General features: G+C 34.6%; 2 protein-coding genes across 6 annotated transcripts; both read left to right on the forward strand.

Moving 5' to 3' along the window:
• The first annotated feature begins 4,254 nt into the window (after positions 1–4,254).
• LOC149528018 (uncharacterized) lies at positions 4,255–50,816 on the forward strand. 5 transcript variants are annotated; one of them, XM_089810914.1, is made up of 2 exons: positions 4,255–5,903; positions 50,673–50,816. In XM_089810914.1, exon 1 carries the CDS (start codon positions 4,848–4,850, stop codon positions 5,874–5,876), a length of 1,029 nt encoding a protein of 342 aa, XP_089667040.1. In that variant the 5' UTR covers positions 4,255–4,847; the 3' UTR covers positions 5,877–5,903; positions 50,673–50,816. The 5 variants fall into 5 exon arrangements, with proteins under 5 accessions (XP_089667040.1, XP_089667039.1, XP_089667038.1 ...); XM_089810913.1 differs by lacking the exon at positions 50,673–50,816 and adding an exon at positions 39,592–40,000; XM_089810912.1 differs by lacking the exon at positions 50,673–50,816 and adding an exon at positions 21,426–21,624.
• LOC149528019 (uncharacterized) lies at positions 8,658–15,367 on the forward strand. Its single transcript, XM_089807981.1, has 5 exons — positions 8,658–8,960; positions 9,245–9,336; positions 9,447–9,707; positions 10,305–10,405; positions 15,189–15,367. The coding sequence occupies exons 1-5, from the start codon at positions 8,658–8,660 to the stop codon at positions 15,365–15,367; spliced, it is 936 nt and encodes a 311-aa protein (XP_089664107.1).
• Positions 50,817–72,089: the final 21,273 nt, after the last annotated feature.

Genomic DNA, 72,089 nt, shown 5'->3' on the forward strand with positions numbered 1-72,089 from the left:
TTAATCAACCATTTTAATCTTTACAAGAGGTTAATTAACTTCTTCATTTTGTTTATTTTCTAAAGGTTAGTTTAACTCTTTTAAATTGCAAATTAATAAAATTTGGATGATGGCACAAAAAGTGGAGCATGAATATCCCAAGATAACTTTTGATCAATATACTTTCAAAAAGATATGATATTTTCTTCATCAAACCTTAGCCACTTCTCCCTCCTAAAAAATGAGGTACTAAAATGTCAAAAAAAAATGAAACTTAAAAAAAAATTTAAAAAAACAAAAAGTTTAGACACATAAATATATATATATATATATATATATATATATATATATATATATATATATATATATATATATATATATATATATATATATATATATATATAAAATTTTGATTAATAAAAAGATCTATTCATCAAAATCTATATATAATTATCACTAATTGAGATAATTTTATCTTATAATTTTGTACCCTCCAATAGATTATATTACTATCCCCATAGTGCTAGTTATTTTCGTATATGAACAAGAGACGCAATGCGTCATAGTTCCTGCCTAACGCATAATGGTTGTAGAGGTGTAGATGAGTGAAAATCTAAATTAACATTATGAATGCATTAATTTTTGCCTAGAAATGTACTTCTGATCTGATAGGACTGCTCATATTTTGTTATTAAATTCTCATCCTAGAAATGCACTTGTGATCTGATAGGATGGCTCATATTTTGTTGTTAAGTTCTCGTGCTATATTATTATATCTTTGGGCATTTAAGCCCAAGAATAAGAGGCCAAAGTCCCTAATATGGCCCTAAGTATTTAATATCATACTACGATCAATACATATGCTTTAGACAAATTTGTACCTTCTACATTGACAACTTAAATTATGTGCAATGAGGAAAGATATCCATACCAATATTTGAATTATAGAACTTGAAGAAGTGATGAAGCATTTGGAGTATCACATTATATGTTTAAGCATACCATGCATGCTACTAGACAACCATAAGTAGTTGGAATAACTCCCCGAACTATGTATTATTCTCATCTTGATTATCAAATAGAACTCACACTATTTTTTATCATTAGCACTGGACAAAAACTAGGATAGAGATAAATAGCAGTATACAACAATAACAACATAAACATATATGTAGAGGAAAAAAGGATAGATAATATATAAGAGGAAGAGGAAGAGAGATAAAATAGTAAGATAGAGTGATACCAACATAAGTTGTGTGTGTGTGTGTGTGAGAGAGAGAGAGAGAGAGAGAGAGAGAGAGAGAGAGAGAGAATTAAATATAATTATTTTTCTTAATAAAACAAATAGTCAAAATAAAATCATGGTTATAATAAAAAATAAAAATATATTATATTTTAATAATGAAACTAAGAATTTAATTTTTATATTAAAACTCACATTTCTATAAGAAAAAATTATGAAATGTATTGAAATATAAAAATATTTTATAAGTAAAACTAATTGTTTAATTTTACACAATTAGAGAAAGTTTACTATTTAATGTTTTGTATTTCCAAAATTTTCATAAAATTAAGTAATTTTTAATTATGAAATAATATCTACAAAATTTAATATGTACATTTGTAAATAATAAATAGATGTAATATATATAAATTTGATGTTGATGATTAAATATGATGTAATAAACAAGGAATAAAATATAACTATTTAATTTTAATACATAGTTTATAAAAACCTAATAATAATTTATATATCTTTTAGAATTGAATTATTTCTATTTTATTGTTATTTTTTAGTATGTTTTTTGGTATAAAATATAATTATTAATTTAATATTAAAATATATATTTAAGTTTTAAACGTATTTAAAGTAAATGATAAATTGTTTAAATAAAAAATATTAGTAATAATAAATAATATAATTTAAAAATTTTAACACTTATCAATTATACATATTACAAACACTATTATAAAATATAATTTTAAAAAATATTGTTTAATTTATTTTTATAAAAGTAAAATAATTGTAATTATTTAACTACTTTTATTAAAAAAGAAAAGTTTTTAAAAAAATTAAAAATTCAAATACAAAGATATAAAATATTGAAATTATATTAAAAAGACATATTTATTAGTTATATATATATATATATATAGAAGTATAATTTGAATTTATGCATTACATGAAGTTTTAGGAACAAGTTATATCAAATAGTAAAAAATAAACATCAATGTAAAACTAATAATAACTAGCAGTCGCATGCTTTTGTACATGCAACGAGTGCACCGATAGGAGATCATATAAGAGAAAAATGTAGAATGAACATTAAATAATGTAAATATAAGTTTTTAAAAAATGAAAATATAAAAATAAAAAAAGTTGAAGATAAAAACATAGATACAAATTTTACAATATTTAGAAAATTTGAATATTGTTTAAGAAACGTGTTCAATAATTTCAATATTTTACAATTAAATTCAATTTATCAAATATGAAAAAAAAAATTATTTTAAAAAAATCTGTCAAAAAATTTATTACGAAAACTTAATAAGAGAAATACAAAAAAAAATGAAAAATTCAATTTATCAAATATGAAAAAAAATCATTTAAAAAAACCTGTCAAAAAATTTATTATGAAAAATTAATAAGAGAAATACAAAAAAAAATGAAAAATAGTGACATCTCTAACAAATATTCTACTAACTAAATAAATTATAGAAACTGGAAAAAAATATTTAAAGAAAACACTAAACTAATAAAAAAGAAGAAGAAGAAGCAATTTAAAAACTAAAATCTAAATCAATTTAAAAAATCAAAAGTTTGATAAATAAAGATTACACATAATCTAATGTGGAGATCACAAGTAATTATTTTTTAAATAAATAAGAAAAGAAAAATAATAGTTAAAAGTGAATATTTAAATCATAATCTTATGTTAACAAATTAGATTATTAATCATTTTTAATTTAAATAACATAATATTTACTAAAATCTTTTAAATAGATTAATAAATATTATTTATTTAAATTAAATTTATCAAATATGAAAAAATAATCATTTAAAAAAATCCATTAAAAACTCTATTATGAAAAAAATAATAAGAGAAATACAAAAAAAAAATGTCTAATAAATATTCTATTGACTAAAGAAATTATAGAAACTAAAAAAAAAAAAAAAAAAAAAAAAAAAAAACTAATATTAAAAAAATAATTTAAAAACTTAAATCAAATCAATTTTAAAAATCAAAAGTTAACTTAATAGATCACAACATGAGCTAATGTGAAGATTATAACTAATAAAAAAAAAAAAAACATAGTTAAAAGTGGAAATAACAACAAAATAAATATCAAAACAAGAGTTAAAAGTAGAGGGAGATAAAAACTAGCCGATAAATAATTAACGGAAAGAATTTTTAATTTTCTGGCCAAACTCTTGCAAATTTTTCGTCAATTAAATTTTCGAAAACAAAGTTTCCACAAATAGCCTATCGGCTAAAATATATTTAAAATAAAAAATTAAAAATATTTAATAAATTGTGATAATTAATATTGATTAGACATGTTGTGTGAGGTGGAAGATAAAATGATTGAAAAAATAAAATCTTATCAACTTGTCACAAATGTAGAAAAGATAAAGTTATAATTAATACATTCATTAATTCATTAATGTAAGAAGAAGTTGTTAGAAAATATTTGTATTTTTTGTTGAAGAAAAATAATTTTCTCTCCCATCAAAAATAGTATGGACCAATAGAATGGATTAGCTTGGATGGAAGGAGAGCAAGGTTGGACTGCTTGGATTGAAGACCATGATCACATTCTGGATTAATTTTCATCTTTTTTTTTTGTATTCTCGAAAAAACTGATTCATATTGTTCCTGTTAGCTATTTTTTGGATCTTAATTGAACTAGATGGTTGAGCTTGGTGGTTGAGGCTTGCATCTCCTGCTCTGATTTTGTACTTATTTCTTTTTGGATATTCGATTATTTAATTTTAAAAAAAAAAATAGTATGGACCAATAAAATAGATGAAAAATGTGATTTATAAAATAATAAAAAATGAGAAAAAAATATAAACCTTTGAAATCTCATATAATCTTTTAAATTATTAAATTTGATTGGTTAGTGTTAATGTCATGAATGCATATAAGTATTCCTCCTTGACAAGGAACTAAAAACTAAACATACAGATAAAACTTGTAAAATTAAATCTTAACTATAATTGCAGGTAATAGTTGAGTTTTGGCTTGCCCACCGATATACGGAACTCTCACAATCACTTCTACAAAAATGGTGACTAATTCCGTTCCGTGTCAATTATCCTTGGAAAGGTAAAAAAAAAATTGTCAATTAGAGATTTTGAGTTGATGCAAAAATGGAGTCGGCTATGTTTGAGAGCACTGTACACAACCATACAAATCTCCAGTAGCAATGTTAAGATAGCTGAGAAGATTCAGTACTAGTCCAATCATGGAGTCTTCCGATTTTTATGACTGTGTATCCCAGGCATGTCAACAAAGAGAAGTCAATCTTCGAAGAATTGACCCTGTTCTATGGTATCGCGCATATCCTGTGTCTGAGAATGGATTGATGGTTCTCCGTTTAGGATTATATGAAGGTGACCGTCATCCTTCTAAATTGGTATTGGATTTGGGGATGTATGATATTTTGAATTGTAATGAAGAATCCATGCAAAACAAATTGCTTCCTCTGCTGTCATACATGTTTTTGGGTTTATTTCTACCTTTTTCCGCTCGCGATATTACTGCATAGCTAATTTCACATCGGAGTTCAGGGGGAATTTGGCCACAGCAAGCATAATTGAATCCACGAAATACAAACGAGTATTTGACTTGCTTTTCTCTACCATGGGGTCCTTTTTTACTGCCTATAAAGGGTTTGACGAAGATGCAACAAGAAATGTGGGGATTCCCCAAATTCTGGCGCAAGCACAAGAAGAGACTCTGTTATTCATTGGAACTGCGGGAACACATCGTTTTATGCATTTTTTGGCATCCTGCTTTGTGTATAATAGTGCTACTAGCAGGGCCTTGAATATTTCCTACAGCTCGAGCCTTGAGGGATTTTGGAGGATTGCCTCATATTCGCTACTCCTATCATTGCAGAAGACAAGAGAACCTCGAATCGCTGAAGAGAAGCTCGAGAAGGCATCGAGTCACCACTTGCTAAATTGCATCTTTCAATTCAGTCACTTTGTTAATGTTCGCCCACATTGGATTGAAATTTTCCTGCAGATGGATAATGTCACATGCGATGTGCTTCCACCGTTGGACTGTGATGTTCCGAATGAACAACACTTTCCGGCCAAGATCTGTTTGACAGTTGGTCCCGAAAATGGATTTGGTGTCCAATCTGTTTCTTTGAGCCTATCATCGCCCAACCCCATCACTCACATTGGTAAGGAGAACTCGTGCGAGGCTACATTCGAAACACCTAATTCGGTGGGCATCAAGGCTTCTGCTTCAACTACATTCACAGAGAAGATTAAGAATTGGGGTTTTGAGCAGTCGACCATCGACGGTACCGATGCAAAGATGGACTGGACACTCTATGATTCCACCACCGGAAAGCCGGTATATAACAATGAGCTTCCAAAATCTTCATTCTTCGGCAACAAGACCTTGTCCATTGGTAGGTACCTCAAGGCATGCAGACCTTTCACTGAGCAAGGAGGAGTGGTCTTTGCCCAGGATGATTATGGAAAGCCCATAACATGGAGGCTCAACAGGGATTTGGAGGGACAAACATTGAAATGGGTTGTTAAAGCTTCCATCTGGTTAACCTGTTCACCGAATACTCGATTTTCGCACACTCGACGTAATGATTTTCATCAAGTAGTTGATCTCAAGTTGGAGGCAACTTCCAAGCCCAGCTGAATTGACGGAGTCGTGACCAATTTCAAGGTAAGTTTTCAGAAAGTATTTGAATCTTCCATGCCTTATTTATACAGTTAAACCATTTTAGTTCTAAAAGGGGGAACCGAACTGTCCAAGTCTTTCTTTTTTGGTTGATTGTTCGCACGTAGAAAAGAAAGGAAATTTGGCTGTTTAACGGTTGTGGTGCACTGGTAGCTGCAGGAGTTTAAATTTTAGGCTACTGTGCCAGGCATAACATTAAGAGCCACATCTACATTATAACTCATAAACTGTTGTTGTAGGTAAGGAATATACAGTACTTAACTCAACTATAGTTTGCAGTTGCAAACAAACCTTCTTTTAGAATCCTAAAAGGAAAAGGACCGCTATGTTACTTTCATCTGGTTTATTTAAAGTTTAAACCCATATATTGTTATATCTATGGTATATCGATGGAGACACCCTATGTTGCTGCAAGTTAAATAGGCCTCTCTAACTTAAAACTGATTCAGAGTACTCTTTATTCTTAGATCTGCAAGTAAAAGCTCGCTATTGACAAGAACTCAGTCACAGCATGCGAGAGAATAAAATAGTAGCTAGAACATGAACAAACAATAACCCTCATCAACCAAATAGAAATCACAGAGACACTTCTTTAATTTCAGGAAATCAGCAAGTACACATATTCATCCTCCTTTATTCCAGCCAAAAATTAACACTATGTACAGCTCCATTTGTCCATTGTGAAACATAAGACTTCTGATCCAAATCTGTATTAATTCTGTGCCAGCTAGCACATTCTACCATCAACATTTGTTTACTTACCCCCTCAAAAAATAGGTCAGACTCTAATTACTGCTATAAAAGATAAACATTGCCCTCAAGCTCCAATTTCTCAACAGCATTGAACAGTTAAGATCATGTTCTTCATGATACGTAAGATTTGTCGAAAGGACATTACAAAAACATATATAACTGCTTTATTAGAGTGCAGGTTTGGTTCTCTAGGTCCAGTCAGTGTTCTTGGAATGTGATAACATGTGATTTCCATTTCTCTACAATAGTCTTCCACTACTTCTAAACTGATGCCTAAAAATTCAATTGGAACACTTTGGCTTAACTATCTGCTACTCAAGTTTGTTTTTTGTTATTTGGAAGAGTGGATACCTAAACTGCAAACAATGCTCTGGTTATTTAAACTCTTTTGTTCTCGTACATCTGCTATTTGAAGTTCATAAATTGTTTTGCAATATGGTTCACTCGGTAATTCATCTACAAGACACAAGTCGGAGAAGATGGGGAACATGTACCATATTTAACAAAACAATATAAATTGATCTTTTCTGACCTAGCTCTTGAAGATAAAAAAGAAAAGTATGTCTCAGAACTAAAAGGACAGAATAATAACCATCTTCTCAATATATGATATACACAATATGAAGTTACTTTCAATATGTTTGCTCAGAAAAATACTAGTTCGAACACAGAGATGTGATTTGCATACTAATTCCATACAATTCATTCTTGTTGGTATGTTCATACACTTATTCCCTATCCTATTCATCCCACTAAACTCTCCAAAGACTAATTCCCTATCCTATTCATCCCACTAAACTCTCAAAAGAGTAACTTCAAGTAAACACCTTCTGTCCAGCTCTGAAGTCCAGTTATTAAATGCTGCTTCTATTAATCAATCTAAAAATAGGAAGGTATGATAGCTGTTTGGCAGCAACAAGACTATGAACCGTATGATTAAGGATCTTCCTTTGCGCCTGAATAATTATGAATTCAAGGCTGATTATTATGTGGTGAATATGGGTGACATTGATATAGTCTTGGGTATGAAGTGGCTTTATTCTCTTGAGGAAGTTACACTTTGCCTTAAAGACATGGAGATCCGGTTTGAGGTGGAAAACAAAGTCTCATATACTAAAGGCCATCCGAGGCAGTAACATTAGGACTATTTCCTTTTGACGGGTGGGAAGACTTATGCGTCATGACATGGTCTAGTGGGCAGCTACATGTACTTTGATGCCTATACAGGAGGGACAGCAAAAGTCCAAGGATCATCCCAACTTTCAGTAGTTGAGAGTTACGTATGGGAAGGTTTTCAATGACATTCCACCAGGGAGACCTCCCGATAGGGGTATTGGGCACATCATAGAGCTTGAGGAGGGTGCCAAGTCCGTCATGATTACTCCTTGCCGGCACCCAAAGCGACTTAAGGATGAGATAGAGAAAACTATCAAGGAGCTACTTGCTATGGGTCACATTCGGCCGAGTAAGTCACCATTTTCTTCTTCAGTTGTACTACTGAAGAAGAAAGATGACACTCTTCGTATGTGCATAGATTACAGGGTCCTGAACAAGAGGAAGAACAAATATCCCATACCCCACATAGATGAGCTTATTGATAAGCTCCATGGTGCCTGTTATTTTTCAAAGATAGATTTGAGATCGGGATATCATCAGATTAGAGTTTGTGATTAAGATGTTGAGAAGACCGCATTTCATTGTCATTGTGGACACTTTGAGTTTGTGGTTATGCCATTTGGGCTAACCAATGCTCCAATGACATTTCAGTCTACCATGAACAGGGTCTTCCATTCACAATTGAGGAGATATGTACTTGTCTTCTTTGATGATATATTGGTCTACAACAGGACGTGGCAAGAGCACTTGGCTCATTTAGACATAGTACTTAGAATTTTGGATAGGGAGTCCTTGTATGCCAAGGAATCCAAGTGTGATTTGGGAATGATTGAGTTGTTATACTTAGGCCATATTATTAGCGTAGAGGGAATGCAGATGGATCCTAAGAAGATCCATGCTATCATAGATTGGCTTACTCCTGAGAACCTTACACAGTTGCATGGATTCTTGGGGTTATGTGGCTTTTACCACAGATTTGTCAGTGGGTATTCATGCCATGCAACACCTATGACGAATTTGTTGGAAAAAGGTGCTTTCATTTGGACCCCTGAGGCACAGGAGTGTGTTGTGAGATTCAAGGAGCTTATGACTACATGTCCATTGTTGGCATTGCCAGATTTTTCGAAGCCATTTGAGCATCAGTGTGATGCTTTTGGTGAGGGCATTGGAGCAGTGCTTATGCAAGACAAGCACCCTATTGCTTATGAGACCAAGAAACTCAGAGGACCAAAGAGGGGTTACAGTATCTATGATAAGGAAATGTTGGCCATAATGCATGCCTTAGCCAAATTCAGGCAATATTCAGGCAGCAAGTTTTGTATTAAAACTAATCATAATAGCTTGAGGCATTTCCTAGGACAGCTTTAATGATTGTCACGAAAAGTGGGTTAGTAAGTTATTAGAATGTTGTTTTTGACACTCTTTCACACCTCCCATATCTGAGTTCTATGGTGCAGATTGCAAAGGATTGGATGCATTTGATTGTGGCAGAGCATGCCAAGGATACTTGGGCATCTGGTATTGTTGAGGGATCTATTGTGGACACCAGGTACACACTTGTAAATGATTTCATCATTTACAAGAACATGATTTTCTTGATTCTAGGTTCAGAGATGAAAAACACCATTCTGCGAGCTTTCCATGATGTTCCTATAGTAGGACACCCCGAGTATTTAAGACTTACAGACAGATTTGGGAGAGATTCACATGGAAGGGGCTCAAGGTAGAAGTTCTTCAGTATGTGGGAGAGTGTCTTGTTTGTCAGCAAAACGAGCAGGAGAACACATATCCGACAGGATTGTTGCAGCCACTTCCAATTCCTAATAGGAAGTGGGAATGCCTATCGATGGATTTTATTGCGGGCTTGTCTAAAGCTCAAGGGCGTGATTGCATATATGTAGTTGTGGATTGGCTGACAAAGTATGCCCACTTCTTTCCGATCACCACTACTCACACAGCTACATAGGCAACAAAGGTATTTTTTTGTGAGATTTTCAGATTACATGGTTTGCCTCATAGCATAGTTAGCAACAGGGATAGTCGGTTCTTGAGTCACTTATGGTAGGAGGTGTTCAAACTTTGTGGGACTGAGCTTACATTGAGCACCAGTTACCACCCACAGATCAATGGTCAAAGGGAGATAGTGAACAAATGGGTGGAAGGTTACCTCCGGAATTACATAGTAGGGCAGCAAAAGGCATGGGTTAAGTGGATATATTTATGTGAGCATTGTTACAATATCACTTACAACATGACCATTCAGATGTCTCCATTCTTGGCGTTATATGGGTATGAGGCGCCTAGTTTCCTTGATTTTCTATTGAGTGGTAGTAGAGTGCTTAGTGCTGGAGATTTATTGCAGGAGAGTTAGGACATTATGAGGGCTCTTAAGGAGAACATTGCTGAGGCACAAAATCAGCAGGAGCAATAAGCAGATCAAGCAAGGACAAAGAGGTCATTTGAGGTGGGCGACATGGTATATCTCATGCTACAACCATACTGACAGTCTACTCTTAGGAAGAGTGGATTAGAGAAGCTCAAGCCACAATACTTTGGTCCTTTCAAGATTGTCAAACGTGTTGGAGAGGTGGCCTATGAGCTAGAGCTTCCAGTGGATAGTAAGTTCCACAATGTTTTTCATGTATCACACCTCAAGAGGTCGTTAGGACATCGTGTGGTACCTTCAGCAATGTTGCCTCCCTTAGATGATGAGGGAAAGTTAATTTTAGTACTTGAGTCTATCTTGGAGTATAGAAAGAGACAGCTTTGCAGGAGGACCATCAGGAAATATTTAGTGAAGTGGAGAGATTTGCCAGTGGAGAATGCCACTTGGGAGAGTGAGGAGATTTTATAGCATCCTGAATTGAGATTGCTTGAGGATAAGCAATTTCAAGAGGGGCAGACTATCATGTCGCCTTTCCAGTTGACATCGCTCAGTAATTGAAATTAGCATATTATGTGACCATTGTAGGCTAATATGGTGGTTAAAGGGTTTTATTGGGGACTGACACTTTATGATGGGGCATAATTTCATATTATAATACTATATTAAAGTGCAAATATAAGAATATTTTTTATCCCACATTGGGGAGAAAAGTAAGTGAGCTCCCACAAGGAAAGAATAAAGTGCATGAGAGGTTCTTTTCTTATCATTCGATTATTGTCATTTGCATTTGATGAGTTTTGTGGTTCCAAGGGTTTTTGCATATTATCTACTTGGTCTTTGGGAACAAAAACTCCCATAGAATTAGCATAACAGATGTGGTGACATATCCTTCGAAGGGTTGTGAATTGGAAGGGATTCTTCAGTCCTTTCATGTGTGCTTAAATTGGAGAATACATTTTTTGTCGGTTGCTATAGTGCTGTGAACAGTACCAGCGCTATAGTACTTGGCTTGATTATGATTGCAATTTCATCTCCTTCATTGGGCGATTTGTACATCAGGTTCTACATTCAATTTGCATCATTTAAATTGGTCATTTGGCATTGTTAAGATGGTTGTCAAAAGGTAGCTGTAGATGCACATTTTATATCAGATTTATAATATCATTTGTACTCAGATTTTAGGGGTTGCAAAGCCAAGAGCCTTGGAATATTATGTTAAGAATTGAGTTAGAAAATATCTCACTAAAAGAGTGATAAGTTGCAGGTCCATATATTTGATTTAATGTTCATATTTATATCTTTCATGATTGACATAATAGCATGCAAGCCAAGTGTTTGACAAAATACCAATTGGCTATAAGCGCACATTTTTCATTTAGAATTCATATATATGCATTTGAAAAGTCAAAAGAGAATTACATATGCACTTAGTTCTTTGCTTAGATATAGTAGTAATCAATTACAGGCTTTAAGATTCCCTTTGATATCATTTCAAGCAAGCAAATCAGACTGAAACTTAGAAACAAGCATAGAGATTGTATTGGAAGTGTTTGACAATATTTCTTGAGCTATAAATCAGCAAGTTGAGGTCCGAATTGTCAAGGGATATTACATTTAGTATCCTTCCTTTTGAGTTATTCAAAGCTCACATCAGTGCTTCTGTCCAAGTAAAACTCTTTTCCTATTGTGCAATTGATTGTTGGTGTACTTATGCCCCCAAAATTTCTTTTGAATCTGTTATAGAAATTCAACAACCCATGGAAGCTCTTCACCAAATTAATACTTTGAGTGGGCCACTTGAAACTTAATTTGGATCCATACTCTGTTCATCTATTGAGATAACAGTCCCCAAAAATACAAATTTATCTTTGCAAAATTCACTCTTTTTCAGGTGGCAAATCAAATGTCTAGGAGGCAAATCAATAGATATCAAATCAGAATATTTTTGCAATGATTTAAGTAACTCTAATGAATTGTGTGCTTGTGTGGTTTCTCCTTTCCTAGAGGACTCAAAAGTTCTCTCTTAGAATCTATAAAAATCTATCAGCAGATATGGAGTACTGTTTTAGAAGTTGAAATTCTCTGTATTCCATAGTTTGATTTTCTGCTTCCCTTGACTTCTTCTAATGTTTTGGAGATTCTATCATCATAGAACAGCATGAGACTCTGCAACTTTGACCCTTTGTAGATTAGTTTCTTCAATTTCTTCCAAGTCATGGAATTTTTCCAATTCTTGAATCCAATCCCAGAACTCTTCCAGATTCAATTCACCTTTGAAATTTTTTACTTTTACTCTATTTTTGACAGTAGGGATTGTTTCCACTGTTACAACATTTTGGGCCTCCTCTTGTGACAGGCTGCATTCTTTCTCATTGCAGGCTTCTTACTCTTCACTTTATGCATTGCAATGTGCAATGCCTTTCCCTTCTTTGGGGCAACACAACTGAATTGTTCCATCAAACTCAATTATGTCTTCATCTTCATCCCATTCGTTTATTTCTTTTCTTTGTAACTCCTAGAATATCTCATTCGAAACGACCCAAAATAACCTTGTTTGTACCATGTTAGAAGACAAATGATGCAAGCCAAGTGGTATATTTGTTTTTCAAAGATGTTGTGAGGTTGCATGGTTTTCCAAAAACAATAACAAGTGATAGGGATATCAAGTTCTTAAGTTACTTTTGGAGGGTCTTATGAAAGAATTTGGATAGTAGCTTGCACTTTAGTTCTGCATACCATCCTGAAACTGATGGTTAAATGGAGGTGGTGAATAGAAGCCTTAATATATTGAGGTGTTTAGTTGGAGAGAATCCTTGGCAAGATTTGGTCATACCTCAAGCTGAGCTTTTTTATACCTGTAGCATAAATAGATCAACAAGTCTCCTTTTCAAGTTGTATATGGTGCAAATCCTAAAGGACTTGTGAACTTAGTTAATTTGCCAAAAGTTCACATGATAGACAATAAGCTGCAGAATTTTTAGAGAATGTTCAAGATATAGATCAGCAAGTTAGGTTCAAGTTGCAGTCCATGAATGAATGATATAAAAAGAAAGCTGATTTGCATCGAAGAAGAAAAGTCTTTCAAGCAGGAGAATTGATCATGGTAAAGGTACCCCCAAGGTGCTTACAACAAGTTGAAGCCCAAGAAAATTGGACCTTGAAAAATCTTTAATAGGATAAATGACAATATATATCAAGTTGAATTTCTTAACCTTTATTCACACGCAGCTAAAACCTGTGAAAAACAGTTGGAAGATGAGAAAAATGAGTGGGAAAGTAACAATTGGGCCAAGCATTTGACATTGAAGAAAAGAGAGCAGATTGATTGAGTACTAGATACCGAATTGGTGGCCACCCGACCCAGTTCGTATAAGTTGTAATTTTTTAAATGGGAGGGTCTTCCTTATTCTTAGGTAGGGGTCCCATGGAGGGGGCTTGGGCTCTATATTTAAGGAACTACATTTTTTTGGAGGGAGCTACAGCTTTATTTGGAATCTTTTCATAAAAGATAGGATCTCCGACTTTTTAGATGTTTTATTTTGAGCAGGTGAAAAAGGGGCGGGGCTGGAAAGAGCCCCACCAGCTTAGTCAAAAATATTGCCAAGTGTCAGCAATCTGCTCATTATATATTCAAAGTAGCATATTATAAAATACAAAATTTAAATGATTGTAATAAAATAATATTACCATAAATTTGAAATCTTAAGCTGATTTAACTCTTAAATTCATAGGACCACCAGCTTCCTTGAACTTAGGAGCTAAATTTTTTAAAGGGGAACCACATATAAATTTCATGGGACTGCTTCCTTTTAAATATTCATAAAAAATTTCAGTGGCACCCACTCTATTTTCAAGGAAGCGGGTGCTCATGGAACCTCAGCCTTACAACTCTTGGGTTTCAGACGCTGGCTGACTTAAGTAAAGTAATTCTTTCCCACCTTATGCACCAAAATCCAAAGAGACAAGACATCCCCATCTTCTTTTTAGAGCAAGAAAGGATGATGCAGAGCATTAACATGTATAAGAATGTGGAGCATTAAGAGCTTCCTTCATACGTCCAATCGGTTGTGAATAGAGCAGTCTTTCAGGACTGATCCATATTGTTGGTGTAAATAATTATTCACCTTTTACACTTAAGTTTACTTAGTTTAATGCATATTTTTTATTATTTATTTATTAGCCACCTAGGGGTATTACTCTTGTGAGTTGTCATGTTGACAACATAGGAGTTCGCACCTCTTTTATGCACATGGTGTCTACAACACAGGAGTCCACACCTCTTTTAAGCACATGGTGTCTACAACCTTGTCATTCTTATCCACTCATATAGAATGATGGATAAGGCATGTGCTTAGTTGTCATGATGCTTATCTTATCTCCTGGTTCTTTCTAGAGACATTTTAGGTGCTTCCTGAGAGGCCTTTATATACAAGCACTCCTAGTGTGTTTGCATATACTGAACAGAGCAATGTATTAGGACATACTCTGATTAATTGATCATATCCATTTTTGGTCTATAGTTGTGCTTGTGTTTGAGTTCTTAGTTCCTAGGTGAATTTTGCCCTAAGGCATATTCTTACATGGTATCAGAGCTTGGAGATTTTCTCATCACATAGCCATTCCAGACAATTGTTGCTTCAACACCTTAGCCCAAATCTGGAGTACTGCAAAAATTGGGAGCGTCTAGAGCCAAATCTGACCTTGCCATTGCGTCCGGAATGTTGATTCGATAAAGATCGACTATAAACTCCGCTACCTTAGGCTAAAGTCGACTGTGAGGCAAATTTTTTTTGCAAATCAGCACCCGGAGGCCCTGATTTGCAGTTCAGGTATGGTCATTTGCAGATCTCATTGATTTATTTTCGGATCTGTAATTTATTTTTTCTCTGCATTTTTTGGAATTTTTTCAAAAAAAAATTTAGGCCAGGCGGCCTTGCAGAGAAATTTATTTGCAGGTACCGGGCTGTCAGCTCCCAACCCTACGTAGAGAATATTCCTCTGTAATTAATTGGCAGGCGCATCACAGTCAAAGGCCGTACTAAATCTGGCTTTGCTAGTATCGATGACCGCAGAAATACATCGGCAAATTACTCCACTGGCGGCCGAAGCACATCCGGCCACTTCCACCAAACTCCTAGTGGGAGAGCTTCTTGGCGGCCTCTTTGTTTTCAAAGCCGCGGCTCATATCTTTTAAACACCTCAAGGTTTTCCCACCTCGGCAATGTGGGACAAACCCATATAAAACCGATGACCACCTTTTGATTTCCAACCCGCGGTATTTAAAATCCGGCACTCACGTGATTCCCTGCCGCACAAAGTATATTTCGGAGCATACAATGGCCCCGATGGCAAGTATTTTTCCGGCCATAGACAGTAATCCGGCGTCGCTACAAAACTCCGTCCATCGCCTTTTTAAAATTCGACGTTTAAAAACTCAGTCCGTGTAGTTCAATCTCCGCGCGGCTTCACCTCCAACAACCACGTGGTGCTCCTACACATTTGTCACGCCGCACTGTGCGTCCACGATAGCTTTCGCGACGCGCTATCAGTCCCGCGAATCAAGGACATGCAGCCACACCCACTGTTCGCCATGTGTACACCCGCAAGCAATACACGGCAACGTAAACACACAATAGCACCCATCCACGTCAGCAGCTGACTAAGTGCCACACAGGCAGACACTTGCTTGCCATAGAGATGCCAGCTCACCTAGCTAGACCTCCCAGACAGCTCCACGTGGCAACTTGCCACCTCTACGCCACGTCATCGCCCTTTGACATGTCAACAATTTTGTACGCTGCCATGTCACTGTACGGACAACCTAGTCATCCTGCCACATCATTCAGACAGGGGTTTTTTCCGCTGACATCATCATTTCACTAGGTTAAATTTAACGATCGTTTGACCATAAAAACCTAGCCATTTATAACTGTTGTGACGGTCGTTTGACCGTCAAATTTAAGCACGTAGTTTTCCTGCCAGACCCCTCTCCAGATTGCTTTTTGATTTGGCAACCTGACTTTGCAAGCCCATAACTCGGACATCCAAACTCCAATTCAGGTGCGATTTTTTCGAACTTGGGTAGAATTTCTTGAACTTTCTAGTGGTGGTGTTCTTTTCTGGTTTTGGTGCAATGATTTTTCAGAAATTTCGTCTTTTGGCAACTGTACCTACATAATCTTGCATTTTGCAACTTAAAAAGCTCTGTATGGGCACATTTGGTCACTTTTTCAGATTTCGTTTTTTTTGAAAGCGTGTATTTTTTCGTCTACTTTCTAGATCTCTAGTTAGATTCTAGGGTTGTGTGGACAAAATTCTCACTTTCAGAACTAGGGCTTTTTCTACATTGTAAAACTTTGACTACTTTTCAGAATTGTTGTACATCTAAGCTATAGTGGTTAGTGACAGATTTGGGCCTCAAAAGGCAATTGTAAAAGCAAAATTAGAAAGTCCACTTTGTTCATTTTGACAAGTGGCCCATTGTACACACACTACATATCAAGTGCCAAAGCATCTTTTTCGGGGGGGTTCTTTGATTCTTTGGAGGTTACATTGATTAGTCCATCATGGAAGAGGTAGATTTGATTTATTTGCACCTGGACAACTATTGGGAATGGAATAAAATTGCTATCAAATTTCTTAGTCAGCACAATGCACTACCACATGCGAGAGGACTTGAATAGAATCCTAAGACTTCTTCCCTCATTAGTACTATTCTCTTTCTATATACGGATTATGAGGTTTTGGATTCACTTATTGACCTTAAGAAATTTGATCATTATGATAATTGGATGTATCTTTGGGAGACGTATGGAGATACAAACATTCCTCCATTCCCAAAAGATCTCATACCTCTAGTTGCAATTGACTCCTCTTCAGATGAGATCACACCTTTACCTCCTATTGCTCCTACTGATCCTGTTCCAGCCACAGATGCTTTGAATTCAGTGCAGCAGGACCCTTTATGTCTTCCTACTCTACCTTCATGCGACGACTTCATTTTCGCCCTTGGATGCTTGTTCATGGAGTCTCACATTGAAGATGTGGGAGACACTATTGATGATATTCGTCTTCTTTTTGAGGTGAATTCTTCATTCATTGCCGCAATGACGGATTCATGTACTTTAGCACAGCAGGGTATACATGGTCTTCCAACCTCCGGTGATTACTTCTTGCCAAACATTTCAGCTCTGTTCTTGGAGTCACACACAGCCGATTTGGAAGACTTCTTTGATGATCTACCGCTTCTCTTTGCTAAGGACGATCCGTCTATAGTTGTTGCAAGGGCCCACTCTCACCCTCATGTCCATTCTCTACATGATTAGTCTTTTCGAGCTGATGTGATTGTGGATACTTATGTACAGCATCTGCAAAAGGTCTCTTTGTCATTTGAGAAGACTGTTGGTTTTTTGAAACAGGTTCTACATCACTCCTTGTTCGATCTGCACTTCTTCTCAGCAGTTTTGGAGGAAGCCATCATCAGCATCGACACAGGGACACTTGAACAGGTTTCAGAGACACTGTTCATTTTAGAGATTCCTTATCCATACAGGGGACGCATCTCCTTTGTACCCTTACATTTGTTTCTTCCAAAGGGGAGGAACATCATTCAAAGGTTATGGATCAGCTTCTACATCGGAGCATTTCTCACTGATCGGCACACTACCTTTAGGGGGGGGGGGAATACCTCATCTCCTTCTTCTCCTTTTTGGGGGGGACTTTTTCCTCTTAGGGGATTTTGCCCTTCTCCATTTTTTCTCTTGTATATACTTGATGTATGTCGTAATGGGGGGGGTCTCGATTACTCCATCCATCCATGCATCCCTTTTCATCTCTTTTTTTGGGGGAGGGTTTTTCCCACGAGGTTTTCCCTCTTTCTTCGCTTTATGAGAGATTGCATTGCATTTTCATTATGTACATGGGTACCTTACATGGCCTAGTAGCCGGGACCTATTATGCATTTCATCCTAGTTTTTGTGAACTTAAGTGCATTCCCCTAAGTTGCACTTAAGGGGGGGTGTTGGTGTAAATAATTATTCACTATTTACACTTACTTAAGTTTACTTAGTTTAATGCATATTTTTTATTATTTATTTATTAGCCACCTAGGAGTATGCATACTCTTGTGAGTTGTCATGTTGACAACACAGGAGTTTGCACCTCTTTTATGCACATGGTGTCTACAACACAGGAGTCCGCACCTCTTTTAAGCACATGGTCTCTACAACCTTGTCATTCTTATGCACTCATCTAGAATGATGGATAAGGCATGTGCTTAGTTGTCATGATGCTTATCTTATCTCTTGGTTCTTTCTAGAGACATTCTAGGTGCTTTCTGAGAGGTCTTTATATACAAGCACTCCTAGTGTGTTTGCATATACTGAACAGAGCAATGTATTAGGACATACTCTGATTAATTGATCATATCCATTTTTGGTCTATAGTTGTGCTTGTGTTTGAGTTCTTAGTTCTTGGGTGAATTTTGCCCTAGGAAAATTCTTACACATATGATTTTTAGACTTCAGGTTTGAGTAGTTTAATGCTTTTTCTGATTGACAGTTCATGACTGTCTCTAGTTTGGTGCATGAACTAATGACTATTCTGTATGTATTTTAAAAAAGGGTCTCTAGTTTATTTTTTTAGTTGAGTTAGTTTAGAGTCTTTTAACAATTTGGGGGAGTAACGAGGAATTTACATAGGATTGGAGAAAGAGAGAAATAAATCTCAGGGTTTTTTTTGGAGAGGGAGAAAAAGGGTCTCTAGTTTGTTTTTCTAGTTGAGTTAGTTTAGAGTCTTTTAACAATTTGGGGGATTAGCAAGGAGTTTACATAGAATTCGAGAAATAAATTTTAGGGGTTTTTCTGGAGAGGGTGGAAAAGGGGATATATAGGCAGAAGTCTCAGACACTTCTCAGCTTTGTTTATTTGTGTGGACTGTTCCATGTAATCATAATGACTTTTTTTTGGTGATGCTAATTTAATATAAGAAGTTAGTGTCCAATTTCTGAGCTCTTTTACTTTTACTCCTGTATGTGCCTTTGCTGTAAAAGGGTAGAGTCCTCAATTTTAGTTGATTGGGCTTTAGAAATAGAGTGCTGTTGTGAAGAATTTTTGAAGGTTGCAGGTCTGAAGTTAGAGCTACATCAAAATAGTAAAACAATGTCCAGAAAATACGGAGCCTATGCAAGTGAGAGATCATGGAAATTAGAAGTTTAGTGAAGATGCTCTGCAATAGAAGATAATCCTTGCTACAATTCATGTTGCCTCACTCTTCATTAGATCCACATGCCTCTTGGTGTATTGCCTAAGGAACGTGACAAACTGCTTGGAAATAAGCTTAAACTAATTATATTAAACACAGTTGAAAAATACTCTGTTCTGAATCATAATCAAAATAAGCAGAGACCCAACAAGACTATTTATAATGATGATTTCAATTCAATTAGTTTCTTACCCACCCTTTTGCAGTACCATTAACAAGATTTGTCCTCAGCACATATTTCATTTCTGTATATAATAGACAAAATTAACTGCTGATCCCTTTCCACTTGCATTAGTCTTAAAGACTTCATGACATTCTTTATCGAAAACCTGCTGGAGATTACTACTCAAGGGATCTTCCAAATGCTGTTCAATCTCACTAAGATGGTATTTATGAAATTAAATGCATTAAAATAATGACTGATTTAGGTGGTTTAGATCTTAGCTCCTTAAAATTCAAATCCTCCTACAGGTTCAAACCCGAAGAAGCTCAAGAAAAATTAATATATATTTTTTACTTCAACACAATCTTCACTGACACCAGTAGATGATCAACATAATTCTGGTTGCTTGCTTTTGAAGTAATACAAGTATGAACTTGATTTAATAAGCTGTTCACCATTCATATGCCACTCCTTCCTAATGAACATAACACAGATCCATTTTAACATTATGTAGTCAAAAATATATAAAAGAATGCCTTCAGATTGACATGGAGAACTTTCAACTATGAAAAGACAGTATGAATACTTTGATATTCAAAAAACCAAAGGTTGTAACTACAAACAACATTTGAACTGCAGGGTTTTTTGCTTCATTATATTGAAACAAAGCTCCCTCTGAGATAAATGAGGTTCAAGAGGATTCATTAGCCTCAAACACAATGCAAATAACAAGCTTCAGGAAAGCAAAACATCAACTATATGCTCAAAACACATATTATATGTTTGAACACTTTTGGAAGCATGGGTTTCAATATACATGCTAATATTAAGCAAGCGATATGATAATAACGTATGCAAGAACTAATTGCCCCAGTTAGGAAATTACTTCTTATCTACAGCCTTGATATTACATTGATCAGTAGCATAAAAGAATTATTAAGAACAATAAATTCACAAGATTTAATTGGTTCATTGGGTGTCATTTGTTGCCTTGGTTAATAGTACTTAAAGTTGTCAAAAACAAAGATGTTTTCATGGGATGACATCAACAATTCCTCTTAATCCAAGTCATTCTCTTGATAACAATCCTGGACTAGTTTAGAGTAATTGCTCAAATTTCTAGTATGACAGGTGCCTTTGATTCTGTTAATGGATGTTCAAGAGTTTGTTACTAAATTCTTTACAATTATTTAACAAACATTTTTTTCCTGCCCACATATCAAGATAAACAAGTTCCTATCTCTTTGAGTTGAACTTAGAGATGTGCTTTAATATTCATTTTGTCATACTCTATAAGCTAAGTGTACCTGTGCAGTTACTTGGTCTATTTCATTTTTAATATGTTCTGGACTCTGAATTTCTAGACTCATACAGGCTCATTAATTAATATGATTTCTGTATTTGAGGAAACAGAGAAGTTTGAATTCTCTTATTTTCTTCTATATACTATGGTTGTGCACGCTTTACAATATTCATTAATGAAGGAAAGAGGTGTAGTATGGAAAAATGTTGTTGAAATTGTGAACTATATCATTGATTTGTTCTCTATTTGTATGACATTTATTAACATGGTGATTTTACCACCCTTTGAAGTATAATTGTACTATTTTTTCCAGGTTTGGAGTCATGCTTTCCTACTAATTTCTACCTTCCAAGTTTGAGATTCCAAAGAAGATAACAGTTCACAATCACAATTTAGCCACAATTGTTGTCTTTTTCTCTGTTTTTTGTGTCTCGCTGCCTTCAAATGTATTCTCCATTTTTAATTGGCGCACATTTTTTTCTGTTTCTTTTCTATTTGTATCTCCTTTCCTGATAGTGTTATCAGAGCGCAGGGAAATTTATACGAGGCTTCTTGCAGATGCTTATGATGACAAGCAAATCTAACAATTGAACTTGCTTCTGAAGTCAAGCAAATCTAAAATAGATGGTGAAATCTATTTGATCTATTCTTATTCATCTCGTCACAGAGATTCTTTACTTGCTTTTATATTACAAATTTAAGAATTAAGAAACAGTTTTGAATCTGTATACTGTGTAATATTTTTTACAATTCACGATGCAATCTTATTGTATTAATGATTGGAGAAATTTAAAGAAGAAAAAATGACTTGTATAGAATACTATAGAAAAGAGAAAATTGACACATTTTCACTCATCTATGGTGTAATATTTGTAGTGGAGATGTCCAACCTACAGGACCAGCTACTATTAAAGAGAAAGGCATGGAAACATATAAACTAAAAAACCTTGGCCTTGATAAGAGCTTTAGTCAATGGGATATGTTCATTGTGCTTTAGACACATAAAACGTTGATTCCCTTAAAAATATGAGAGATTTCTAATTCTCATTCTGAATTAGAATTTCTTTAGTTACATTTGAAGCTATTTAACCTTAAATTGAAGAATAAAGATGTCGTGAGTATGGTTTTCAAAATTGGAGCCATGAAACAAGATGTTGATAAAGATAGTTCTTCCAACATATTCCACTTATTTTGAGTCTCTTCAAGCAAGTAGCCGGTTGAAGACCATCACTTGTGATCAATGGATGAAAAGTTGGTAGAATGTATGAAAGGTTTTGGAAGAAAAATTGGCAAGATTGGTATTGATGTTTATCTTGCTCACCAAAGAGGGAAGCTTCTAAGAGCTCTTTTAGGGGTGGTCATAGTTATAAAGGAAAGGGTAGAGATCAATGGAAATATAGAGGAAGAGGTGTATTAGCAAAGGTCATTTTCACACAACAATCAAATAAATTGTTACTTGTATTGTAAATGGCTTGGTCGAAAAGGTAGTCATGAAGTACATTAATGCAAGCTCTCATGGGATAAGATAGAAAATTAATATAAATAAAAAGATAAAACAAAATGATTGACATTTCTTTATGTTTCAAATTTTATAATTCATTTCGTACTTCATTGTATGATGCTTTTTTAGGACATATAGAACTACTTATGTTGGATTCATATATAGAATCTCTATCCCAAGGTATTCCAAATCAAGGTGCTCCATCTCTAGGTATAAAAGAAGAAACTTGCTCTAATAATGATTTCCGTTGTTTTGATGAACAAGGGACTTCAGAACAGTTAGCCACTAATGGAGCTTTTGTCAAAGAAATGGAAAGAACTTTGGTCCAACTAGAATCTCCATAAAATTGACCAAAACAAGTCCAAGCTTTGAAAGATGTGAGACCCAACAAAATAGGTAAAATGGGCACAACAAATTTTCATGAAGTATGGAAATTGATCAATCAGTAAAGGAAAGATATATGCAAAATGAGTATGACACCCTTTTGTAAAATGGTAAATGGAATTGGTGGATACTCCATTTGTTTCTAAACCTATTGGTTGCAAGGGGGCCTTTAGAAACAAATAAAAAGAAAATGGTTATACTTAAAAAGGGGGCCTACATTATGATGAAACTTTTGTACTGGCAACAAAATGGATGACCATTTGGCTCTTTCAACATAAAATGGGAGTGTTGATGTATGATTTTTTCCACTATAGCATATAGAACCGAATACTTAATCTTTTGAGATGAAACACCAAATCTCCAACTCTCTTGAATAAGTATGCTCATATGTTAAACAATGTAGATGAATTGTGTGATCAAATATGATGACCTCAAGTTTCCTACTTAACTGTGGACTTTTCTCAGTTTTAATGATGTGATATGTTGCTTATCACAAAGGGCCTTATCCTATGCATTCAATGGAAATTAACTCTTTTGATGTTTTCAAATCAAACAACTTCCAACCAACAACTTGCAAAGGAAATTCTATCAAATTCTATAAATGTAAGATGATGATGAGATGAGCCTCTAACCAATCTTTTATTTGTCATATCAACCAGGCATAGGAGGGTGCTAGCTTCTATGGATGCGGGAATAGTTTTCACATTATCAATATTCATCTAAATATCTCTTGAAGGTGCAATCTAATTGAACTTCTCCAATAAAAGTTAAACACTTGTGATTTAGTCCCAAACTAACCTTGTTACTCATAGTTAGCAAGTACCAAATGGCATGGACATTAATTACCATTCAACAATATCTTCCATTGATCTACTCCAACTTCTACTTAACATGAAACGAAATCTAATCTAATAGAGGAAATTGAAGAAACCAAGCAACTATCCAAAGCAATATTAAGTAATCTTCCATGACTTGACCAACAATGAATCATCAATTACATGATAGCATTATGGAAATAATTTCACCAAGTCTCCTGATGTAGGAGCATCCTTGGTGTAAGGGCAATCTCACATCACACAAAAATATTTATGATTTTTCTTTCAATAAGGGTTATCTCAGTGTAGTTTTATTATTTCTTGACGCTTACTATTTTTAGTCAGTTGGTCATTTGAGCTTCGAATGTTTTGATTTCAGCCCTGGAGGTTCATTTTAGATATATCAATTTGATAGTAAAGTGTCATTGCAATATCAAGTCTATTTGTGAAGTTGTTGAGAATTTTTGCTATAAGTAGTAAGGTATAAAAACTTTGCAGTCATTTTTGAAGATCTTAGAGGCACCAAAAAGGGGTCAGATCTTGGTTGACTGAGTTTGCACAATCAAACATTACAGAGCACTTCACGACATTTTCTAAATGGGGTCATAATGTTGATCTCTAAGTCATTCAGAAGGCAAGGTTATGTTGTCATCACTACAATCAAGTCATCCTATATAGTCTGACCTCACTATTGGAGACTTGTAAATATTCCAAGTCACATGTCAAGCAATAGTTATTGTCGAGCAAGCTAATGGTCATTGAGTACTCCAGTGATTGTTGAGTTTGTCAAGGATACTAGTTGATGTCGAGTGATGCAAAGGCCGAGTCATTCATTTTATGATGAGCGTAGTTAAGGCCGAGGGACAACATGAAGGAACAGTTTGTGTCGAGCGTCAATGTGATGTAAGTGTCAAGTAACACTATTCAACATATTTGTTTGGAATGGCACAAAATCTTATGTAAACTATTTTTATTGAGTTGGAAGTATGTTTTGAAGATTGAGGTGGTATTCAAGGAGGTGATTACATGTTCAAAGAAAAATCATTAATCCCTATGTGAGGCAATCCACCAATCAAAAAAATGCAAGGACTAAGCGGCAAAAGGATTGATTCTAGATTGTTGATTTGGGTCTAGAAAGTTCAACCAAGCATTTATTTAAGGAGTGTCTATGACATAGTTATCAAATCAATATAACTTTATCAATCTTATTAAAGCTGAAACATGTGAACAATATAATCAACAACCATAAGAAGATACACATATACAATAACACCATATCTGTTAACTAGTGAAACCCTTGGTCAAAAGGAAAACCTAGGTGGGGATGGTACCCACAAAATGATGTAATAATATATAAGTTCCATGTAAGAGAATGGACTTTGTTACAAGCCAGTGAAATACATTCAGTACATATCAGTCCCTGTTATGAAACTTTGAATCCCTGTTAGGAGATTCCAACCTTGTTAGGAGTTGTAGAAGACAGATGGACCCACTGTCCAAACAGCTTAAGGGGAAAAACCACCGAACTCATTGTCCAACTGGCCTTTGTATTATTCCTTTCAAAATAATAGAGATGAAATGAAACTTCACAACTCGAACTCTCTTTTTGAACTTTTAATGTGCCAATACCGCACCAAATACCTTTTAGGTCTCAATACCATATCTTCAAATTCACATCACATTGATTTCTTTGATCATGTACTTGCATTTATCAACCTTGCATATCATTTACACAATTTGCACTTATAGACATTCACTAACTCATCATCACAAGGAAAATAACCTTCCTTTTTACTATGTCCTCAAAATAATTCTCTGAGTCGGCCTTGAGGCTTTCACAATTAATTATAACAGGGCCTCATTAAGATAATACAATTCATTACATCTTTTAAGAATTAGAAAACACAGTTAGCTCATAGTAATTATAACTATTCAAAAGTGCATTCTTGAACCACGTACACTTGCTGATGTCATCATTAGGTTGTCTACTATCACTATCTAACTTTTCTCACCATGATTCTATCCTTGTTAAGAGATACAATCCAAACATCAGAAACCACTTCTCATGTACTCTGTCTACACGTTGTCTTCTGTAAATTACAAATAACTTTCACATGTCTTTGACTTTCTATACGTGCACTTGTCCATGTCATCAGGATATACCATAGAACATATCCTCAACTATGCTTGACATCATCATCAATATATAGTCTGTACGACCTCGTTCTATATCTACTACTATGTTAGTCTTTATAGAAACAATACTATGTTGACATCAATGAAAAAAATAGTCATGAATGCAACATGTCAATCATGCTAACAATCTCCCCAACTATTCTAGCGTTGCTTAAGATACTCCCCCAAAGGAGTATCATCAAAGAATTGTTGAAAGGAATGAAGGAAGAGATCCATGATCCAGTTGTTATTTATCATGATAACACAAGTGCTATAAATATATCAAAGAACCTTATGTGCACACAAAGAACAAGCACATTGCTATCATGTATCACTACTTGAGGGAACTAGTTTGAGATAAAGAAGTAAGATTGGAGTATGTGAACACTAAAGAGATAAGATAAGAAAATAGTTGATATTTTCACCAAGGCTTTATCTAAGGATGCACATGAGTATCTAAGAGATAAATCAAGGGTGATTCCCTCAGTTGAAGCTAGTCAAGAAAAGATGGAGCTCTACATCAAATGTGTTGATCAGAATGTCTTACAAGTTGATGTAGAAAGTCATACTTTAGGAGATGCCTAAACTAGTGAAGAGAGAAGCACAAGATGTTGAAATAGCCATAAGTAAAGATGGTGAATGAAGAATCAAAATCAAAGCCCTAACAAGAAGAAATCTACATGGTGAAGATGTACAAGAAAGATGGAGTGTCTTTGGCATTGTTGTCAAAGAGGGAGAAATGTTATGAAGTTACCATCTAGAGAGAGAATGCACAAGGAGACAAATCAGTGAAAGGTGTTGCCAGCAATCAAGTTGTATATCAAAGAGGGAGTTGAATGATTTCATGATTTGATATGATAGAGGGAGTCTATGTGTTGCATATCAGAGCTGCATGGATGAGAATTAGAATGAAACTAAAAGGGAGATTGTTGGACATAAAGATGTGAATTAGAATGAAACTAAAGATATTAATGAAGATCCGATACTGAACATAGAGGGAGTTGTTCGAAGCAATTACATGTTTTGGATTCTATGGTAACTAAAGGTGTTGCCATCAATGCCAAAGAGGGAGACTGTTGGAACTATAGTTAGAGCAATTGTTATGTTGTCATTGATGTCAAATCTTATTGGTAAAACAGTTCCTATCTATGTAGAGTACCATATAAGATAATTGATGAAGAGAATTTGAGAAGAAGAGATAACAAAAGGACTTGGAGGAAAGGTTGAGTAATGTGAAACCACAATGGGCACTTGATTAGTTAGACGTTGACAAGACAATGTGATTTTTTAATCATAACCTAAGTGGAGAAGTCTAGTACTATTGACGCCTAGAAGGAATGGTCAAAGGAAGACCAAATGCATAGGCTTGACCAAGCAAAAGAGTAGAAGATTAAGGAACTAGAAGTATATGTCTAGTGATGCTAGTGTTGAATGAGTGATAATATAAGTCGAGTAGAATACAATGTCGATTGAATATTAGAAAGTATGTTGAATTGAATAGTTAGTATCGATTGAGTAATTCAATGATGACTAGGTGTCAAAAGAGAGCGATGACTGAATGCCAAAATTTGAAAGTTTGTGAGGAAATCTTAATTTCCAGTTGACACAATTGAATTCTTGGAATATGTAAAATGTGTTGAAGATAAGGATGGATGACCTAGAGCATTTAATGCAAGAAAAATCATGTTTGAGCAATTGTGGGCATGGATTCAAAGAGAAGTTTTGAGAAGTTTCTAGAAGGGGAGAAGGAGAAGGAAATGATGGAAGCATTCGATGGATCTAACCAAACCCTAAGACCTACAATGATGCTTAAGCAGAAAAAGGTTAGAACTACCTATTTAAGGAGGAACTAGGGTAACCTAGTCAAACTTGACAATTAGATGTTTGTTGATGTTATTGATTGATGAACTTAAGCAGGAGGTTGAGAAGAGTTATCAAGAGGTGAAGTGTGTTGGTAAACAAATTTGTTCTGTTCTATTTAACCATTGGGGGCCTGAATTTCATGAACAATATCTGATTACAATAGTTGGAGAGTTGCTTCTAAGAAGACTAACTTTCCTCTAAATTATTAGGTACAACTCCCTATTGCAAATTTGCAATGAATTATGTTTGTTCCTAAATCTAAAAAAGGGGAGGTCTGTTCTTAACCTGAGAACAAAAGAGATAAACCAAGCTAGACCTATGTAGGATCTAACTCAAGCAAGAAAATATTTTAGAAAGTAAATTAAGTTTATGATCTCACACATCTTATGAACTCATATGACTTAAAGATTCAATATTGCATAACAACTAATGCTAACTAAACCAACAAGAAACTAAAAAGATGGAGGAAGAAAGATTAACTAGGAGGGAACATCTAAAAGATTTCTTCTAAACCTATGATGACAATACTTATCACATTTAGCTCGCTACCTCAAAATAGGGGATGAAACTATGTTCATTCCTTGTTTTAATTCAGATAAAAGAGAAAAAGGAAACAAACAATTATCAACTAATAGAATGGAACAGAAAATAATTGATACAAAATACCATTTAATTGACTTTGCAACATCTAATATTTCACACCAAAATTTGCCTACCTTTTATTAATCTTTCATTATCATACATATAGGGTTTCGAGATTACCATTACAAAGGAAGTTCAATTGGTTCATCTCCTCAAAAATAACAAATGGCAAGGAGCCAATTTGTCTATTACAATGATTACATAAAAATATGAAAGAGATGGAATCTAAACCAGTTCGCCTTCTTTCCTTTTTTCACCTTTTCCCTATAGGCCTTGGTGGCAACAATGATTGGGATTAGCTCTTCATGTTTATGGACGTGTACATTAGTATATCTCAAGAGCCACTTAGAATGCTCTTAGGCTAGATCCTTGACAACGCCCAGCCGGTCTTGTAATTCTTCCATGGCCACGTGCACGCATCCACCCAGCTTCTAAAGTTCGAAGATTCTGTTCGGGTGAGCAAAAACTATTCTTGTCAGACCATCTATTAAATTGGAGAAATTGGCTTGCATAACATCTACTCCAATGATTGCTTTCCCTTGCCCACTAGACTACAAATCTGTGTGCAAACCTCTTGATAGCTCATAATTTATATCTTGCTCTTTCTTTACTTTGGCTTCAATTTCTTTAAGTCCCTCTTTTGCCGCAATGATCATTTTTTACTTGAACTACATACTCTAGAACCACTCGACTAAGGGCTCATCTCCCTTAGGCAGGATTTTTGTTTCAACAACCTCCTTTGCCTTCACGTGGATGATCATCTTCAACAAGGTAACACAATCATCACTTTTGGTATTCTCTGTGGCTAAAGTGGTTCTATTTGATGATATGTTATCTTTCTTTGTTTCCAATCTCAATATAGCATTACCAATCTGCTCTATTATAGAGAGTCCTTCCACCTTGACTTTCCCACTCCACTCTTTACTGATGTGCCCAAAATGCTTATCTTCCTGGAGTTGGGAGAGAAGTGCTAGAACATTTGCAGCTGGGGGATCACTAGTAATGGGCATCCCAAAGATGTTTGCCAATGGGGTGACCAACTGCTGATGAAGCCATTCGATTCTTGTATTTCCACTTTCATCCAGGCCTTTGACAATTTAAGGCTCTTCAACTGTCCTTCAATCACTTCATTTGTTGACTTCCACAAGCCAACTGTAGTATCATGTCTAGCCTCCCCAAGATCCAATGAATGCAGAGTAAAATCATCAGTGGACATATCCTTACTCCTCTCCTTGGTAGGCTTTGTGATTTCCATTGTTAGATGCCCTATTTTAGGGTCTTGTCTGAGGATGGACGAGGTCTTTTGCTTCTTGACCTTACTCAATGTTGACCCAAAGAAAACCACAAGAGATAAGGTATCCTTGTTGCGAGCACTTTCATCTTTCCTCTTTCTCTTCCTATCCAGAGTATCCTCCAACCCTGAATCTGTACTTATCACTTTGGAGGTTGTCCCAAGAGAATCTATGCTAAACATTTTCCTTTTGACCTGAGTGATTGCTTTCACAGTCAAGGAGAAGGGATTCTTTTAGGCTTGTGAAATGAACTTCGAAGACTCTTGGCCTTTCTCCACCTCCGAAGTCTTCCTCGTTGCCTCGTCAGATTTAGTGGATTCACTGCCACTAGTTCCTCCATCTCCTAAATCTACTACTTGCACTTGAGGACTACTCAGCTGGAGAAGTGCAACACTAGTAGATGGAACTGGACTACTGTGAGGTGAGGAGACTGGAGTAGCCATAGTATCTTTAGGTTCTTTTGCTTTCTTCTTCTCAGCTTCTGTTTGAGCTCCAATAACTAGGAGGGAGCCATTGTGACAAGTTTTAGCCAAAGGAATATTCTTGTTAGGAGGTTGATTTCCTCCACCTGATGCTTGAGCCAGTTCCTGAGTGATAGCTAGGGTCACACTTGATGTAACTCCTTGAGAAGAAGGGGTTGTTGCAACTAGTGGAGAAGCTTGAGCAGATGTACTTTTACTTCGACTTCTTCTGGTTATTGTCCATTCGACCTCTTCCCATTTCTTTTAATAATTCGGGCCATCATGATCTCTAGCTCTTCTCCATTATCCTCATAAGGTTATGAGCTAATAGGAGTATTCCTTAGGTTTGTCAGATAGGTATTACTATACATATTCTGTACATCATCTTCCACTCCCTTAACATTGATATCAACTTTATACATCTTCACTTGATCTATTGTGAGTCTAGCAAAAGCATGATCACAACTTTCAAATTCATCTTTGCAGTCAGCCTAGTAGTCTTTAATGGTGGTGATGTGTTTGATAACACTTCCAATCTGCAACACCTACCTTGCATATCCATTAGGATTTAAGACCTCATACGTCTCTAATTTATATTTTGATTTGAACACTTTTAGCATGTTCTTTGCGTTCAAATGAGATTCACAATGGTAAGCTCCCACCTTCATAGGAAACTCATACCCTTTCTTCTTCAAATTGTCGCTCAACAAGTTCACCTAGATTGCCTGTCGCACGATCTTGATCAACACAATCATATCACTAGGATATGTCGTCAGCTTCAAGGGAAAGCCATCAAACGCTACAAGACGCAAATATGAAAAAGATGAGAACTGAATGAAATAACTCCCAAATTGGTTAATGGCCACCATAGCTTCGGGATTGAATCTCCTCTCTAGACATCCCTGGAGTTCCCTGTAAATTCTCATGGTGAATGCATCATTAACTCTGATATACTCTGCATAACTATTTTCCAATTGTAAACATGGGTAGAATCCATAAGATTTCACATTGTCAAGTAAGTTTTCTACTATTGGGAGGCCTGGCCATAATTGTAAGAAGCTAACATGTAAATGAGGAAGGAGGACATGTAGAATGCATTGTAGAATTTTGCAGCACTAAGAGCATTGGACAGAATCTTGCTTACCTCGTAGGCCCAATCAATATATTGGTTATCAGAACAAATGACTTGCACTAAAAAAAAATATTGCTCAACAAAGTTTAAAGCGTCAACCTCACCTTTCAATCTATGTAAGATGACCATGATGTCGACAATCTCAAGTTTGAGATTAGTCCCAAACAAGGTTTTAGGAAACTTACTGTTGGCGCCCCGTGGTTTTTGGAACCATGATTTCATGATCTCTTTTCTCCAAATCATCTTCTTCATGGAGAACTCAGAAACAACTCCTCCAATTGTCAAGTCTAAAAATTCTTCCCGCTCTAGGACTGAGAGGCAATTCACCGCAGTTTGTCTATCAATGGAGATCAACATTGTGTCATCTGGCAACACAATTTGTCTGGTGTCTGAGTTGTAATGGTTTATGCATTCATAAATTAATTATGGAGCCTAGACTACAATAGGAAAATCGGTTGTCTCTACAAGCTTGCATCCTTGGAGCTTCTCAGTAATGGGATGTATTGGCTCCGATCTCAATCTCTTCTGAAAATCTTGCATATCATAGAAATGGAAAGAAGTATCTATGAAATTTTGCAGTGAAGACTTAATTCCATTCAAACCGTCAAAGCTTGCAAATCTAGTTGCCATTTCTTTTTTAGAGTGAATTTTGAATCCAAACCAACTAAAAGAATAGCAAATGCACAGATATTAGCTTTTTGAAAAGTTGTGCAATTTTAACAGAATAATAGTTCAAGAAGGAGCGGTGGTTTTTGTAACTCTTCATGTTTCTGTCTATATAGGAAACTCAATTCATTTGTTAGTCTTCAGGATTCACGCTACACGAGTGAATTGAAGGAGTGATCCATTGAGGTAGTAAATGCATGGTTTCAATGGATATCTCGGTGTCTTTTCACTGTTTCGTTGGCCCAATGGTAACTTTCTATCTTCTCATACTTACTTTCCTATTTCCCTTTAAGTTTTGGGAAGTTGCACATAGAGTACTCCGTGAGAAAATATCCTCCGAGTCAAATTCTACCTAATAACTCTTTCCCATGATAGTTAGGATATTTCCTATCCTCAACGTCAAAAGTTTCGTGCACAAATTGTGGGTCCAACCCGTTCACAACTTGATTTTCTTTAAAATTTGAAAAATTGTCTTCATGGGTTGAAAACCCGTCAAGGAGAAAATGATTTCAATTTCTCCACAAAGGCCTCCCTTTTACCTTATCTCTTTGACTATTGCTTCCTTTGGGTTTGGAAATGTTCAAAAGGGCTCCATAAGTTCATCAGAGCCTACCCTTTGTTTCCTTTCCTTTGAAACTACCTTTTGCAGATAACTGACTTCATGGGTCGAAAATCCGCCGAGGAGAAGCCAATTTTTAGTTTTCCACCTAGAATGATTATAAGAGTTGTGACAAATCCTAAACATTCCCTGAGGTAGATAATCATAAGAGGAAAATTAATTTTCCATAAGTCATCCTATTATCTCCTCATTTAGATCTGACTGCATCATTTGGTGCTACTCATGAGAAATCGTCTTCATGGGTTGAAAACCCGCCAAGGAGAAGATGAAATTTGGATTTCCAGAGGCTTTTGTTTTCATGGGAAAATGACAGGCCGCAAGTAGATGAATCTTTATAGATGATCCTTGCACAAGCAGTACGATTCTCCATCGGATTAGGCCCTAAGCTACCCGTACAATCCCTCACAAAAAGGAAAAAGGAAAACCACCCAACTATGAAATGTGGAGAAGGGGAAAATGAAAATCCGATGAAGACTCCTTCCACCTAAGGGGGGTTAGACCTAAACTTGAACATGCCTAGGAAACTACTAAGACATAAGAAACCACTTTTTCTACTTGGGTGCAAGATGAAAAGTGGGGCAACAAAGTGTGATTGCTTGAAGGATTTCCAAGTAGATCAGAGACATAGATGATAATGAAGGTCAATCAGTGGATTAGCATATGAGCTACATTGTGATCTGTATTTAGAAAATGAGTTGTCTATGTCAGATCAACCTGTTGTTACTTTCTAATCATTATATTAGTTTGTAAATCTTTTAATCAAGGTGAATTCTAATGGAATATTTTAAAGCCCTATAACCAGGTCACTCCTAACAAGGTGATTAAATCCTTTAATAGGGTTGGCTCCTCACAGAGCTCACTTTAGAAGAGTGAAAATTGGTAGCATGTTACTGGTAGTTTTTCTCAAATTGGGTTTCCAAGTTAAATTATGGTGTCATACTTGTGTGGGTGTTGTTTGAGATGTTTTACTGTTAATGTTTTACTTTCTGCAGGTTTGTTACTATTAAGACAGTGGACTGTAAGTTTATGTTGTTGATTATTTGTTATAGCGGTCAAGCTGCTTAATGATTAGATTTGAAGTATTTGAAGTGATTAGAAGTTGAATTGGTACATATAAGCCCGAGGATAATTGATTTACACCCCCTCTTAGTTATTCTAAATCATTCAAACAAATACAACCAAAACACCATCAATTGGTATTTTAACCAAAGAAGAAGCTTGTTGATGGGTGCATTGATGTCAAATTTAAGATCTTATGGTTGAAATCATCCTCTGGATGTGTAGGCATACCTTCATGTACACCTATTGACACCGACATGGGGTTCACATTTTGAGTGCTTTAAGGTATGCATGAGTGCTCAAAGTTTAAAGGAAATTATTTTTTGGAAAAACATTTATAGATGTAATTTATTTTTTGAAAGAGTGGTTTTTTGTTTTTTTTTTTTTTTTCATTAAAAAAATTAAATAATTAATACCTTCATAAGCATGCATAGTCTAGGGTCAAAATGTTTGTGTCTCAAAGAAATAGCAACCAAATGAGACATGTCTTAGATCAAAATAGGTGTTTGTAGGCGTTGTGAACTCAACAAAAAGGTATGTTTGAGCTTGAAGGGCACCAAAAAATGATGACCCCCTATTGCAATAAAAAAAGCTTAAAAATTCATAGTTTTCTCCACACAAATACTTGTTTCTCTAATAGCTTCAAAGCCCAAAAAAGTTGCACTAAATCCAGCTATAATACCATGTAGAATTTTGTTAAATCTATAACTTGATTAAGCATATTGATCTGATATAGCATGATAATTAGAGGACCAAGTCTAAGTTGCATTATTCCTTCTTCAAGATCGACGTCTATCCTTAGAAGGATGTATTAGTATTAATCTAAAAAAGATTGTTTGTGTTTTAATTAATATGTAATTACCTAGGAAATCACCAACCTCTAGAGGATTAGGCAAATGACTTTTGGAAGAGACATGTCCTTTCTAAGGACATGTGCCTTGACTCCTATACTTATAGAGGGTAAGGATGAAGTCTAATCTAGTTAAAAGGAAATAATTTGAAGTTACTCACAGCAAGTTTTATGAAGATAGAGAAGGTAGAATCAATTCTATAGTCAGTCCAAAGAGTTTGCAGAAACTTTACATGGTATCAGAGCTCTGGTAGTCAGACTTGGGCTCTACAAAATTCAATAACTAGACTTCGTAAATATCTAGCAACTATCTCCTATCTTCAAATGACATACACAATCAAATCGAAGGACAAGTTTGATGGGAAAGAACACTTTGATGCCTAGAAATTCAGAATCATGATGATTCTTGAAGAGAATGATGTAAAACAATTTGTTGAGAGAGCATCCAAACAACCTTCAGTTGAACCTCATAAATCTATCTAGAGTTGATGAAATATAAAAGTAGTTCAAATCATGCTAGATGGAGTAAACAATGATATCGTACCCATGCTTACAAAACATCAAAATGCATTTGATATGATGAAAGCATTACAAAATGCATATGAGGTCAACAATGCAACTAGGGTTCTCGCATTAAAAAGGTAACTAAATCACATTCAGATAAAGAAAGGAGAATCAATGAATTCTTACTTCCTAAGGGTTGTCGGCATTAGAGATGAACTGCCAAGTATAGAAACCATTATTAGTGACACAAAATTAACATTAATAGCTATAGATGGATTACCAGATTCATGGGAGACTTTTGCACAAGGGATAAGTGCAAGAGATAATCATCCTAACTTCAACATACTAAAGAACAATTGTCTTCAAGAAGAATCCAAAAAACTAAAGAAAGGAGAGAAACTAAAAATAGAAGATGAAGAACTTCATGTTCTTAATAAAAACTCCTATAAGGGCAAGAAGAAACATTTCAAGAAGAAAAAGGGAAATCAAAAGAATTGAAAACCCAAGAAAGATTTATCCAAAATAAAGTGTTTCAAATGTGAAAAGTTTGGACACTACAAATCTATTTGTCCTGAAAATTCTAAACAAAAAGAAAACTATACAAATGTTACTAAAGCAAAAGATACCTATGATCCTGAGAATTGTGTATTGTACTCCTCACTATCAAATGAAATTTCAAGTAAAGCATGGGTAATTGATAGTGGATCTTGTAAACACATAATAGGATAAAAAGAAGTACTAGACTCTTTATCAGAGAAGGTTAATGGAGAAGTCACCATTGGTGATAATTCAACACATTCTACCGAAAGAATTGGAAATTACACCTTGAAGCTAAAATCTAGGAATTCTCTTCTTCTCAAAGGTGTACTCTATGTACTAGGAATTAAAAGAAATTTAATGTCAATTATAGCACTAGAAGATGATGGGCATAATGTTGCATTCATAGATAGCAAAGTAATAACTTGGGCAAAGAACTCCTCAATCAAGAAAGCAAAGTTGATTGGTCAGAGAAAAGGATATTTGTGTGAATTGAATACATAATCTAGTCAACCTATTCAAGCCTTAATTCATGAAGCTTTAGACATAAATTAAATATGGTACATAAGATTAGGGCATCTAAATTTCAAAACCTTATCAACTATGGAGAATATTGTTAATGGGTTACCTAAACTAAATAAAGACCACTCAAGTATATGCAAAGGGTTTGCTCTGGGTAAGAACACCAGAATTCCATTTCATGATAGCACTAGGAAAACAAATAATGTATTAAAATAAATTCATTCATGTGTATGTGCACCTATGTATGTTTCTTCTCTTGGAAGATTCTGGTATTATATTTTGTTCATAGATGACTTCTCTAGGAAAACATGGATTTACTTCTTAAAATGCAAAGAATTAGAACAAATCTCAAAAAGATTTAAAGAATTCAAGACATTAACTAAAAACTTTTCAGGACATAAAATTAAACCCCTTATAACTGATAACGGAGGGGAATATACCTCAAACTTATTTAAAAGGTTTTGTAAAGAATTAGGGATTAAGAGGGAGTATTGTTCCTTATAATCCAGAACAAAATAGGTAGCAAAAAGAAAGAATAGAACAATTATAGAAGCTACTAGAGCTATGATTTTTGATTAAAATCTAGAATATTATCTTTGGGCAAAAACCTCTTGTACTGCTGTCTATATTCAAAACAAAAGCCCTCACTCTTACCTTAGAGATAAAACTCATAAAAAAGTATTTACTTAAGTTAAACCCAATATAAGTCATCTTGGGATTTTTGGGTGCCCCGTATATATCCATGTTCCAAAAGAAAAGAGAAACAAGTTGGAACCCTTTTGGAGGAAAGGTATTTTTGTAGGGTATAGTGAAACATCTAAGGCATATAGGATTTTCATACCTGGACAGAAAAGTATTGAAGTTAGTAGGGTTATGATTTTTGAAGAAGATCTTGCATTCAAAAGAGCCCTAAGTACTGAAGAAACTTCCCCTTTATCTAATTTTGAAAGAATTAGTGAATCTGGGTCCTAGAGGGAGCACTTAGAAGAAATTGAAGATGAAATTCAAAATTTGAATCTTGAAGAAACTCAAAATTCAAAGAAAAGATGACCTTATGCCATTGAAACAATTGAGGCACCTCAAGACTTTGTTGCACCTCCAGAACAGTTAGAAAAAGCAAAAGACCCAAAAGATTCTCTAGCTATACAATAAACGTGAGTTATTTATCCAAAACAGAACCAACAAATCCTTCTGATGCTATCAAACATACAACTTGGAAAGAAGCTATGACAGAAGAATACAAATCTATTATGAAAAAATGATGTTTGGGAAATTGTTCCAAGACCTAAAGGAAAATTTGTTGTTTCTTCCAAGTGGATATTTAAAATAAAGCATGTTGCTGACAATAGCATTGAGAAGTATAAAGCTAGATTTGTAGCCAAAGGATTTTCTCAGAAAGAAGGGATTAATTATGAAGAAACCATTGCTCCAATTGCCAGATATACTTCCGGAAGAGTAGTCTTAGCAATTGTTGCATCGAAGGGATGGAAAGTACATCAGATGGAATTAAAAAAAACATTCCTAAATGGAAAGATTACAGAAGAAGTATATCTAGAGCAATTTGAAAGATTTGAAACTCATTATCCTAACATTTTTGTTTCCAGGCTCGAGAAAGCTTTCTATGGGCTTAAATAGGCTCTAAGAGCTTGGTATGAAAGAATTGATAAGTATCTCACCGGCTTAGGATTCTCCAAGAATGAAGCCGATCCAAATTTATATTATAAAAGAGATAAAGATGATATGGTAATTTTGATATTGTATGTTGATGATTTATTAATAACAGGTGATGATCATCTTATAGATCAATGCAAGAAAGATCTTAGTAGAGAATTCGAGATGAAAGACTTGGGACTCCTTCATTACTTCCTAGGGTTGGAAGTACAGAAAAATTCTGAGAGTATCATACTTAATCAATGGAAGTATACATCAGACATCTTAAAGAGATTCAGAATGTGGAATTCCAAATCTATGTCTTCTCCAATGGAGACTAATCTATATAAACTTAAAGAAGTAGTTGTAGAATCACCTTCCATAGATTCTACTCTCTACAGACAAATGATTGGGTCTCTTATGTATTTAGTAAATACAAGACTTGATATTTGCTATGATGTTAATGCCATAAGTCAGTTTATGTGTGAGCCAAAGGAGATTCACCTAGTTGCAGTTAAACACATTATGAGATACTTGCACTCTTAATTTTGGACTCAAATACGAGAAGGTTGGCTTAGACTTACATGGATTCACTAATTCAAATTGGGGTGGAAGTGTTAAAGATAGGAAAAGTACTTCAAGATGTATGTTGTTACAGTTTAGGGTCAACCATGATATCTTAGATATGTAGAAAATAGTCTTCAGTAGCTCGAAGCTCCACAGAAGTCGAATACATTATAGCTACAATGGCCGCTCGAGAACTAGTCTAGCTAAGAAAGTTACTTGTGGGATTATTTGGAAAAGCCATAAATCCTACAATTATTCATTGTGATAATAAGATTTTCATCAAGCTTTCAATGAATCCAGTTTTCATGACAAGTCCAAGCATATTGAAATTCCTCACCATTATGTAAAAGATATGGTAGACAAGAATTCTGTAAGATTAGAATACATTTGCACTGCAGATCAGACAACAGACATACTCACCAAAACCTCTATCTAGAGTGAAGATAGACCACTTCAGGAGAAGACTTCATATGGTTGAGTTGTAATCCATTTGTACTCTTTAAATTATTAATAAAAAGATTTTATTTGTCAGGCTATTGACTATTATGGGCTCCGCCATTTGTATTCATTATTTAAGAGGTGATGATCTCTGAAATAATGAACACTTGTATAAAAGACATTATGAGAGATGATGATCTCTTGGATAATGTGCTAAATAGTAGAGTTCTACCATAAGATCTAGATGAGTTTAAGATCATATTGTGATGTTGACATTGCTATGTCAATGAGTTACAATTTGGATAAAGGAAGAATTTTATTATTCTCTAGGTTTATCCTATATTTTGGTAGGTCTTAAACTCAAGATCATGTTGTGATATAGAAATACTAGTATCTATGAGTCACAACTTGGATAAATGAAGAAATTATATTACTCTTCAGATTTATCCTACACATGTATTTTTTGCAATACTATTATCACTAGTAATAGTGATTTTTCATACTACAGGTTTAGTAATGTGACATTGTATCATGTGTTCTATGATACAACATGCTAAGAAGATTCAGATAGATATAGAGTATCAATTCTTGCTTTTTCACCTTTATTGATTTCACTAGATATGATATCTCTTAGTATGATTATCAAGAGGGAGTGTTAAATTTGTAACTTGATTAAGCATACTGATATGATAACAGATCGACCAAATCTGATATAGCATGCTAAGTAGAGGACCAAGTGATGAGGCTAATTATTGCCTCTATTTTATGATAGTTTTAAACACTTTGTTGAACACTCTATTTTATTTTCATCAGGACATTTGTGAACTTATGTTTACCTAAACCAATGATTAACCTATGGGTAGATAGTATGTCATCTTTTGCCAATATTATATATATGATGTAGTATTTCATATAATCATCAAAATTTGTGTTCTTATATTTGAATTTAATTTGATAATGCTTATTTGCAAATATCTCTGCATTATAACTAACTTGTTAGCAATGAAGCTGGAGATTGCAAGAATTCAAAGATGAACATTGAAGACAACCAATAGCATTCAAGAAGAAAAGGATATTGAGGTTTAGCCACGGCAAAGAAAAATCATAACGGTACCAAAGGACATGGTTGTGAGTGTGGAGGAGCTATGAAGACTTACTACATTCTCTGCATTTATTATAATGTCAAGCAGTTGTTTAGACTTTATTATTCCTACCTTGAGCTGTTATCTTTTCTTCCTGCCTTGAGTTGTTATCTTTCTTTCTTTTTCGCCTGCAAATTTATAGCTAGTTTGTTTGCTCTTCTGTTTCGCAATAAGCATCGATCTTCTATATATAGGGATTAGACCAATTGTGTTAGGGGTTAGAAGAAGAAAGTTTATGAAAACAAATTGTTAACTTTTGCAGTGAGTTGTTTTTATAGTTCTATGTATTGTTCCCATTTAATGAATTTCTGAAATGTAATGAAATAGTTTTTGGTTTTTATCTTGTGTTAGTAGATTAGCAAAAGCCAACCAAGGGGGGCCCCTTGGGAGGTAGATTAGATTAGAGTAGTATAGATTTATTTTCAAGCATTTCTAGTATTGCAAGTAGAAGTTGTAAGTTCCTTCATGTAGCATCATATTTTGTGAATGTTCTTGCAACATTTGTGAGAACAATTATAGTAGATGAACTGAGCTAGAATATATGTTAGCATTTCATTGCATTTCTAGTATTTGTTTTAGTAAAGAGTTAATCATGTTAGTTTCCTATAGCAATAGCGTAGGTTCTTTTCTTTGCATTTTACTTTCTTGCAACATAAGCATAATGACTCATTTTGAGGCCTAGTGCACATACTGTGCTGACCATTTCAAGTATATGTCCTTGGGTTGACAAGATTAAATGACCCTCATAGTGGGAAAAATAATCTTTAGATTGAATACACTATTCCTTAGTATGGCCTTGAGCATGATTATTATACCCCTATTGTGGGGTAGACCATTTTTGGCACCATTGTCAGGGATGGTGTCAAGCTAGGAGCATTCCTGAGTCATAGTTCTTAGATAAAGTTTTTAGAAATTTCTAGTTTTAAAGATTTATTCACCAATGTGAAGAATTCAATGCATCGAAGAGAAAGACATCAAGATGAATATGGCAGATTTTTTTCATGGGAGTTTGTTAATTTGAATGAAGAAATTGAAAAAGATGAAGTTGAGTTGCCTTTTGAAGACGCAAGCCCTGTTTTTCCTATGGAATCATCCTCAAGAGTATAACCTATAGATACAAGTGGTTTTTAACCTTTTGCCTAAATTTTGGCCAGTTTCCTTGATAATACTGTTTTAAATCCACCAGTTGTTAATAATCTAGTACCCAGTGTTCCTTTTCAGCAACAACATCATAATCTAACACCTCCAGTAATGGCATAACCTACTTTTCCATTTCCTCTCCCAAGCCTCATAAATATTGATAATCTCAAGAATATACTTACAGCCGCTCTTCCAAAGTTCTATGGCCTTGCAACCGAATACCCTAATACTTTTTTACTTGAATTTGACATACTCTATTGTAGTTTTGACTACAACACTAATGCCCATAAGCTCAAATTATTTCCAGCAACATTGAAAGAGTCAGCTCTACAATGGTTCATGGGCTTAGGAGCCAATGCAATAGGAACTCGGGATGAAATGCAAACTCTGTTTCTGGATAAATGTAAAGAGTATTGCAAAGAATCTCGTTCAAGAGGAGATGATGTCTTCAGGATATCATAGAAAGAGGAAGAAACATTGGAAGACTATGTTTCACATTTTTTGTATACACTGCAGAAGAACCCTCAACATGTGTTGTTCGAGGATTCACAAAAGCTAGTCTTTCTAAGAGGTGTGAATGATAAATGTCTAGAAGCACTAGACCTGATTGCTAGTGGTGATGTATATCAAGCTTCCTTGGATGACCTCAAGAAGATCTGTCAAAACTATTCAAGGTCAACTATGAAGAAAGGTCGAGGACCTTGTTCCATAGTCACTAAAGGAATTAGCCAAGGTATTTCAAAGCTCAAGATATCTAATCTATTCTCATATTTCAAGTAGGACATCATAAATGATGCCGTTACACATCTCAACACAATGACTACAAAGAAGTATGCAGAAGTTGAGTCACAACTAGCTAAATACCACCCTCATTGTTGGAAGCAAAAGAAGGATTGCCAATGCAAACTGGTTGCAAGCATGGGGAACCAACATCTTCCAACTGAGTACCTCAAGATAGATGGAGATGATGAGAAAATATTTTTTGTTGCTCAACGCTAGCCATGGGCCCATCGTCAAGGTATGCCTTAGGACCCTTTGCAAAATTCAAATTCATATGGTAATCAATGGCAAAATCGTAATCCCCAAGGTCCTCCACAATATCAACCTAATTGGAATAATGCTGGGCAAAACAATCCGCAACAACCCCAATGGCCTTAGAATTTACAACCATCCTAGCCCAACCAACAAAATAACCAATGGGAGAACCAATGGCAACCACCCCAAGAGAATTGCCAGTCTACGAACCAATGGAGGGGATCTCAATAATGGCCTAACCAAAATACCAGTACTCCACAATTACTACTTCTAGTTCAACAACTTGCTCTAATGCCACCACCTGCAAATCCTGGACCTCAAAAGCAAACACAATTACTTGCACAACCTCAACCAAATCCAAATAGCCAACAACCACAAAAACCCATGTATAGTGTTGATGCTCAACAATATCCTACTTATGCTCTGAATGTTGCAGATATACATTTGAGATCTGGTACAACTTTACCAACACCTAAACTGCCTCTTATAACTGAAATACCAGATGCTCCTACAACATCAGAACCCTCAATCGCTAAAGAGGTTGACCCAACCAATGTCACTATTTCAACTCAAGCTCAACTAGTGGTGGAACCTCCTTTTCCAGAATAGTTTATACGAAATAAACCTATACAAACAGAGGAACAACCTTTTGATATTGTTGATCAGTTGAAGAACATGCATGTCCAAATACCCCTGTTCCAAGCCATTAACGATGTTCCAATCTATGGAAAAGCCATTAGACATGCTTGCCTGAAGAAGCTTGGAAGGAAGGAAAAGGACCCCACCACAATCCATGTTGTGGGACAATTGGCTAACATTATGTTAAGAAAATTGATCACACCAAAATATTCTGATCTAGGCAGTCTAGTTGTGGATGTGAGTATAAATGGGCAGTCTGTTAAAAATACTTTAATAGATCTTGGTGCTGCTATAAATGTCATGACCAAGGACACTATGAAGAAGTTGAAAATAGAAGGATTAAGGGCTACTCCAAAAATTTTCCCCTAATGGGATGATGAAAAATATAGTTGTAACGTTAGACTCTCTAGAGTATCTTGTAGACTTCATGATTCTATGCCCCAAAGTTAATCTATCTGGTTACCCTGTCATCCTAGGTAGACCATGGTTAGCTACAACTGATGCAAATATAAGTTGTAGATCAGGGAATATGACCATATCCAATGGCCAAGCAACAAAGAAATTTGATTTATATCCTCCAGCACAACCATTACTAGATTTGAGCACATTTGTTTGGCCAAATTTAGGGGATGAAGAAGAAGAGTTAAATTATATAGTACAACTCATGATGTTACATAGACCATCCTTTCTAAAGTTGCAGGAGCAAGATTTAGTACTTCAGAGTATTCTTACTAATAGTTGTGTGGTAGAAAAAGATGTATCTGAAAGTTTTGTGTTGGAATTAATCACATATGAGGAATGTGGTGAGAATTATACTCTGCTCAAAGAACCTGACATTCTTTATCCACTCTTACCATGTGAATTAGAAGCAAGTCCAATGTTTGAAGTTGCTATGATAGAGTCTACCACTACTATTGAACTGTCCATAGGTCATAATCTCCATGTTAACCCCAAATTAACATCCACACAAATGGAATAGTTAACAAAGTTGTTTCAAAAGCATGAAAGGGATTTTGCATGGGACTATAGTGATATGAAAGTGTTGAGTCCTACATTGTGCACCCATAGGGTATACATCAATGAAGCATGTCTACCACTTCGTCAACACCAGAGAAGGATAAATCCAAGCCTTAAAGAAATAGTTAAAACTGAATTGCAAAAATTGCTTGACGCTGGTTTTATTTATCCTATATATGATAGTAGATGGGTGTCACCCATGGTCATAGTGCCCAAAAAGGGAGGAAAATGGAGAATTTGTGTAGATTACAGAGAATTGAACAAGGCCACCAAAAATGATTACTTTCCTTTACCATTTATAGAGCAAGTTCTAGACACTCTAGCTAGAAAGAAGTATTTCTCTTTTCTAGATGGGTATAGTGGTTATAATCAAATCAATATTGCTCCTGAAGACCAAGACAAAACCACATTCACGTGCCCATGGGGTACTTTTGCATATTTTGTTTTTCCATTTGGTCTATGTAATGCTCCTGCAACGTTTCGACGAGCTGTTATTAGCATCTTTGTTGATATATAACATGATTGTATGGAAATATGTATGGATGATTTCACAACATTTGGAGTCACCTTTGAGGAAGCAATGATGAATCTTGAAAAAGTTTTGGTAAGGTGTCAAGAATATAATTTGGCACTTAATAGTGAAAAATGTTTCATGCTCATGTAGGAAGGTTTGGTACTTGGTCATTTCATATCAGCTATATATATATATATATATATATATATATATATATATATATATATATATATATATATATATATATATATATATATATATATATGCTTCTGACTATGCCATCGGTGCAGTTCTAGGACAACAATATAATCTCAAAATTTTGAAAATACAATATATTATATTAGCAAGAGCCTTCATGGACTAGAATTAAACTACACAGTGACTAAAAAAGAACTGTTAGCAGTAGTTTATGCCTTGAACAAATTTTGGCATTACATAACTAACTATCCCATATTTGTTCATACTGATTATGCAACAATTAAATATTTCATAACAAACTTGCTATAACAGAAAGGTTAGCAAGATGGTTACTGTTGTTACAAGAATTTGATATAACTATCGTTGATAAGCCTGGAAGAGCCAATGTTGTAGCTGATTATTTATCAAGAATCCATCATGATGATAATGATACTACTCTGGTAGATGATGCATTTCTAGATGAGCATTTATTTCATATTGTTGTTCAAACTCCATAGTATGCAGACATTGCTAACTACATTGCAGCTAATAAAATACCAGAACATTTTTCTTACAAGAAAAAGAGGTTGCCTATAGAGAAAAGTTTCCATTTCTCTTGGATAGATAATCTCTTGTTTTACACTGGACTTGATCAAGTTATGAGAAGATGTGTGTGAGAGATTGAGACATATGACATTCTACATGCATGTCATAATGAACTATGTGGAGGGCACTTTGTAGCAAAAGGAATAGCCTTGAAAATCTTGACAACTGGTTACTATTAGCCTACACTTCACAAAGATGCAACCAACTATACATGGAAGTGTGATAAGTGTCAAAGGATGGGCCAACCAACAAGAAGAGATGAAATGCCTCGTAACCCATAGATGGCGTTAATACCATTTGACAAATGGGGCATGGACTTCATTGGTCCAATTAATCCTCCATCCAATGGGAAATCATATATCCTTGTGTGCACTAATTACCTAACAAAATGGGTTGAAGTCAAAGCCATGAAGCATGCTTGTGATACAAAATTTTTGTATGAAGAAATTTTTACTCACTATGGTGTACCCAAAGAACTAGTCACTGACCAAGGTGCACAATTTACCTCTAATCTGATCTGAAAACTGATGAAACAATATACATCAGGCACCAGAAATCAATTCCTTATCACCCTCAAGCTAATGGGCAAGCAGAAGTCACAAATCGCGAGCTAGAGAACATCCTAACAAAAATAGTTCATTTGCACTGTAGGGATTGGACCAATAGATTGCATGAAGTTGTTTGGGCCTATAGAGCAACATGGAAGACTAGTACAAGATTCACACCATTTGAGCTCCTATATGGGAAAGTAGCAATGCTCCCCATTGAATTTGAACATAAAACTTTAAGAACTGCACTGGAGTTGGACATTGAACTTCCTGTAGCATAGAGAGAACGTCTTCTACATCTTAACTCTTTGGATGAAATGCACAACGTTGCTTTGGAACATATTGAAATTATAGAAAAACAAAGAAAACAATGGCATGACTCTCACATTATCAATAAACAATTTCAAGTTGGTAACTGGGCACTACTATATGATTCCGGATTTAAAGATATGCCAGGCAACCTGTAGACAAGATGACTAGGTCCATATGAATTAATCATGTCTTTGACAATGGAGCTGTCCAATTAACTACCATTGATCCAGTGCCTTTTAAATTATTAGTCAATGGTCACAGACTCAAGTTATATAAATGACCCCAAACAAAAGAGGACTTCCTGCAACAGTTTCAGCGGCCAAATTCAAATTCAAATTAGGTAACTCTTCCTGCAGCCGAAGGTGTTAACCTTCTATCTATCGCTCTTCGCAACTAATTTCTTTGTGCATGCTCATAATAAAACCATTATGCCCACATAAAGTTCCAAACTTCTCCATTCACTTTTTTATTTCTTCTTTATCCACCTCATCTCATTTCTTTACCTTCCAACCACCCACCTTCCATGTTATCATTTTCTAATGCTTCCAATAAACACCACAAGTTTGATGACGGATGTTGTCACTGCTGATGTAACTTCTGCCACCTTTTGGTATGTGTGACAATCATTTCATAGGTATAAGATTTTCAAATTATTATTCATTTATAGTACGCAGATTCTGTTGCTTATATCTAATATTGCATTCTTTATATTATGGTGGCATTATGCCAGTTCCATACCCTGTACTAAGTCTGACAAGTGTGGAAACTTGTCCATATTTTGTAAGGGGAAGGGAAGGTTACTAAAACCCAATGACATTCCTATTTATTCGTGAAGATTTTTTCAAATGTTCATATTTCCTTTATTGATGGAATTCAATTGTCACAAGTATGCAAGTGTCTAGGTGTTGTACCCCTTATTCTTGAATGATTTCTTATTGTCAAACTATGATGTAACCTGTATTTAAATTTCAAGTGATCTGAATCCCATTTTCGGATGATTTTCACATACATCCATGATTTACTCTCATTAAAGCCATGTTATTGCTCATAATGAATCGTTATGACATTAATTACCTGTCAAATGAAATGTGAAAATGGGTCTGTCAAACAACAAAAGAAGCCTAAATTCATAAGGGGAAATAGTGCAAGCAGTACAGACAGTGTAAGTGTTAAGCAAAAATGGGTGGACAATTGCAGCGACGAGAACCAGTGGAGCATACTGTTTTGCTCTCAAATGTAGATTTAGTGAGGAGATTTAATGTGCGTGGCTAGTTAGGTTATTTCTTAAGTTTAACCGCATTGGATGAAGAAGTAGCCATAGAATTCACAAGGATATTTGATGAAGGAGAAGCTTCTATATGGGGTTTAACGATGGTTTCTACAGAAGAGAGAATAGAAAAAGTAATTGGGTTACCGATAATAGGAGAACATTATCCTAATATGCATGATGCAAGATCAGCCAGAGCTCAATTTGTCATACCAACTAATCCTCAGTTTAATATTACCAAGCAAGGTTGCAAAAGAACGTCTCTTCTGTTGCCATACAACGAACTGGCCATGCATATCATCAAGTACCTCACATGTGAAGGAAGATTTTCATATTTTCATGCACATCATTTTAAATTGCTCAGTTGTATAAGGCATAATCATCTAGTAAATGTTCCCAATTTCTTGTATAATATGCTATGTGTTAGTGCTGAAGAAACCCAAAAAGGGAAGGACAATTTCATCACCCATCATGCCCTAATTAAATTACTCATAGAAAGATCACTTAGGGATGTTTCTCCCATGTCACGGGAAAAATTTGTCCAGGCTAACGACCCCGGGCTACCCTTAATGAATAGCCCAGTGAGGAGAATGTAGTTCCCACTGATGAACTTACTGAGCAAAACACTCAAGATGCTGAAGCCGAAAATGTGCAAGGCAATGTCCAAGAAAATGTCCAAGAGAATGTGCAAGAAACTGTGCCTTTACCTATTCAAGAAACCCATAAACCTACCTCTAGCCGAGCAAAGAGAAAACATAAATTGCAAGAAGAGATCTCTACTCCGGTAAAAGAAAAGCCAAACCCTACAGTCGTGAGGCAAAAGAGAACTAAGATGGGTCCTGCAGCAGAGACGACAAAAGGAAGAGGTAGGTAGAAGGTTGTGATACTAGAAGAAACCCTTGTAAGAAGAAGTCCTAGAATGAGAAGACAAATTTCTAAAGAATCCACTTCATCCAAGCCATCTACTAAAGAATCCCTAGTACACATTGTTCCTAATAACTCTCCTCCTCATCCTGAAACTACAAACATTCCTGAAAACCCCGATGAGGAATGTAGGGTTGAAGTCAATGAAAATCAAAATGATACCTCAACAGGCCAACCGGGTACTTCAAGCTGTAGAGATGAGACAGTTCCTGAGCAGGTTTATCTAAACACTGCCCTAGTTCCATATAAATCAACATGGCTTATTGATTTTGTAGAACATTTGTGGAGGGAATAGAGAAAGAGGAAAAGAAACCATGAAGAGGACAGCGGTTCCATTACCTTGTAAAAATTCCTTTTCCAGTTGTTTGGACAACATATGTTTGTTGTAGCCCTATGGGAAGAAGAGAGTAAAAGAATGAAGAGAGATATAGCATCTCTAAGTGCAGAAATTACAAATTTGAAAGAGCAATTAGCAAATCAAAAACAAATGATGGATCATGCCCTCAAATTGGTTGATCAAGCACTTGCCTACAGACCACCACCATGGATTTATGCTCTCTATTTAAAGGAACAATTTATTTTATTCCAACTTATGCTAACCCTTAAGAATATAAATGCAGAATTCAAATCAGCCCAAGAATTCTATGGTTTATACCAAACTCTGCCATCCTGGCAGTAGAATTTGCTCTATGAATTATATATGCACAATTTTATTATCCCATCAGAAACCCAATGGAATCCTTTACTCTATATAGGGGATATACATCTGAGGGCTTTGATGTCCTAGATGTATAATGAAGCAAACTATGATAGGCAACTGAATAATTATAGAGACAAGGAAAGAACAGAGCCCCTGCCATTAAGAACTGAGCGCAGTAAACCAGAAGAAGTTCTTAGGGACTGGTTTAGATTAACTTATGGGGATAAGAATAAGGGAGTAAGGGATAGAATATTTGCTGCCAGAACCAAGGCCTGTGCAGATTATGAGAACTTACCCAACTTTGCCTTCCAAAGAGCCATGACTGGTGTCAAAAGTAGATGGAGTAGATTACCTGAGATGCTTAAAATGTCAAAGCCACATAGTCCCATCAATTTGGAGGCTTCCCTTCACCAAGCTCCAAAGTATCTAGAGTTAGGGAAACAGGCTAGACCAAAACTATGGTGCCCACTCACTATGCAACCTCCAATGCTCATGTGGCCCCTTTATGATATTAATGTTGACAAACTTGACAAGCTGCAAGAGGACAACAGAAGGGAGGTTTGGGAAAGAACACGAGGATTCTATTATACCATCAAGAACAGTAAGAAAGGAAGGACTAAAGTTGGGGAATTTAGATCACTAACTAGGAAATTGCATGCTTGAGGACAAGCATCAGTTTACCAGAGGGCAAATGATGAGGATAATTATTGCCTCTATTTTATGATAGTTTTAAACACTTTGTTGAACACTCTGTTTTATTTTCATCAGGACATTTGTGAACTTATGTTTACTTGAACCAATGATTAACCTATGGATAGATAGTATATCATCTTTTGCCAATATTATATATATGATGTAGAATTTCATATAATCATCAAAATGTGTGTTCTTATATTTGAATTTAATTTGATAATGCTTATTTTCAAATATCTCTGCATTATAACTAACCTATTAGCAATGAAGCTGAAGATGATTGGAAGAATTCAAAGATGAACGTTCAAGACAATCAATAGCATTCAAGGAGAAAAGGACATTGAGGTTTAGCCATGGTGGAGAAAAATCATAATGGTACCAAAGGACATGGTTGTGAGTATGGAGGAGCTATGAAGACTTACTACATTCTCTACATTTATTATTATGTCAAGCGGTTGTTTAGACTTTATTATTCTCACCTTGAGCGGTTATCTTTTCTTCCCACCTTGAGTTGCTATCTTTCTTTCTTTTTTGTTATAACTAGTTTGTTTGCTCTCATATTTTGGAATAAGCCTCAATCTTCTATATATAGGGATCGAACCAATTGTGTTAGGGGTTAGAAGAAGAAAGTTTATGAAAAAAAAATGTTAACTTTTGTAGTGAGTTGTTTTTACAGTTCTATGTATTGTTCTCATGTAATAAATTTTTGGAACGTAATGAAATAGTTTTTTGCTTTTATCCTGTGTTAGTAGATTAGTAGAAGCCAAACAAGGGGGCTCACTTGGGAGGTGGATTACATTAGAGTAGTATAGATTTATTTTCAAACATTTCTAGTATTGCAAGTAGAAGTTGTAAGTTCCTTCCTGTAGCATCATACTTTGTGAATGTTCCTGCAGCAAAAAAATGGCTCTATTTTTTCCCCAACAAACACATTCTTCACAAGCTACTTTTTTTAAGTAAATGGTAATACTTCAATAGTAAGATTATTTTGAAGTGAAATCAAACCACCAAAATTAATATGCTCACACATTTGATGGCTTAGATAACTATCATCCGATTGTGTAATGCTTAAACCATGTTTACTTTATAAAAATATGCGATCACCTAATCTGTTTTCTTGGCTTGATCATTAAGTTAACTGTAATTCTCTCTTAAGATATCACTCTATGCATTAATGACATTTAATATTAATTATTAAATGGTTTCATTTTAGGGTTTCTTATTTTAGGTTGCCAAATCTCCTATTTAAGGATTGATCATTGTGTACTTTATTAAATTCATTTGATTCATTTGATTTGATAATATAATATTACATATTTCTAGAAACCAAACCTTGCCTTATTATTTCATGCCTCCCATGATAGGTTATCTTTGCATGCAGGTGATCTTGGCTTCGTGAAGTTGGATTGACAACTTCTCCATTGTATCAAAGCGTTGACCTATTACAAGTTATTTTGGTGTTGAAGAATTTTTTAGGGTAATGGGGGTTTTCCCAGATGGATGAGAGTTGTTCATTTGTTTTTAATAGGGGATCGCTTTTTTGTGCACTTTGAGCCCAAACACACCTCACAATTTGGTTCATAACATCCAAAAATGCTTATTTCCATATAAACTTTGTCAAATTTGAGTAGAGTTGCAATTTGAGGCCTTGGGCACACATTTCAAGGGAAAAAAATTATTTTATTTTTTCTCAACAAAAAAATAATAAAAACACAAAAAAATTATAAAGTGGGTTCTTTTAGTCCAAGTGAAGGTGACTGGCAATTTTTTTTAAAAAAAATGTGCATGCGTGTCTAAAATCTCATGCATGTTTTTTATTAATATTGACATCCATTTTGATTAAGTGGGTCTTGCGAGTACCATTTGTACCCCACAAGTTGGGTGTTGTCATATCCTCCATGGGTGTTCCTTTTTACAAAGGAGGGCATGTATTTTTCAAGGAACCATTTTTTGTACTTGTAAATGCAAGCTCTAAGAGCCTCATGTGGGCTCATCACCTAGCCTCACATGGGTTTTCCACCTATTGTGCTCCCCTTGCTCAAGCATCCCCTACCTCAACCTTTGTGCCTCCTCATTCTTAACTTTCACAACATGCCATTTGGCACACTATCAATGGTTTTATTCAAGTTGTCACATATACTCATGCATACGTGCCTAACCTACATTTTCCAATCCAGATGCACCTCTTCCATGGACCATCGACTCAGTTGGCACCCGGCTAAAAGGTTGACCCTTTTTTTCTAACATACTATATGATTTTCTAGGCACCACGATAATTTCTTGACTTCGGGCTAATTATCTTCAACAAGTGTTTTTTTTTTTTGGCAACCTAGGAGACAAATTTTCTTGGCAAAGAGGATTTTTTTCTAGTATTTGGTCATCAAATTTAGGCACATCATCTATTGACATCATCACTACATTAGCTTTCATGCCTTCTAGCCCTTCTGGAGCACCTTGTAGTTTTTTTGTCATATCTTGCTCATATAGGCTCTATTTTTTGCAAACAAGATATCACCATAAATCTAGTTCTAAGCTCATCGCAGTGGTGAAGTTTGTCTTGACTTCTAATTCTATTTGGTTGTCCATTTATGCAATCAAATCTAAGGGTTCTATTTTGCACTCTAAGAGACATATTTTGAGCATTTGGACTCCATTTTTTTAAAAAACTACATCACTAGAAAGATGGTTGTGTTATCTTGTAATGATTTGTCTTTTTCTTGGATTCTATTCTAGGTACACTCTATTCAATTTTTTGCATTTTTTCACTATGATGAGTACCTTGGTTTTTTCAGGTCTAGGGATTATTTTTGTTGAATGAGATAACTCATCTTGGGTTTTTCTTTATGTTGTAGTATTCTTATGTCTCTTTTGATCTTTGTTGACATTTTTGTAAGCATTTTTTTTTGTAATATCAGTGATATAAAGTGTCATTACATCCTCTGTATCTTTGAGTTTAGTTGTTTGTGTTTGTTTACCTTGTAATTTGAGTAGTGACATTTGAGGGCACTCATGTAGATTACTTTATTATTTTGATCTACCACATCTTATGCCTTATTGTACATGCACTACTAACAAAGTGTCATGAGTGGGGGGGGGTGGTTGTTGTTTGCTTTTGTTTTCCATCTACCTTCGTAACATGAGTGTTTCCTTCCATGATATTAGCCTCATGATCCATGTTCAACAACTAATCACATCACGAAACTATTATGTATTTTATGTGTATCTTCTTTTTCTCAGTTCCTTGACATGTAGTTCTATTTTGCCATCTTTTTTAGTTGCTTGTCACCTCTTTTTTGTCTTCATTATGGGGGTTTCTCTTGTTGATTCTACTAATGCTTCCTTGGTTTGATGGAGTGAGGTATGTGTGTACATTATTTTTTCCTATGTACTAGGAAGATGAAATGACTGGGTACTTATGCATTTTGGTGAGATAGATCATTTACCATATGAAGACTTTTTTTGGTTCCTATTTTGGAGGTAGTCTTCCATGTTTAATTGATCAACTCTTTAGACTTTTATGTCATTTGTATCTTTGAGTTTAGGTGTTTTCCTTTGTTTACCTCCTAATTTTGGTAGTGCTCTTTGAAGGCATCCATGCATATTATAGTCTTCTCTACCTAGTCATGTGTCATGTTTGATTGATCATCTCTTTAGGCTTTGGTGTTTTGTGTCAATTGTATCTTTGATTTAAGTTGTTTTTCTTTGTTTTCTTTTTTATTCAATTATTGTCATCTGAGGGCATTTATTCAGATTATAGTCTTCTCTACTTTGTCACATTTTATTTTAATGAAGGTTCTTCAAATCAACAATTATCTTTGACAAAGGTTTGTAGCTTTAACATGCTTCAACAATTGTCTACATGATCATTCTTTTTTTCTTTTTTTCTAATACATTCTCTAGTTCGAAGACTTCTATAGTCCACTTGTTTTTTCATCATTCTTTCAATCTCTTTTTGGAGTACTATTTTTCCCATGTAGTTTTCTATATTTCTCTTTATAGATATTTGGTTGTGATTGGGTACCACATTAGTTCATGTTGTCGGGACCCAAGTTTTCTTTTTTCATTGTAGTTTCATTTTCTTTTCATGTATTGTTTGTAGTTGTATTATTGCTCATCTGAAAGCGAGTGCCAAAATAAATCAATAACTTAATTATTAAGCTTTGTTGACTTGATCATTAAGTTAACTTTACTTTTCTCTTAAGATATCACTTTATACATTAGTGACATTTAATAATTATATTAATTATTAAAATTTTTTTAAGGGTTTCTTATTTTTTGTTACTAGATCTCATATTTAAGGATCAATCATTATATACTTTGTTTAAATTTTTTTGATTCAGTTGATCTGATAAAATAATCTTGCTTATTTTCAGAGCCCAAATCCTTACTTTGTTACTCTATTCTTCCTGGTGATAGTTTATCTTTGTATGCAGGTGATCTTGGCTTCATGAAGTTGGATTGATAACTTCTATACACTCATGCAACCACTATGCATTGGTATCTCTTGTATTTGATTGTGCATTATTCTTGACAAAAATAACTTAATGATCATATTCAATCATTTTGCTAACTAATAAAATGTTACCTTATAGATTGGGAACTACATAAGTGTTAGGAATATGCTTTATTTTACCATGGTCATCAGTTACTTCAATTGTTCATTTTCATTCAATTCAATGTCATTTATTATCATTAATACTATTATTTTTTCTATTTAAATCAATAAATATATTATGATTAAGATTCATTTTTCAAAAACCACCATAGTCAGTAGATAACTTGGTATGACCCTAAGAGGACACCTTGAGAAGCATACCAATTACACTTGGCTTGTTTTCTTTTCGAACTATGTGCATTAGTTTTTTTTTTTTTTTTCATTTGTTGTTTTACTTGTTTTCTTTATTATTTTTGTGGTTTAATTTTTTTTCTTATTGTGCCCTGCATGTATGTGACCTTTTGATGCCCCTTGGAATTTGGCTTTTCAAGCCTTGTTCTGGTTTCACTTCTCTTAAGTGTTTAATGGAATTCAATGAGGAAGTACAAACAAGTGAAGATAATAAAAAGGTTGGGGATACTGCTGTTGAGGTCAAACCTTTGTCATAGAGTATTTGTAGTCTAAGAAAATGAGAAAGAATTAAAAAATCTTGTATATGTTGGTGTGTTGGTGCTCATAGAAGACTTTTCTTGTTTATACCACCCTCTACCGATTTTCATGGAATGTTTGTGGTGGCAATAGTAGAACAAAGAGGAATTTTGGGGTCTGACTCCAGTTGAAGTGAAAATGGTGGTGAAATATATTAGAAAGTAAAGTCCACCAACACAATTGGAAAGAGGGGGGCGGGGGGGGAGGGGTGGGTGAATCATTTGTGTGCTTGATAAACTTAAATTAAACTTATCAAATACAATTCCAAAATCCATAATATTCAACAACCACAAGATAAGAAACGTGCACAGTAATAAAATATTTGTTGACTAGGGAAATCCTTGATTAGAGGGAAAACCCTGGTGGGAATGATGCCCACAAGATGATGTACTAATATAAAAATAACTTGTGAAAGGATGAGATCCTATTAGGAGTGAATTAGATACAATGAGTACATGTGAGTCCCTATTAGGATACTTTGAATCACTGCTAGAAGCTTTCAACCCTATTAGGAGAAGATAATAAGTCAGTTGAACCTACTGTCCAAATTTCTTTAGAACTATTACACAAAGTGATATCTAGTATAACATATCTAAGGGCAAATAGGCAAATACAATAGCTTCTTTTCCAATATAGTTCCTTTAAAGCTCTCAATACAGTCTCATCATCATAATTTTATTTGATCTCACCATATTCGTATCCTCTAGTTCAATACATCAATTACAATATAATGACACATATGAGACTTACAACCAAGGAAACAATCGTTCCTTTATACATTTGTCCTAATGACTAATTAAGTCAGCCTTGAGGCTTTCCCATATAGAATGAATAACATAAGACCTCATTAAGATATTACAATACACATTACATTACATTTACACATCCCATAATAACATAACCAAAAAGTTAACTAATAGTTAATAAATCATACAATATCCTTCAATGGCCTTCACCAAGTGAGCTCTAGAATATGCTTCCCTAAACACATCATCACAAACATATCTTCAACCAATATCCAAGCCTAGTCAATTGAAACAGATACAATTGATGTATCAATAATCAATCAAATATTTTTTGTGAATGTATCAATAATCAAGCCTAGTCAATAATTGATTTTTCAATTTCGTGTGAATTGTACTTTGACCAGTCTTTACTTCTATAACTTATGGAATCCTTCAAATATTTTTTTTTGAATATAGATGTAGCATCTAGACACATCCATGTACATTGCATAAATCTTCACATTCTAACCTCATTGAAAAATATTTCCTCTGTAACTGTGAATGTCATAACTAGAATACATATATATTATCTAATAGAATGAATGCTAATGATATTCCTATAGGGGAGTATCCTAGCATTGGTGGAAGAATTTGGGAGATTTTTTGTGTGGTTATATGTTGCATTCATTGTAGTTTTTGTCATTGACATCAACATACTGAAGACTAACAAAGAATAGGCAAAGATTGAGATCATACAATTTGAGGATTGAAGATGAGGTCAATTGTAGCTGAGGAAATGTTCTACAGAGTGTCCTAATGCTATGGTTAAGAGAACATGTAGAAAGTTGAAGATTGGTAACAGTTATTTGATATTTAAAGAAGCTGGTATACATACAAAGTTCCTAAAAAGTGGTTTCTAGTAATCAGATTATATCTCCTAATAGGGATAGTGATCTATAAACTCCTTATTATGAATTAGTTACAATTTTAAGATTCACTAGGATACAAATTTAAAACAAAGATCGATACTGATGTTGCATGCGAACTGGGAAAATAATACTTAGAAATGTGTAAAATAACTAAGTAGACAAAACATGCATCAGAAAGAACAAGAGACAAAGGATTTGATTTTGGAGTTCACCAAACTTGGGCTACGTCTCTAGATATGCAAACTTACAAGATCAATGTGCCATTATTATGATGCAAAACTCATACATCACCATGGTCTTCAATGGAGTTAAAATTTGCTTCCTGCTTCCACACTATGATGACAAGAACTTTATGGGAACATGTTTGCACCTAGCTCCTTTGTCACTTTTATAATGCTAAGCAATAAAACTGCATCTCTCTCCCTCTCTCTCTCTCTCTCTCTCTCTCTCTCTCTCTCTAAGAGCATATGAATAAAATGGGCATTAAGCCTTAAGTCATGAAAACTCTCTCAAGGAACCCACTAAGTTTCTATCTCTTTCAAAATAGACCACTTAGTTTACTTGCAACAAAAACTCTGAACTCCTCAAAACCCTTTACTATGAGAAAAATAACTCTCCAAGAGTTTAAGCAATAAGAACACATTGTTCTTCTCTTATAAGATCTTTTTTCCAAATTATCCTCCCTAGGATGAATTTCTTCTCTGAGGCTTAATTGCTCCCAAGGTCTAATTGTCTTCCAAAGAAGAATAACTTCCCTTTTATACACATTTTTTACCATATTTGGTTCAAAACCAAATAACCAACATGATAACCATTCCCCCTTAAATAACAAATAAACCTTCCATAAACCTCCCATGTAAATTCTTAATATTAATAGCTCTTATATTATAAACGATTCAAATTTTGGCTTTAATAATTCAAGCGTTGCATTAAAATCTCGCATAAATTATGGTCTCTTATTAAATTTTTAAATAAGAAAGTGAATCCTTATTAATAGGAGGTTATACATTCATTTTATATATAAAACAACATTAATCTTTTTTTTTTAAAATCCTTCTTAAAAATCTTGAAAAATCATGGCAAATCATGGCACCTTATCATAATGCCATCGTGTTGATATCATCATACTAGGCTTTTCCCTCCAACTTCAAATAATAGTAACTTTCATGTATGAACTTTGTTTTCGACAAAACAAATTCTATTGGAAAGCTCTCGATAGGCTCTTACTTGAAACCCATTGTTGACCACTTTTGAGATAGTCAAATTTCACCTTTTTGTTCAACCTATGCTACTCCTATTTGACCATGCATATCTCGACCAAAAAAACTCCTTTTGACATGCTTCAATTGTGTCAGAAACGTTTTGCCATACTCTATGCATTGATGCCAATCTTAGGAGATCTTCAGTGGGTTGAATTTTTGAGGTCTTCAAGATCCACCTAGATCGGATTGAATCTAGTTGTGTGCAATTGAACAAAGATAGAAGACATTACTATGATGATGTCAATGAGCGTGCAAAGCCTGAGGTTACCCGTGTGAAATATTTGTAAAGATTGTGAGTTGACAGTGTTATGTAATTAAGAAAAGATGGAATATAACATGCAATGGCTTATCTCAATAAAGACCTATTTTAATTGTAAATTAGGACTTGGTATAAAGAAAAGTTAGTTTCCTTGTGATTAGATAGAAGTATGGATAAGTATGTATTTGTGTTCAAGTAAGAACGTAAATTGTAAGTGCAAATTATATTCAAGTAAGCGATCTAAGGGATTATTGTGATGTGAGTTTGTAGATCTGGTATTGAGATCTAAGAAGTATTTTGTGTAGCAACAACATAGTGAATGAGCCCAGTGATTATATTTGGTAGAGAGTGATAGTAGATAGTTGATCTTTTTGTATTTTTATGAAAGGAATAATATAGAGGCCAGTTGGATAGTGAGTTCGATGGTCTTGCCCATGATGTTGTTTGGACAGTGGGTCCTTTTGTCTTTTGCAACTACTAACAAGGTTAACATAACTCCTAACAGGGTTGGAATCTCTTCATAGGGATTCAAAGTCTTCTAACAGGGACTAAAATGTATTGAATGTATTTCATTGGTGTTGAACCCTTAGTATTTGGTCTTTGATTGTTGTCATTGATGTCAATTTTTTCTCCATGCAATTATAATGAGAATATGGTATGGTTAACATCATGTAATTATCTTATTTGATGTCCTTAAATATTGTCAACAACGTATTCAAGAAAAACACTTAAGTGTTATACAGTAAACACTTAATGTTCACATTGGTTAAGAAAATGGTTATCAAAAAATAGTTTTGGTCTAGGTAAAAGTCAATAGGATTTTTTATCAGTTAGACTCTAACTATCATACCTTTTTGGAAATTTTTTTGAATTAGCTAAACTGGGTTCTCTATTAGTTTTTTCATAACACATGTACAGGAAGAGAATTTTTTTATCTATTGGAAGCAATTACCAAATTGTTATGATAGTTTTAGCGATTTTGAGTAGTTTTGGTCTAATTAAAGTTTAGGGTATGTACCTAACTCCAAAATGTCAAAACTTTTGGTTTATAAGTAGATGATACATTTCGTTAAAAATCCAATCAGTGATTTTGATAGAAGTTGCAAGATTTGTGTGGAATTCTTTGTAGATTGAATAGTTTGCGGGCATATTTTAAACAGCAAACAAGAGGGTAATGCTTTATGTTTCTATTTTCCTATTTGTGATTTGATTTTCAGTGTAAAATTTTATCAGAGGTAGAAGAAGGGTTATATATTTCTTCTTTATTCATTCATATCAGTATTTGGTCATATCTTTTAATTGAAAGAAGAAAACATATTTGGATACTTGATGTTTTGAGGAGAAACAATGGTTTATCACTTCAAGAAAGTTGATAGTTTGAAAGACTTTAATTCAAGTCATCTTATTGCATTCATATATTTTGTTTTAGATCTGATTATACATGTAATCATCTGATAAATTCATTGAAAGAGGTTTGCATACTTTGGTGCAATTTATGATGTAAAATAATCAGTAAGAGATAAGAATATAAGTATATCCTGCATTATATTTTAAACAAGAAGTTGAAAATGGTGGTTCATGATTTGTATTGTAACAGAGATGATCCTCTGATTTTGATTCTCGTTTGTTCATTTTCGAAGTTGGTTTTTCAGGTGTAAGGGATTGGTGTTCCTTGAAATTGGTGTTTCTAAAATAGGGTGTTGGTGTTTCCTAGAGTTGTAGCTCTAAAACATTTTTCCAAGAGGTGAATAAAGTTTTAGATTCAAAGTGATTTTTTACCATAAGGGGTTTTCCACTATAAACATTGTGTACTTTTTTTTTTGCTTCATTTGTTCATGTTTCATAAGCATATGTTATAATTGAAAAAGTTTGAAAAGAATAAGTTTCAAGTAACTACTGATTCACCCTCCCCCTTCGCCCCCCCACCCCTCCTCTCTCACTGGTGTTTGTATTCCAACAAGTGGTATCAAAGCAAGGTTCCCTACATCAAGTTTAACAGCTTTGGGTAGATTTTGGTTGAGTGGAATACATATCTTTTATGGCTCAACATAGTTCTTCAAAGGTTCCTATTTTTGATGGATCAGATTATGCTTTTTGGGAAGTAATGATGCAAACATATTTTTTATCTATTAATGTTGATGTTTGGGCTTCAGTTGTTAATGGTCATAAAGTTCCTAATACTTTATGTATAGATCTTGATGAAAAGAGGAAGTATGAAATTGATATGAAAGCTAAATTTTCCATACTTAACAGTTTATCTAAAGATGTTTTGTTAAGGTGATGCATTGTAATTATTCTAAAGCAGTATGGGACAAATTGAAAAACACATATCATGGTAATGATAGAGTTAAAGAATCCAAGATACAACATTTGAAAGCAATATTTGAAGACCTTAAGATGGGTGATGATGAAAAGGTAGAAGATTGACTCCTTAAGATAGATGAAACTGAATGGTATAAGAGGACTTGGTAAAAATTTTGATGATATTAATGTTGTAAAGAAAGTTTGAGATGTCTTCTTGATAAATTTGATTCTAGGATATGTTCTATAGAAGAAACTAGAGATATTAACACATATATAATGGAAGATATTCATGGAGCACTTGTAGCTTTTGAAATGAGAAAGTTTGGCAAGCAAGAATCTACAAGCGAAGAAGCAAAATTTAAGGTGGAAAAGAAAGTGAAGCAAGTCTCTTTAGAATCAGAAGATCTTGATGTTCTTGAAGCACATTTATCAAGGAAAATAAAGAAAGGAGTAGGTAAATACAAAGGTAAACTTTCTTTCAAATGCTTTAATTGTAGTAAAATAGGACACTTTGCATCTAAATGTCCTTATAATAGTCATGATGAAGTAGATGATGAAAAAGAGAAATCAAGTAAAAAGAAATTCTATAACAAAAATAAGTTTTGTAAGAAGAAGAAGAGTTTGATTTCTAGTGAATGAGATAGTGAATCTGGTAGTTTTCAATGTGATGAAAATTAAGTTTTATTTATGGCTATAGAAACTACTTGTCAAGAATTAGACAATGATGATGATGTTGAGCTTGTTGAGGCTTATTTAGAATGTGAATTTCTTTATGCACTTAAAAAGATCAAGGAATTAAAAAGGAATTTAAGTGTTCAATAAAATCAATTCTTAAAGGAAAAAGATAAATTTGAAAAAAGAAACTAAGGAATTAAATCAACAAGAAATATAATTGAAATTACAAGTTGAGGAACAAAATATAATTATCTTTGTCACTAAGGAAGAGTTAAGTTCTAAAGATCAAGAATGTACAAGGTTAATGAATGAAGTAGTATCATGCAAGATAAAGTTAGAAAACAATGAGAACACTATTTTGGATGATATTTTAAGGAAACAAAGAAGAGATGATGATCTAAAAAGAATTGGTTTTGAACTTGGACAGTGTTCTAGTGACAAGAAAGATAAATATTTATTTAAGATATTTAAATCTGAAAGTAAGGATAAAAATCAGAATACTACCTCCTCAAATGCAAGTAAAAATGCAGATTTTAATCAGATTTATAATGATATAAATCAGGTTATATCAATAACTTCATTCATGGGTAAAAGATATTCAAACATGTTCACTTCTTTCTTTGATGGGTATTGCTTCATGTGTCATCAATATGGACATAGAATAAGTAATTGTAGATACATTTCAAGGAGGTATTCAAAGTTTCATTTTGATTATTCCTTTCCTAAAATGAATGGTCTAAGATGTTACAAATTCAATCTCTTTGGTCATGTTATGAGGAATTGCAAAACCAAGTCATTTTGGAATGATCAATCTTATGCTAGTCTACAAGTTGATAAAGAATTTTATACTAAAGTGACAAAGATATAGAGGCCTAAGATCAATAAGTTTGTGTTTGTTCAAATGGATCTACATTCTAAAGAAAAGGACTTGTGGATGATTGATAGTGGTTGTTCTAGACACATGATAGGAGATAAAATAAAGTTTGACAAATTGATTAACTACAAAGGTGGCAATTTTAGTTTTTGCAATGATTCTTCAAGGAAAATTGAAGTTTTGGGTTCTTTGATGCTTACTGAAAAAATGTCCATTCATGATGTGTGTTATGTTGATGCATTAAAGTACAATCTTCTAAGTGTTAGTCAAATTTGTGATCATGGATATGAAGTTGTTTTTTATAATCATGGTTATCATATCAAATTAAAATCTAGACAGTTGGTTGCATTAGGTAAAAGATCTAAAGGAAATGTATACAGTTTAAAAGATATCACAAATACTAACAATCATGAAGATGTTTGACTTATGGGACCAGTGAATGAGAGTTGGTTATGGCACAAAAGGCTTGGGTACTTGAATTTTGACAACTTGATAAAAGTTAGTAAGCATAAAAAAGTAAGAGTTATGCCATGTATAAGTAAGCCAAAGAACATTATTTGTGAAGGGTGTCAACATGGTAAACAAACAAAGGCATATTTTCCTTCAAAATACTATTTTGCTTTTAAACCATTGCAATTAGTACATATTGATTTATGTGGTCCTACAAGGACAATGTCATTAAATGGTGAAAAATATTTATGCCTTGTATAGATGATTATGTTGGAAATGTATGCTGGGCTAGGTAACTGAGGGGAGGGGGGGGAACTAATAAAACTTTAACTTCAATTTCACCAATTAGTCCTCTTTAAGCTAATCTGATCTAATTGCATGCATGAAAGACTGAAAGTAATAAAACATTCATAACAATTGACACAATATTTGGTAACCTAGGTACCTTCCAAATAGAAAGTAAAATTGGGGTGGGGATGATATCCACAAGCTTTAGTACTACAGTATAAATTTGGCCTGTTAAGGCTTTCAAATGATCACTTCTGATGATCTTCCCTGTAAGGAGCAATAAGGATTGTTAGGTCAACCTTGTAAAAGAATTTATACAATACAATGAAGTATGTACTCAGTTAGGAGATTTAGCATAAGACTGTTAAGTCCACCTTGTTAGAGGATTTCACTAATGCACTTGTTATGATGATCTAGTGGTTGGTCTCTACTCTACAACTTGGCTTGCTAATTGAGATTCTTTTGATGTAGAAATTATCACCTTGCTATGATAAATGGGACTCTACTTTTCCTTATACTTCTTGTAGCCTTTACTCTTCAATTCACATTCATACTTGTTAAACATACTCTCACACATTTGGACATGACAAGATATCTTTTATATATACCAATCTAAATAATTACCTTCTGAGGTTGACTACAATACCTAATTTAACAATCTTCACTAAGTCAGCTCAATGCTGAAACTCAAGTTCTAAAGACCAAGCGGGTGATATTTATACACTTGGCAACATAGTCAACTCGGCAAGCTCTGGAAATTGATTGAATCTAGTGCTTGGTACACAATGGTCACTCAGGAGTGGGCATGAACTTGGATAGCACTGATGACTTGGTGAACACTAGAGTATTCAGTTGACACAAAAGAGCTTGATTGACATCTTAGCTCAGTCAACACTACCTTCCTTTTTCTTAGTTAACACAGCTAGCTCGATAGAGACTATTAGCATAGCTTACACTACTTTCTACTTGTGAAGATTAATAGACTCTGTGAAGCTCAGCTTACACTAGTTTCTACTTATGAAGCTCAATAGACTATGTGAAGCTCGGTAGCAATGTAACCAACCAAATGACTAAGTGTCTAGGCACTAATTGACAAATGATTTGACCATAAGGTCAACAATCTCCTCCTTTGGCATTAGTGACAAAAACACTTATCATACCAAAAATTCTTAATACTTCAAAAATATAAGTCAAAACTCCCCCTATCAATGTGCTTGGATCTGTAACTCAATTTTGACTAATGTGTTGATACTCGGCTGACATTGACTCTATATTTTCCTATTCAAATTTTTTTTTGTAACTCTATTGTACATAATTGTATTTCCCCCTTTCTGTATTTCCCCTTTGATGTTGTATTCTTCCTTATATACATATACTATATTCTATATTCCCTCTTATAGATATATTCCCCCTTTTTTAACACAAGTGCCAAAAAAATACATAATTACAAGGTAACACCAAAATGTGAAAGGAAATCACTATGTACCTTCAAAATTGTGGACATTGTTTTGTCCCAATTATCTTGCAAAACTTTGGAAGAGTGCAAAGCTATTTGTACTTCAGCTAATAATTTCATCATATGATTGGCAATAGAAAAGTTGTTGTCATGGATTAATGTTTTAGTATGAATAATATGTTTATGCATTACATCCATGTTGGGAATTATCAAACTTTGAATATCCACCAGTGTAGCCCAGATTTTGGCTTCTTCTCTCAATAGTTTTTCTTGCAAGCCTATCAGATACTTGATCTTGATGAAATGTATAGAGCTAATACTTGGGTCAAGTGAAAACTAATGTGCACATGCCCTCAAATTGCTCAACTTTACAAATAAGGAAACAACATTATTTACAGAACTTTCAAAATTAACAAGAATAGTGGACAATTCCACTTGATCAATGGCAATATTTTGTGCCACTTTCTCCAAAACTTTGTTATCAAACTTTCTTTCTACCCTCTCCAATAGTTTTTCTTGGCCACTCAAATCTTCATTAAACTTGTGAAATGTGTCAACAATTTGGTTCAATATATCTTTTATGTCTTCTAGCACTTGATTCCTCTTCTTCCTTTCTGCTCTCAGCTTTTGTTGTTTTTCCCTTTTCTTCCAAAGCTCTCCAAGGGTGTCCATCTCTTCAAGAGTGAGATTAGAGGTATCCCAATTTGGAATAACTATATCCTCATCCAGGTTAATTTCATTAATGGAGGCTTTTACCTCTTTACCCTTTTCCTTTGGAATAGAGGAAGGAATAATTTCCTTTCCTTTGCTCAAATTCTTAGTGCTCAATTGAGGCTTAACCTCAATTGTCATTGCACTTACTATTGAAACTCTAGTAGTAGAAAAAACATTACTGATTTGAGAAATAGTAGAAATAGCAAGAATTCACAATACCTTCCTGTGACTTGATCTGGCCTAGAGTTGTGAAGAGTGGTGCATGTATCTTAGTAGATGAAGTGGTAGTAACAACACTCATCATTGCACTTGGTAAGATAGCTCCAATAGTCAATTAATTTCTTGGTGAAACAATGTTTAACTCAATTTTTGGTGACTCAGTAACAACCTTCTCTGAACTTGATATACTATTTTTTTGCTCAAAGAATTAGGAAGGGAGGTCATTACCTCCGTTGCAATCTTCTTAGGATCAAAATCTTGAATATCTTGAATCTTAGGTAGATCCTCATTGATTTTTTGATCATCCTATTCCTCTTCATCATCATCAACATCACCAACTTGCACAACTTCCTCAGTGGGCTTTACCACATGTAATCCATAGATGTTCTTCCATGCATTTGTATTTGATTGCACAATAGATTCAATATCACTGGAAAAAATTAAGAATGCATTGAATTTAGGAGTTATCTTTTGTTTATGCTTGGTCAATGCTTCCTTCACTTCTTTGTCTAAAAGATTTGGCATAACCTTCCTCAAGGTTTGTTCCCTAGTATCCTTGGCAAATGCTACAACATTGTCCCATCGAGATGTAATTTCCTATAGTATGATATCTAGAACTTGGTTTTTCAATTCACTCGAAGAGTATTTCCATTTAGCCATTTTTACCACTAAGGCTTCTTCAATCTATTTTTTTTCTTCCTTACTCCAAGTTTCATACTTAAGAGATTTGAAATATGACATACCTCCTCCTTCTACGAGTCTTCTCAATCTTTCTTCAAAGGTAGGAGAAAACTTTTGAAAATTTACTTGTTGCTCTTCTTCATCATCTTTAGCTTGAAGTTTGAGCTTCTTCCTTGACTTGGCAGGCCTTCTGGTGAAGAATGCATGATTGGTTACTTTCCCCTTTTTCTTTGGACATTCCTCTATTTTTTCTTCCTCTTCTTCTTCTGCATGTTCCTATGCTCCTTCTTCTTCTTCTTTAATGTCATCTCCCTTTCCTTCTATGAGTAGAAGAGGGGAACCAAATATCTTTTCCTTCTAAATCTTTTCAACTTTCTTCCTTCCTCTATTCAGGGCTTGAGGAATCTTGACTTCAAGTGAAATCCTAGTTTTTGTCTCTTCATATGTGCTAAAATATGGTGCCTTTGAATCCATAGGATCATTGACAAGAGCCTCCATGATATCCTTAGTACCATCAATGTTTACCTCATAACCAAGAGGTTTTACCCATGCCACTCTTGGCCTAACTTCCTTAATATGTACTTTGTCACAGTCCACAAAGAAACATATATCTTTTTCATAATCATCAAATAGTTGTTTGGGTATTTTGAACCTACTTTGCATCCTTTCCTTAAAGGTCTCAAAATATGCATCCATGATGCCCTCAAAATTATCTCCCATTTTAGCTATAAACTCATTGATCTGATATAGAATAGGTCTATCTTTCTTCCATACTATAGTATCTTTTGAAGGGAAAAACATCTGAACATAAAAGAATAAACATACAAGAAGTGATCCAAACTTACATGGATTGGTCTTGGATCTTGGATTCTCTCAATGTTCTTGCTTAACTTGCTTAGCTACAACTCAGCGAGGTCAAAGGATAGATTTTTTTTGACCAACTTGAATGCTAAGTCCATAGCTTTACATGGGACACTATTCAATTAGCTATGAATATATATCTTGTGAGAATCACATGAATTCCAAACTTTCTCTCCATTTTTGTAACACCATTAAGCTTCATTCCTCTACCATCCCACTTAGAAAAATTCTTCTTTGCTAGCTCAACCTGACCTAGGGTTTTTGTTGCTTTAGGTCTATCAAGCATAGGAAACCTAGTAACCCTATGACTCATTTTCCTTGTGATTTGGATGGGTTGGTTGAGCTAGAATTGCATCTCGTGAACACAACTAACGATAAATCTAATCCATTTGATTTGAAAATCCCTAGGTATATGCAGAATGTGGGTTAAACACTTTGTTTCAAGGTGTTTATGCTTGGGTTTTAGGTTTCCATCCATGCAAAGTGCTTCATACACTTGATTCATTTCTAGAGTTCCTAATTCTTGAATCAAACAATGATAAAATGATCTAATATCATGTATCAAGAGTACCTTTTGTGGAATTTGTGAATGTGCACCAACTTGGTCCAATTCTTCTATGATTGCTAGATAAAGTTTGAAATTTGGCTCTGCAGGCACAACATTTCTTATTAGCATCTCGGAACCCTTCTTAACCTTGTTGTTGGATGAAGTGTTAGAAATTCTTTAGAATAACTGAGAGGGGGGGTGAATCAGTTATTCAGGGTCCAAATTTCCAATTCAAACCTTTTATCATCTAAAGTGTGCCCATCAAACTATTCATTCATCCAAGCTTAAAATTTTCCTACTTAGCAAGTTATTGTAAATCAATATGCAAGCATAACACATGAAGAATCAACACATAACACAGTGATTTACGTGGAAACCCAATTTGTGAAAAACCACCAGTAACATGTTACTCAATTCTCACTCTTCTAAAGTGATGCTCTATGAAAGGCCTACCCTATTAAAGGCTACAACACACTATTAAATGTGACCTTGTTAAAGGATTTAACCACCCTATTAGAAGTGAGCCTAGTTAGAGGACTTTAGAACGTTCACTTGGAATGTCACCCTATTAAAGGATTTACACATGGCTATTAAACCAACCTAAGTCCATAGGATTTAACCCTAATTGATACAATTCCTAGAGAGTAACAATAAGGGGTTTTAACCTAATTACAATTCACAACTTAACTTGCAGATCTCAAATCACTCTTCAGCTCTTCACATTGCCTAGCTTTTAGTCTCTACAGCTCTAATAGCTTGTCCTCCTCTCAAGCTTGGTCTCCTTGAGTCTTTATGCTCAATGTACCAGTGCAACCATCTCTCTCTGACCACTTATTGAAGCAGAGTCTTTATGCTATGTTCTTCCTTCACCTTGACGTCATCTCCTTAAGACCCTTCAACCACTTTGCAATTTGGCACACTAGTAACTCTTACTTCTTGTTCTATGACTCCTTAAATAGAAGTCTAGAATTGCTTTTCCTACTTTATTCTTCCCTCCTTTGGTTTCAATTTGAATGGATTAGGTAGGATTCATTGAATATAACCCACATTTTGTTCCTTCTAGAAACATCTTGAAGAATCCTCTTGAATTCGCTCAAAATTAGTTTACATAGAATTGTGTGCCAACATCTCATCATCCTTATCCTCCATCTGGTTCAAAAAATTCCAGGCAACAACTTTGTTAGCTCAGATTTGGTGAATCTTCCTTTTAAAATAATGTAGCAACTCAGCACTATTGAAATTCTAGTGCTCGGCACACATTGTGTTACTCGGCATCAACTACATTTTTCTAATGCTCGGCACCTATTGTGGATTCACTCGGCATTCACTAAGTTTTCTATTTTCTTGACTCCTTCTATATCACTCGGCACTTGAACTTCACTCGGCACCTGAAGTTTACTTGGCACACACTAGATTTTGCATTTGCTGGGGTCCAACTGAAAATTGTCTCAGCTTAAACTAGCTTGCTCGACACTCACTAATGAACTTAGTTTAAGCTTTGTAGTCAACCTTGTTCCTACTTATTCCTTTAATATTTCTCAGTGTGGCCAATCTCTATATCTTCAAGTATGTTATCAATACATCATTTAACCATTGTCTTAACTAATCCTTGCACTTCATTTTAAAATCATAACTCAACCTTTCCCTTAGGTTCTCTTGTTACATCTTGTTGATTAAATCCTTTTTATCAATCAACTAAGTGATAGTACTTGGATCTTATAAGCAATTGTCATTCCTACAAATAGCAGGTTTGACATCAGTGAAAAAACAATGATTGAAAACAACAATCTCCCTCTTTCAATCAATCTTCTTCTCACAATGATCTTTTCAATCAGATTTTCAACATGAAGATGCCATATCACTCAGTGGTGGAGGAATAAACTTTGAAAACCTCACATTGGATCGCTTGAGGGCTCTGGAATGCTCTACTCTATTCGTTCTAAAATTCACAATGAAAAAATAAATCCTTTTGATTCTTCCTTTTAACCAAAGAAAATTGACTCCAAGTCACCATTAATGCATTGTACATAGGATAGCTTGGTGATAGCATGTTAAACTTGGTAGACATGAGATGCTAAGCTAAGTCTTTAAGTTGGCAGATACCTTTGATCTTCAACTTAGTAAGAATAAGCTAGGTAATGTCTCAAACTTGGTATAGGCCATCTATCTTCAAGCTTGGTTAGGTTAGTAACCCAACTTTGCTTGGTAAGGTCTTACAACCTGACTTTTCTTGGTAAGGTCTTGCAACCTGAATTTTCTCGATAAGGTCCTGAACTCAGTGATCCCAATGTATCTTAAATGTTGATTTGGATCTTCTTTCTTGCATAAAGGAATTGGTATAGGATGTTTCCTCTAAATCATAGTTCTAGTGATCTCCATGGCTAATCAGTTTGAAATGGTTAAATCACCCAACTTGTTGAATTGGGTGTCAACATTTTCAAGATTTTGACTTGTATTCTCTAATGATTTCTTTATCCATTGCTGCCTCATTTGAATTTTGATATTGTTAGCCTTTTCTTTCTTTTCATCTTCAATTTTAGCTCGGTTCATACAATTTCTAGCTAGATGTCCAAGTTTTGTGCATACAAAGCATCTCATTGTAGGGTCTTTCTTCCTCATGTGAGTTCTTATGAAATTTTCTCCAATATCTCCATGCTCACCACATAAATGATATTTGCACCATGTGTTATAATACCAACCAAATATAGCTTTCGCAATATGTTCTTTTAAAAATTTGACTTAGGAAATTTTTTCCCAAGATCAAGGAACTCAAGCACAAGCACAAGAATAGACCAAAAGAGTATGATCAGAATAAAAATATCCAAAATTGATTTATTTTCATTCAATGTTTAATACATACACACTAGGAGTGCCTAAATATAAAGGCCTCTGGAATGCTTCTATAATGCCTAGGAGTCAACACGCTAATGAGTCTTACAACTAGGCACATGTCCACCAGGAGTGTATTATCCTCCATTAAGCATGGAAGTAAGTGCAATGATGACAGGATAAGCCTACAAAGGTGTAGCATGAAAAATTATGTTGTAGACACCATGTGCTAAATTAAGAGTGCAAATAACTGTGGTGTCAACGTGACAACTCGGTTAATTATGCAAACTCTAGTGCTATAAACACCATGTGCTAAATTAGAGTTGCTTACTTCTATGTTGTCAACATAACAACTCATAAAAGTATGCAAACTCCTAGGTGTCAAACTAAGAAATAATAAAATATTGCATTGACCTAAGTAAACTTAAGTAAAGTGTAAATAGTAAATATTTATTTACACCAACACCCCCCCCTTAAGTGCAAATTAAGGGAATGCAGTTAAGCTTACAAAAGCTAGGATGAAATGCATAATGGGTCTTGGCTACTATGTCATGTTAGGTACCCATGTACAAAATGCAATGAAATCTTCCATAAACCAAAGAAAGAGGGAAACCTTCATGGAAAAAGCCATCCTCCAAAAAGAGAGATAAAAAAATAAGATGCATGGATGGATGGAGTAATCAAGACCCCCTTATTACAACATACATCAAGTATATACAAAAGGGAAGTATGAGAAGGACAAAACTCCATAAGAGGAAAAAGTCCCCCCATAAAAGAGAAGAAGAAGGAGATGAGGTAGTCTCCACACCCCAACCCCCCCCCGCCAACCCCAAAAGTAGATTGTTGATTAGTGATAGCTACTCCAATGTAGAAGTTGATCCATGACTGCTAAATAATGTTCCTCCCCTTTGGAAGAAACAATGGCAGAGGAATAGGTGAGATGCTTCCCCTATGTGTAGAAAGAATCTCAAAGATGAATGGTGCCTCTGAAACCTGCTCAACTATCCATGTGTTGATGCTAATGGTCACTCCTTCCAATAGTGTTGAAAAGAACAAGTGTAGTTCTAGCAAGGATAGATGTAGAACATGTCCCAAAGAATAAAATAGCTCCTTAAATGATAAAGAGACCTCCTACAAATGCTATACATAAGGATCCACAATCATATTAACCTATGAAGACTGATCATATGGAGAATGGAAAAGAGGGTCAGAGTGAGCCCTCGTGACAACTGAAGAAGATTTTGCTTCATCAAAGAGAAGATGTAGATCATCAACTATGTCTCCCAAATTTGCTGTGTGACTCCAGGAACATACCTAAAATATCTATCAAGAATTCATCCACTGATGCTAGAGATGGAAGACAAGGTGTACCCTGTTGTGCTAAAGTACATGAACCTATCACTATGGTAACGGATGAAGTATTCATCTTAACAAAGAGATGAAAAATATCATCGATAATGTCTCCCAAATTTTTAATATGAGATTCCACAAATAGCTCTGCAATATTTGGAAGGAGGTCATCCCATAAAGCTAAAGTAGGAAGACATGGAGGTTCCTACTACATTGAATCAGAAGCATCTGTAGCTGGAACTAGATCAATAGTAGCAATAAGAGCATTAGGAGGTGTGATCTGATCTGGAGAGGATGCAGCTACAGCCGAAGGTAAAAGATCTTTTGGGAATGGAGGAATGTGTGGGTCTCCATACATCTCCCAAAGATATATCTAAATATTATATAAATCAGTTGACTTCATGTCATCAGGTGAATTCATAACCTCCATATCCATATGTAGAAAGAGGGCATGAAAAATGATGGAACCAGTGTCACCATTGTATGAAAATCCTTTCGCATATGGGAATGCATTATGCTAACTAAGATAAGTGAGAACCAATTGACTCCATTGCTTATAGTTTTGTGTTGTCGAGGTAATTAAATAATCCTCATCCATGATGTACTAATCAATGTACCCCCCCAAAATGCAAAAAAAAACAATCAAACACCCCCCCCCCCCCCCCCCCCCCCACAATGTATGATTCAGTGCTTTATAGATAGTGCGTGTGCAATAGGCCACTTATCAAAATGTTCAAAGTGGACTTCTAATTTTTCTATTTACAACTACCTTTTGAGACTCAAATCTGTCAATAAGCACTGTAGCTCATATGTACACCAATTTTTAAAAATAATCAAGGCAAAACAATGCAAAAAAGGCCCTAAATCTAAAAGTGATATTTTTGTCCACACAAACCTATAATCTGATTATAGATCTAGAAAGTAGATAAAAAATTAAGCAATTTCAAAAAAAATGGAACCTAATTTTGAGTCCAAATGAGCTTGTACAGAGCTTTTCAAGTTGCAAAATGTAGGATTGGATAGGTATAGTCGCCAAAAAATGCAAGTTCTGACAAATCTATGTACCAAAACTAGAAAAGAATAGCACCATTGAAAAGTTTAGAAAATTCTACCCAAAATTTAAAAAATCTAATTTAGGGCCTCCCAAAGTCAGACTGTCAATTCAAAACTAAATCTAGAGAGGGGTCTGGGCAGCAAACTACAAGGTTAAATTTGATGATCAAATGGTCATC

This window comes from Cupressus sempervirens, chromosome 11, assembly GCF_028749045.1.
Source record: "Cupressus sempervirens isolate cs-2001-9-10 chromosome 11, ASM2874904v1, whole genome shotgun sequence".
NCBI lineage: Eukaryota > Viridiplantae > Streptophyta > Pinopsida > Cupressales > Cupressaceae > Cupressus > Cupressus sempervirens.

Bases quoted from the DNA above. Each gene is read 5' to 3' on its own strand.
- LOC149528018 (XM_089810914.1), top strand. From the start codon at position 4,848: ATGGGGTCCTTTTTTACTGCCTATAAAGGGTTTGACGAAGATGCAACA.
- LOC149528019 (XM_089807981.1), top strand. From the start codon at position 8,658: ATGCAGATGGATCCTAAGAAGATCCATGCTATCATAGATTGGCTTACT. The intron at 8,961-9,244 runs GTGCTTATGCAA...TCTATGGTGCAG, and splicing joins TTGGTGAGGGCATTGGAGCA to ATTGCAAAGGATTGGATGCA. The intron at 10,406-15,188 runs GTAAGTTCCACA...ATTAATTGGCAG, and splicing joins GCTAGAGCTTCCAGTGGATA to GCGCATCACAGTCAAAGGCC.